Source organism: Cajanus cajan, chromosome 7, assembly GCF_000230855.2.
Source record: "Cajanus cajan strain Asha chromosome 7, NIPB_CcT2T_4, whole genome shotgun sequence".
NCBI lineage: Eukaryota > Viridiplantae > Streptophyta > Magnoliopsida > Fabales > Fabaceae > Cajanus > Cajanus cajan.
In genome coordinates this window covers 54,160,891-54,232,979 of record NC_138523.1, presented here as the reverse complement: position 1 = coordinate 54,232,979, position 72,089 = coordinate 54,160,891, and the positions used below count along the sequence as shown (strand labels likewise).

Sequence of the window (72,089 nt, the reverse complement as noted above, 5' to 3'; positions counted from 1 at the left end):
AAAAAACCGGACCGAACCGGCCGGTTGGACCGGTTGGACCGGGAACCGGTGGTCCAGCCGGTCCGAACCTTAAGTTGGATCGGTTATGCAGTCGACCCGTTTCAAACCGGATTGAACCGGTCAATTTTCCGGTTCAACCGGTGAACCGGTGGGTCAAACCGGTTCAACCACTTTTTTTATTTATTTTTTTTTTATTTTTTTTTAAGGGACCATAAACCACAAAAATAATAATGAAAATTGAATCTTTTAATAGAAGAACAAAGATTCTTATTAAATATAACAATAACTACTTGTTCTAATGTATTTGTTTATATAATATACAACTTAAATAACTTTTATAGTATATTATTAATTTTATATTATATATTTAATAATATAATATATATGTAAATATTACATATATTATTTTGTGATATCAATTGCAAGCATATTATATATGTACATATTATTTATATTTTTAATTTGTATTAATATACAGTTGAATATGTAATTTTTTATATATTTTTTACAAAATAAAAATAAAAATAATTTTAAATTTCATAGAAAAATTGAAATTTAAAATAAGATATAAATTTATTAAAATTTATAAGTATAAAATATATTTAATATGAATATTTTTTTAATAAAAATAAATAAAAACCGAGTCATGCGGTTCAACTAGTGACCCACCGGTTCAACCTTTGACCCACTGACCCAGTACCTTAACCGGTTCGATGACCGGTCCGGTTTTTAAAACTATGGACGAGACCCTTAATTAGGTACGTTAAGACCTTGACTGAGGAGAAGTAGAGGGGGTCAGAAAAAGGACGAATCTTATTTTCCATGAGAGGAGGTCGTAATAATTACATAACAAGAACCTAAATCAGGAACAAAATCCTATCTTTAATGTTCAAAATCTCAACACTAAAACTACCATATAAAATCCCAAGATTCTTGGGACCCACGAGGCCCATGAACAAATAATTATAAAATACTTTAACCCTATGATTGAGAGAAACATATTACACACTTGAATATTTTAACTTTAGTAACTCACCTAGAAAAAAAAACCCTAAACATTTTTCAAGTCGGAATAGAAATCATAGTTGTAATGTGAAATTCTAATATTATCACTAAAACTAATATATTTTCAATTTATAACTTTTATCCTCTTATTACAAATTCTAACTTCTGCCTCTCATAAAGATAGGAATAAGCCAAGCCTTACATTAATTAGGATTATATGATTTAGCCTAGATATATCACAGGTCGAGCCTTATTATTAAAGTCAGCTCAGTCCTTTTATTAATTAAAAAAAATAGTTTGGTCAAAATGTTTTGTTGGCTATTAGAATTTGCTAGGGACAAGGAAATATCTTTTTCATACTTGATAAATTAATTTTTAGAAACTTACAATTAATAATGGTGTTCAGGTGTTTAATTAGAAGCTAGTTTTTCAAATTTGTTTTGTTGAAATGTTGCTTTTGAAGGATGAAACCAATTCAGTTCGATTTGAAACATTTTGGTTTAAATAAGTAATTAACTTAATTAAATAGATTGAGTTTCAATCACTAATGCTAATTAGTTTTGTTTAATTAATTAGTTAGTTTTCAAAATTGAAACACAGTTCAGAAGTTATAATAAATAATATGCAGATCTAGAAACTAGTAAGAGAGAAAGGATACTACACGGAAAGTTCTTATACTACAGTTCTTATCCTCAAATCTTGGGCTACCTCTAATCCCTACAATTATAGGATTTTATCACTTAAATCATACCAAAATTATGTTATGTCTCATCAAAAGTTATTTTTTCTCTGTTTAGAAAATATAGACTCAACAATTTGATGCCAAAACTACTTGTTTTGGTTCCTTGCATCAAATCCATTAGAATAATGGTCTTTATACAGAGGTTCTGTGTTCAAATTAGTCGTTTATGGCCTTTAAAGAATATGTTAAAGCGTTTCAAAAATTAAATGAAATGTCCTTTTCATAACATTTGTCTTTAACTATTTTATTGGTCTCTCGTCTTCTATAGTATCTTTTCTTTGAGAGCTTTCTCTAATTTCAAAATTCACACTTTCAATTTGAACTTGGAATACTTTGTGATGAATTATAAACAACATTTTTAATTTTTTCAGTGGGTAATTACAGTGACGGATCCAGAAATTTTAAGTAGTAGGGTAATATTTAAATACATAAATTTTTAAAATATAAAATAAAATTTTTATAAAGATAAATATATATCATAATTATTCTCTACGAGTTTTCATAATTTGAAAACATTGAATGATTTGCTCATTTTTAATACTATCAAAAACCTCTCTCTCTATGGTTCTCTCATTTTTAAACAAGGATCATCAGGAAGCCTTTCCAAATCACATTCTAAAAATCTTTTTTTTGGTTGGTGGACCCAATTTGACTTCTTTTTCAACATGTGTTTGAGGAGAAGATGGTTGTTCTGAAGATGATTTTCTTTTAAAATACATTTCCATTGCTACAACTAAAAGCAATATAATTTTAATTAATGTAATGTTCATAACATACAATGTTTCTTCTAAACATAAAAATAGAATGAGTAAATAAAAATCAAAATACTGAATTTCTCATTGAAAATAAAAAAATTAATTCAAATAAAGCAATATAAAAATAATAACTTTAAATACACTAACCTCAAAGACTACTTTAAATGTATAGTTTAGCTATTCAAACAAGAAGGAGTATAGATGGAAGAAGAAGTTTATTTTTTTTTTCTTCCAATTTCACTCTTCTACACTTTAAAATATGTTAGAGGTAGAGGAGAACCTCAAAATATAAAAAGAATTAGAAAAAATAAAAATAAAACAAAAAAAAAAATATAATATCTAAAAAGAGGTTAATAACAATTTATGATTTTTTTTAAAACTTAAAACACATACATTATTTAATTTATAATATTTTTTATCTTGATTTACAATTTAAATGCATAACAATTTTTTTAAAACATGTAATTTGTTGTTAATTATTATAACATATTAAAATATTTTTAAAAAAATTTCCTTTCTCACATAAAGATAACTGCAACAAAACTTAAATTTAGTTTTAATTTTATAATTTTTAGTTTTTTATTTTTATTTTTTAGTTTTTAAATTTTAAATGAAGATAATATAATATTATATATATTATTAAAAAAACTGAAAAGTTAATAGGGGCCCACAAGTTAGTGCATCCGTCCCTGCAACAAAACTTAAATTTAGTTTTAATTTTATAATTTTTTAGTTTTTATTTATTTTTTGTTTTTAAACTTTAAATAAAAATAATATAATATTATATATATATTATTAAAAATCAAAACTGAAAAGTTAGTGGGGGCAACTGCCCCCACAAGCTTCAACGTGCGTCTGTCAATGGGTAATTAGTTCTTATTCGTTATAATCATCAAAATAATTATTAATAATTTAATAGATCACACACTAAAACGTTATTTTAAGATTTTGTAAATTTTATGTATGCATTAAATTTTTTTTACTTTAACGGTTGAATAGTTAAAATTTAACATATATCAAATTATAGGATGAAGTAATTATACCAAAAATTATTTTTAGAATCATTTAATCTCTTTTCTCTCTCTCTCTGTCACACACACACACACACACACACACACACACATATATATATATATATATATATATATATATATATATATATATGAGAAGGGATCCGTTTACTCTAATAATAAGTCTACCTAGACTTACTCTCTTCAATAATTCATGTTCTACATTAAATTTCAACGATTCAACCGCTGAATTTAAAGTTTTTAATGCATGATCAAATATTCAAAAAAATTTAAGAATTTGAAAATCATTTGATACTTCATTTCATTAATTCAAATTGATGGATAATTATAAAATCATTTTATACATTGATTTGAATTAATGAAAGGAAGTATCAAATGCTTTTTAAATTTTTAAAAAATTTGCAGATTTAATCTATGTATTAAGAACTTTAAATTCAACGGTTGAATCATTGAAATTTGATGTAAAATATGAGTTATTGTAAAAGGATCCCTCCTTATATATATATATATATAAGGAGGAATGGCTCTTCCCCTTCCTAATCAAAAAAAAAAATAAATAAATAAAAAAAAAATATATATATATATATATATTTTTTTTTTTTTTGACAAATACAGGACTATTGTAAACTCCCTCCATATTTTTAAGAATAGTAAAACTGTAAAAGAGAGAAAGAGAAATAACAGGCCATTTCACTAATACGTAGGATATGGTATTATATATATATATGCTTAATTCACAAGTAGTTTATAAGTAGATGTGTTATATATGTGTATTGGAAAAAACTCAAGTCCTGCATTGACTAGAGATAAGGTAATTAAAGAATATATAAGTGGAGAGCAACCCTCACTTTACAAGTCGATTTTATAGGGTTGAATTAAGCTTAAATCCACTATTTTAAGATGATATCAGAACTATCCTAGATTCTTAAAAATAGGTCACCCACCATTACATGCACCATGGGCATGAGGGGGGTATATTGAGAAAAAAAAAAAAGAAATTCAAGTCCTGTCAGTGGAGAGCAACCCTCACCTTACAAGCCGGTTTTGTACGATTGAGTTAAGCTCAAATCCATTATTTTAAGAATGCGTGTACAATTAATATATATATATTTTTTAATAATTTTCTCCTCTTTACTATAACAAAACAATGGTTATATATACCATATTATTATAAGCAAGAATGCAAAACTGATTCGCAACAAATTCTAACAAGTATATTTTTCATTTTTTATTTTTAATAAATGACTAATGTAATATTTCTTGTAAACTTCCGATAGACATAGAATCCCAACATATTGCCACCGATCCTACATTTCAATAACGTACAAAACACATACAGAAGTAATAAGTTTGTTAGTTAAATTACTGATTTAATTTTAAAATCATTAATTTTAGCTCTCCTTTCGTAATTTATTACTTTCCAATCATTGTATCAGTGAGTCGTTTGTGAATTGAACGACTTCATGGGTTAACGCTGCAACTGCAAGAGAAGAATTATATATTTGGCAAAATAGAGCACGTGACCTCAACTCGGTTGGCACTCTTTATCTTTTATAACATGTGTGTCGTTCATTTCAAAGTTACAACTTTACCTAAGGAGGAGTGAATTGCAGATAAAATATTTTAAGCGGTAATGTTCAATTATTTGGTTATTTTAATCTGAAGAGCCACAACTTTTGACCTGAAGATGTGATCAAAGCGCGCACCGCCAAGTTCTGGAGTCGTAAACACCATTATAGCCACTAGTAATCATTATTCTAATGCCATATCCCATAATTGTGGCCAAAGAAAATATCATATAAAGCATCTAAACTCTTTTTCCAACCATTATTATATATTGCTACTAAATGATGTGGCAGCTTCAAGTGAATCTGATACTTCACAGCGACGTGGAATCAGCTACAACACAAAAATTAACTTAATTAATCATCTATACGTTGAAAGACTTTTGTTTCTGTACCGCTTTTTTCCCATGTTGATCATTTATACGTTTTTATTGAAAATGGAAAAAAGATAAATATGAAATATTATGCATAAAAATACGGTATAAATAAGTTTAAATCTTATAATTTAAAATAGATATTTTAAGTTCTTATACTTATTTTTTAATTATATTTAATTTATATAGTTTAAAATATATTTTTTTAATTTTTATATTTTTATATTTTTTATTTTTTTAAGTTTTTATAATTTAAAATAATTTTTTTAGTAGTTGCAATTTATTTTTTTAGTTTTTATTGTTAATTTTTTTTGTATTATTATCTATTTTACGGTGATGTGGTAGTGATTTTTAATTTTACGAAGATAAAAAAAAATATTTTAATAATACGTATCGCAAGTAAGAGCATAAAAGAGATAAAGTATTAAAAGATTTAATTTAAAATAATTTTTGTAAAAAAAACTGACATAAAATATATAAAGCTGAATTCATACCTTTAAAATTAAAAAATTATAAATTATAAATAAAAAAATTTAAAAAATGTATCTTAAACTATAAAGACTAAATAAGATTGAAAAAATAAATATAAAAATTAAAAATATCTATTTTAAATTATAAAGATTAAAAACAAATTTTAATCTTTAAAAGAATTTAATTTCTATTCTCTTTCTTCTTTAACTTGTAAGAGTTGTCTTAATCGAAAAGAGTTAATAATTAACATTGGTGCTTTTGAAAAGGATTTTAATTGCCTTATAAGTTCCAATTGTCCAGCGACAGCGATGAAGGTTCCTCTCCGACATTAGACTAAGGTGACACAGAAAACGGAATCCTAGCTTGTATCTAAATATGGCCCCTCAAAGATATCAATTCCTAACAAACATATCTACTGTGTCCTCCTTACCAGCCTATATACCATTGACATTCTAAAACAACGAACAAATACATGGATAAAGAATTAATATTGTCTTTACACCAAAGGAGTGAGCTGTCTTTGAATGTTCACCCACCAAACAAACAATATCCCACGGGATTAAATAAAATGACTCAAAAAAGGCCAGTGGTGAAACCAGTAGTCTTATGCTTTTGGTTTTGGATAATGTTTATCATATTATTTTAAGGATGCATTTGAAAATGTTAAATAGTATTAATAACTTGGGAAATCGATGTGTAGATCTTCTTGTGAATGTACAGTATAATAACTTATATTATATTAAGTTTTGTGTGACATTTATCATATGTATAAATATTTTTATGGATATGATATGAAATATGCTCTCAAAAAAGATTTTTTAGTATAAAAACTTGAAAATTTATGGCTTTGGGAATAGTTGGGTTTGGATTCCCAGTTTTGCCTAACTGTATGTGTGAGGTGGAATTTGTGTGACACATCTATTTCAACGAGTTATTAGTGTATCTCTTCTTATTATAGAATGCGATGAGTGTGGTCTGATATGTTTTCCTAGACTACTCTTGTATGCCTTTTAAAACAAGACAACGCGATATGATTTTTACTAGTGCCACATGTATATGCACATTACTGTTCGTGTCCATTACATTATGTTAATGTGTAATCATGTAGTAAATCGTAATTGATCTTGATGTGCTATCTTGATATATATATATATATATATATATATATATATATATATATATATATATATATATATATATATATATATATATATATATATATATATACATAGAGAGGAAGGAGAGTTTCACATATTTTAAGAGTAAGTTTACTTAAACTTACTCTACTCAATAACTCATGTTCTACATTAAATTTCAACAATTCAATCATTGAATTAAAAGTTCTTAATGTATAAATCAAGTCTTCCAATTTTTTTAAAAATTCAAAAACTATTTGATACACTGTTTCACTAATTCAAATTGACAGATAATCATAAAAATATTTTATACGTTGATTTGAATTAATGAAATGAAGTAACAAATAGTTTTAAAAATTTATAGACTTTATATATGCATTAATTTTTTATTTTTTTTTAATTTAACAGTTACATCAGTGAAATTTAATGTAGAACATGAGTCATTGAATGACTAAACTTACTCTTGAAATAAACAGATCTCTCCTTATATATATATATATATATATATATATATATATATATTGTTGTTACACGTGCTATTGTGTATTTCACTATCTGGCTATGTTCTACACTGTGAGTTAGAGTGAAATGTTTTTCACTCTTTTTTTGTGGTGTTTTTATACTTATTGTAGGTGAGGGTCATTATGACATTGATGAGGTCGATGACGAAGCTTAAACCTTATGTTGGATGATGTTATGATAGGATGTGACATCGAAACATAATTAAAATTTGATTTTTCTATTGTTCAATTATTTTTTGAACATGATGTTGGACTTATATATTTTGTGGTCATTTTTCATTATATGTTCTTATTGGAGTAGTGATAAATTAGTTATGTGATATTTTCTTATAGACTTAATGTTATTCAGTTGGTTAGTTATGCATGAACTCAATTTTTTGTTAAATTATTTCTACTATTATGTTATTTGTTATACATGGCATATATAGATGGTATCATATTCAGTGGTATCAATGTCTGATTAAGGTCATTTGGAGAGGGAATACTAATGAGAGTGTCACTTGGGAGCTAGAGAGTCAAATGCGGGAGTCCTATCCTTACTTGTTCACTTCAAGTGATTTTAGGGATGAAATTGCAAAAAGGGAGACGAGTTGTAACATCCCAAGATTCTTGCTACATATAAATGATAATAGTTTTAATAAATAATTGAATTGATTTTTTATTAATGCACTTTATTTATATGAAATACATGATTTTAATTAAATATATGTTTTATTTAAATAATTGAAGGAAGGGAAGTGTGACTTACTGAGGGTTAAGTGTGGGTTAAGGAGTTAAGAGAGGTTACGTCAATTTGTTTTTTTTTTTTTTGTTTCATTTCAAGCTTCTTATTCCTCTTGTTTTACATTTCGTGCTCTAAAAAATTAGGAGAACTAAAGATCATTGGAGCAGTGTTTTAAAACCCGGACCGACCCGGCCGGTCGGACCGGTTGGACCGGGAACCGGTGGTCCAGCCGGTCCGAATCTGAAGTTGGATCGGTTATGCAGTCGACCCGTTTCAAACCGGATTGAACCGGTCAATTTTCCGGTTCAACCGGTGAACCGGTGGGTCAAACCGGTTCAACCACTCTTTTTAAATATTTTTTTTAAAATTTTTTTAAGGGACTATAAATCACAAAAATAATAATGAAAATTGAATCTCTTAATGAAAAAGCAAGGAGTCTTATTAAATATAACAATGACTACTTGTTCTAATATATTTGTTTGCAATATATACAACTTAAATAACTTTTATAGTATATTATTAATTTTAAATTATATATTTAATAATGCAATATCTATGTAAATATTACATATATTATTTTGTGATATTAATTGCAAGCATATTATATATGTACATATTGTTTATATTTTTAATTTGTATTAATATACTGTTTAACATGTAATTTTTTTATGTATTTTTTTACAAAATAAAAATAAAAATAATTTTAAATAATATAGAAAAATTAAAATTTAAAATAAGATATGAATTTATTAAAATTTATAAGTATAAAATATATTTAATATGAATATTTTTTAATAAAAATAAATAAAAATCGAGTCATGCGGTTCAACCAGTGACCCACCGGTTCAACCTTTGACCCACTGACCCAGTACCTTAACCGGTTCGATGACCGGTCCGGTTTTTAAAACTATGCATTGGAGATCACTATGGGGATCTATGCCTTGCAACTAGTGTTTACTAAGGTAAGGAAAAATGAATAGTCTGACTTTAAGTGTGAAATATATGTTAAATAGTAAAATTAACCCTTAATCTCTTCTTTATTGTATAGAAATCACAAATTTTGACTTTAAATTGTATTTCTTTTTATATATATAATACTTCGGTGTTCTAATTGATATTATTAATATGTATGTTCATTTAATTGCATGTAATTAAGTTGACATTAATAGATATGCTTTTTCTTAAATTGATCAGATTTTCAAAAACCGAATTATGTTATGTTTGCGATTGTTTGACAAATAAGAAAAAATAAAATAAAAAGAAAAGGGGTAGTGAATCATTTAACTAGATAAGAGTAGGACGGTATGGCCTCAACACAATTAAAATAACCTACAAGTTTGAGAGTTCGGTAGGTCCATTTAATTTGAATCCAAAATTATAGTAAAGGCCGATACGTTTGTGACATAAGGGATTTAAATCACTTGTATCACAAATTAAGTCTCACTTTTTATTTTTCTAACAAAAACTTGTTACCCTTAATTGATGTGATGAATTTTTATAGGAAGAATAAGAAGTGAGACACAATTTATCATGACAGAGATGATTTGAATTTCCACTAGAAAGGAAAATTGTGCAAAATATAATAACTACACTAATTAGCTTGCTGGATTTCGTCTTCCTGAGTTTTTAATGTTTGGAGATTAATATGAGCCGTTGAACATGCATTTGGAATGTTATTGCAATAGTACAGTACCACAAATCCTGGCATCTTGCCAAGTTGCAACAGAAAGATGTAGTGTACGGAAAATTAAGAAGATGCAAAAAAGTATTTTAATTTGCTTAGAAAAATAGCATTTGTCACCCCCATAAAACGAGTTGTCTGCTGAAGTTAAAGAAATCCATGCATATGACAATAATCCCTGAAGTCCACTTTGATTTCTTCAACAACAAAAAGATCTAAACTGAGAATAGAAAATTCGTCCGGCTAGCAATTGCTTGAAGGGTTAATTTGGGGGAGTTTACAAGTTACGAGTCACTCTCAAACCCTAACAACCATATCCAATATACTTTCCTTTGCTATAGACCAAGAATATTGAAAAGGAAGCAAGAAAGCTCGCTTAATTATCCTCTTTCCTATAAGGGTTATTACATATATAGACACATGTTTTATATATAATTTTTTATTTTATTTTTTATTTATCACGTACATCACTTTTTTTTGCCCCCACATATATATTCTCATTTAGAGGTGATATGTTTTGAGATAAAAGCGCGAGGATTTAAACCTTGCACGATTCTCCACTTTATAAGAGACTGATTCCTTTCACGAAATTTAATTATTGTGCTATCACATTCAGTAACTAATTATTATGTCACTTAGAATTTTGATGAGTATACATTCTAGTAAGCAATAAAATAGATAAAAATTTCAAGTATTGAATGTATATAGACTTATGTTAAGATTAATTAATCTAATTTAATATGCTAATTAAGAAAAATAAAAAGGAAGATTTGTTTTAAAAATACAATAAAGGTAAAGAACTTATTTAGGGATAGAATAATAAGAAAACATATTGAAAAGATAATTGTTTACAATAAAAATGTTAGGGATTTATTTTACTAACCTCCCTCACACATATCTTTTCTAATTATTATTTCATTTCAGCAATTATTTATCAAGTTAATTAATAACTAACTAAATTATTTTAACCCTGAGCGATCGCGAGATTCACTTGAGTGAGCATAAGGTCACTGTAAATAATATTTTATTCTTGCTATGAGCAAAAGATCCCGATACTTCACAACCACTTTTGACTTTGCCTCACTCAAGCGACAAAAATGACTTGTTTAAGCAAGAATTGATAAGCTTAGTTTTCTTGCTTTAGGTCTTTAACCGGCTTATCTTCTTCCTTTTTTTTTTGTCTAAGACAACAACAAAAACATTAAAAAAAACCTAAAACTTAAAGAATAAACAAAATTATTTTTTATATATGTTTTTGATAAAAATAAGACTCTAAAATATAAAATATGTTTGATAATTTCTTAAATTGAGTAAAAAATATTAAAATATTTAACAATTATCAATATTTATACATATTCTTTATTTCTTCTCACCCTTACCTATTTTTTTTTATCTCTTTCTTTCTCTCCGATTCACAATCGAAATGAGGTGTACCTTTAGTAATTTACTTCATATAACTAATCACCCACCTATAAGAAAAAGGACTTTATAGTCATCCATTGTCAATGTAAAAGATTTTATATAATTAGTCAATTAAAAACTTATTTATTTGACTTTTAAAATAATTATTGTAAAAATTAACAATTTATCATTTATGATAAATTGTAATTAAATGATAATATAAAACTATTTTATATTATTGATATATCATCATTAATCGAACTCAAAAAAAAAAAAGGGGTTAAAAATCACATGAATTGAAGTATGATAATGTTGCGTGCAAGTTGTTGCATATACATAGGAAGACAAAGAAGACATGAAAGTTTAGTTTAAGAGTAAATTTACTTAAACTTACTTTACTCAATAACTCATATTTTATATTATATTTTAACGATCTAACCGTTAAATTAAATTTTTTTAATGTATAGATCAAGTTTGTAAATATTTAAGATTATTTGATATTCCATTCTATTGATTCAAATCAACATATAAAATAATTTTTTGCTTATCTAACAATTTGAATTAATAAAATGAAATATTAAATAATTTTCAAATTTTTAAAAAAATTTATAGATTCGATCTATACATTAGTAACTTTTAATTTAACCGTTAGATTGTTAAAATTTGATATAAAACATGAGTTATTAAATAGAATAAGTCTAGACTTACTCTTAAAATAAATAGATTTCTCCTCATATATAAGTATATATATATATATAAGAGGATATATTTCTCCTTGACTGCTTTTGTTCTTCATTTTTAATGAGATTATTTTGTTTTTCAAATAAATTTTTTTATTAAATAATTATAAATTACACAATTGTTCTCTCCTAAAAATTATTTTTTTTATGAAAAATAAGTAAATACACAAAAATATCTCAATCTTACTATAATATATATATATATATATATATATATATATATATATAAAGAATATGCAGTCATATCAATACCATTATACAAAGCAAATAGGTTCTTTATTAACTGATTTTAGTTTTCATTTTTATTAGGACTATTTTATCCATTTAAACTTTAGGATCACAAATGTTTTTGCTTTTTGTTTACTGGGCTTTGTGTCTTTTGCTCATTTTATTTGAAAATACCTTTTTCTTTGACTGCCTCCAAATAACTGTTTTTCACGTTTTATAACGGCTCTTATGTATTATTTTAATTTATTTTATTTTTTATTAAATGCAGAGCGACGAACATTAATTATTAGAAATCTCACAATTCAAGCACTTCGCATTCTAATTAAGAACAAGGCTAGCAAGATCCATGCGCATTTAAAGGAACAAGACACAATCATAATATGGACTGTACTTGACTAAGTTTGATTAATTACTTCTTCCGCTTGATCCATTTTCTTTATCTAATTAACTTGTCATTGTATATTTAAATATTTGAGGGAATTAAGGTTGCAGACGAAAAAATGTAGAGTAACAAATCCAAACCTTGTATTATAATTAATTTCTATTGGATATGCACGTTTCAAAAGCGAAGCAGACATAAGTTTTCTATATGTCTTCACACGAGGAATTTGAAGAATAATACAATTATAAGTCATTATTGTGTAAGTTTTGGTGCATACGATACAGAGTCTTAAATATACTTTTGAAATATTTCCCCGCACACTATATACCTAATCAGAGATGTACCGGTAGTAATGAATAAATAACTTGGCCTGTCAAATCCACTTCACTTGAATCATTTCTACATAGATCCAACCATTAAACTATGTCTTTGGAATATCTCGACAACCATAAAATTAACTTTTCTATATTATATGTATATAATATTTCTCTTTAAGGATGCCGTTCTTGGTTGGTTTACCTTTTCCTCACTTTTAATGTTCGATGATATATATAAACGCAGAGCTCGAACACTGCCTGCCGACAAACATGCTGGTCCATCCAATTTCCACATAACCTCCATTGGTTGGGACAATATCACTATTAGGTCAGTTTTTTATTGGTACAGTATCACTTATGTTTATATTACTTATTCCACCATGATTTTTTTATTAAAAACTTTTCTTATTGGTTATCATAATCCTCCCTTTATTTATTTATTTATTTATTTTATGGATTTGTCCTCACCAAAGTAAGGGATGCGCATTCCAGTGAACCTACGTATCTCTCAAATTAGCTCATAGTTGATTTTAATTTGCGAGATATGAATTGTGAGTGTGTAAGTTCGATCTCCCACAATGCACTTGCCTATTTTCAATTCCTTATACCTCTCCTCCCGCCTGTAATTTGAACCTACCCTTAAATATAAATAAGATGGGATTAAAACAAACATTAATAAATTAGAAAATAAATGGTTAAATTTTTTTTTAAAATTAATTTCAGAATATATTATTTATTGATTTTTCACAATTTTTTTAATTAATAGTTGTAAGTGCATCTTGTTAGATCGAGCGCTTACCATTAGGCCAAAAGCTATAACTGAATAGTCAGGGCGCAGCAGCCCAAGCGCCATGATTCGACAGTGACTTGGCCCACCTAGCCTCCGCCACGGGACAATTGATGCAACCCGCAACAATCTCCCCCTCAGCAATTGCCCCGCTGGTATCAAACTCATGACCTTGGCTCTGATATTTCCAGTGAAGATTAGATCATCCACGTACAAGCTAACTATTAAAATATTACCTCTAATGTGTTTCGTGAACAAGGTATGTTCACTGGAGCAACGTGCAAACCTTTCTTTGGCAAAATATGCTTCAATTCTACTATACCAGGCTCGTGGGGCCTGCTTGAGCCCGTATAGAGCCTTCCTCAGCTTGTATACTTGTCCTTCTTTGCCTTTTTTGATAAAACCAGCAGGTTGGTGAACATAAATTTCTTCTTGAATTTCACCATGCAAGAAAGCACTTTTAACATCAAGCTGAAACACTTCCCATGCATTCTGAGCAGCCACAGCTAACAACACTCTCACTGTATCAAGTCTAGCAACGAGAGCAAAGACTTCTGTGTAGTTGATCCCAAATTTCTGAGCATACCCTTTTGCCACTAATCGGGCTTTATATTTTTCAACTTGTCCTCTTTCATTGAGCTTTGTTTTGAAAACCCATTTCACACCTATGGGTAACACGCCTTCAGGTGGGTCAACTAAATCCCATGTGTTGTTTCTTTCAATTGCTTTCATCTCAGTGTCCATGGCCTCCTTCCATTTCTGACTTGTACTAGCTTCCTCAAAGGTTTGAGGATCCTCAGAATTGGTCGTCAACATAGCTAGCAAGCTCTCCTCTTCTGCAAACAAATTGGTTTCATAATCTGTCATCCACAAGGGTTGTCTCTGAGTCCTTGTTGCCCTCCCTTCAACTGGAGGAACAATAGATTCAGAATTAGAAACTGGTTCAGGCGGTTCTGAATTATTATTGCTACCTCTAGTTGCAACAAGTTGAGGTGTAGAATCAACATCGTCACTCCCTTCTTCGTCTTGGCCCTCCATATCAAGAGCAAGAGGTGTACTCTCAGTTGTACCCTTGTGCCAATTCCAGCCTTTATCTTCTTCAAATACCACATCCCTGCTTACAATTACCTTCTTTGAAATGGGATCAAAGAGTTTGTAAGCTTTCGCTTCATCACTCACGCCCAAGAGAACACATGTGTGACTCTTGTCATCTAATTTGCTTCTTCTTTGATCTGGAATATGAACGTGTGCAACACAACCAAATGTCCGGAAGTAATCAACACGAGGTTTTATCCCACTCCATACCTCTTCTAGAGTTCCATGATCTATTGCAGTAGTAGGACTTCGATTTTGAATATGAACACACCATCTCACTACCTCAGGCCAAAAGGACTTCGAAACTTGCTTTTCATGAAGCACAGCTCGTACTGCATTCATGATGGTGCGATTCTTGCGCTCTGCAACTCCGTTCTGTTGAGGGGTGTAAGCAGCTGTCAGCTGTCTGGAAATACCTTGATGAGTGCAGAAATTTGAAAACTCCTTGGATGTGAATTCCCCTCCTCTGTCAGTTCTCAAACAAACAATATGAGTTCCAACTTCCTTTTCAACACATGCTTTGAAGCTCTTGAATGTATTGAAGGTTTCAGATTTTTCATGCAAAAAATAAACCCACGTTTTACGAGAATAATCATCAACAAAGCTCAGTATGTACCTTTTGCCACTGTTCGAAGCAGGTGATATGGGACCACATACATTAGCATGAACTAACTGTAATTTAGTTGATGCGCGCCAAGAACTTAACTTTGGTATGGTATCACGGTGTTGTTTACCAACAAGACATGTAGTGCATACAACTGTGGAAATTTTCAGTGAGGGTAGCCCGATCACCATTTGCTCCTGTGCGAGTGTATTGAGTCCTCTGAAATTGAGATGGCCAAATCGTCTATGCCACAATTGCATTTCCTTTTCTGAGATATCTTCCACTTGGAAACACCGAGAATGTTGAGGAAACATTGAGGCTGACAAATAGAACATTCGGTCCCCTCGCATAGTAGTGTGAATAATCAATCCTCTATCTGGATGAAATATTTTGCATGCACCATGTTGGATCAGAATGGTAAGCCCTTTCTCTTGAAGTTGTCCCAGACTTAAGAGATTGGTCTTGAGTTCTGGAACGTAATAAACATCTGAAATAACGTGAGCAATATTATTGATCTGAACCCGAATGTTTCCTTTAGCAGCTACCTCTAGTGTAGTATCATTACCAAGCTTGACAGTTTTATGGAGTCCTTCTTCATGTATTTCTGTAAACCAAAGCTTATTTCCTGTCATATGATTACTACAACCAGAATCCAGAAACCAATCCTCCATCTGAACAACATGTGTCACTTCTTCATATGCTACCAACAAAATTTCATCCTCGACTTCGGTTGCCTCTTCAAACGTTGTGTAATGGGCTCGTTTCTCAACTCCAGGGCATTCATATTGAAAATGTCCTAGCTTATGGCATTGAAAACATTCAATGAGTGCCTTGTTGAAAGGCTGTCTTCCACGGCCTCTCCCGCGCCCACGGTTTCCGCGGCCACGACCACGACCTGCTCCTTCTCTATCATCATGCGTAACTTTCAGGACTTGTTCCTCTGGTTGAGAACTTTGCATTCGTTGTTCATGAACGAGCAGGCTGCCATGAAGTTCATCAAGACTCAGAGTGTTCAAGTCATTGGACTCCTCGATAGAACATACTACATAGTTGAATTTTGTGGTTAAAGATCTGAGTATCTTGCTAACCACCGTGCTGGAATCCATTACTTCACCATTAGATTTCATTTTGTTAACAACACTGAGTGTGCGCCCTAGGTAGCTGTCAACCTTCTCTCCATCCTTCATCGCCAGTAATTCAAACTCACGTCGAAGAGCTTGGAGTTGAGCACGTTTGACCCTCATTGATCCTTGATATTTTTGTTGCATGGATCTCCAGATTGCCTGTGACGTGCTTTTGTCTAACATTGTTTCAAGAATTTCTCGATCAATAGCTTGAAACAAGAAATTCTTCACCTTTAGATCCTTTAGTTGTGCCTCAGCTACACTCCTCCTCTGCGCCTCAGTGGGTGTTGCACCAAGCGTTGGTATTCCGTCTTCCACGAGCTGCCATAGTTCTTTGCTGCGTAGGAAATTTTCCATAGTCATGGACCAGAAATCATAGTGTCCATCAAACCTTGGAATGGCTGGTTGAACAAATTTCTCTGAGGTAGTCATGGCTTTACACTCACGGTATCAGCGTTGCACTCTAGATCTAGATGCTCTCCTCACTCACCCTGGATCAGGCCCCTTGCGGAACTTTGATACCAATTGTTGAATCGAGCGCTTACCACTAGGCCAAAAGCTATAACTGATAGTCAGGGCGCAGCAGCCCAAGCGTCATGATTCGACAGTGACTTGGCTCACCTAGCCTCCGTCACGGGACAATTGATGCAACCCGCAACACATCTAAACTGAACAAATTCACTATAAAGGAGTAGTTTTGTTTTTAATCCACATTTCATGATTTAGAAGGCTTAATTATATAGTTTTTCTCAAGTTTTATCAATTCTACTCGTGTACTTTTTTTTTTTTTTTAATAATATGCATCTCACTTTAAAAGATGGTACGTACTACTATATTTTAATTTCGTATCATTAATTATTCTGAATCTTGTAATATAGTTTTAAAATTTATAATTAATAATAAATGAATAAATATAGATAACATATCAAGCACATAGTTTCAGTACAAGAAAATTGATACTTATAAGCAAGGGAAATTAGCAAAGAAAAAATTCTCTCACTATTCCAATCCTAAAAAACGACGAATTCGCGACAAATGAATCCCTCTATAAGTCTAAGCTAATTTGCAATAGATTAGTTAAAGATTTTATCGCTAATTAGTTAATAGGATTTGTTCTAACTTAGATAAGAAATTTTGATTTTAAATCTTTGAGAATGCAGTTGCATTAAAAGTTCAGGAGTAAATTTTTACTGTTTGTATATATTAGTTAGATGTTAAACGTATAGTATCCGAACAGCGTTTGTCTAGATAGACAAAAAAAAAAAAAAAAAAGCACTAGTATTTCTTGAGACAACAAACTATACAAAATCTATATAAGTGATTTTAACTATTATCGTATCATAATTACATCTCAAAATTTTTGTGCGTAATTATTATTATCATCATTGATTTATATTTGTGAGGTAGACTAACTTTTGCCAGTTACAAAAAGAACACAATATATTTTGTCCTATTAATTGTTGATGTAAAAGAACCTTATTTACCCTAAGTCCTGTAAATATGTGCCATTAATGGTGGCAATATATACAAGCATCAACATCCTCCAGCTTAATTATGTATTTTTTTAAAAAACTTTCAATTAAATACGCCTCTCTATAAAACTAAGAAAATACGGTTCCCTCTACTGATTTTCTTTTAATTCAAATTTTAAATTATCATTTTTTATTAAATTTTTAAAATTGAATAAATTAAATTTCTCCTGTTTAAATCACTAACCAAAATATTAAATTTATCTAAGATAAAAATCTCAACATGGCCCCCTCTTTAAATCTTAATCATGTCTCGCATATTAGAAAACCTTTCATATTTAGTTTTCACTGATTTTCTTGCTCTTAAACATTTAACAATATTTCATATCTTAAAGCTAACAGAAATTCATAAATGTTTTGATAGAAAATATAAATTTTAGGGTTTGAGAAGAAAAAAAATATGATAAAAGGTATGAATTTATTTAATTTTTAAAAATAATTTACCCAAAAATATTGAAAGAAAAAAACTTAAATAATCTAGCTTGGGGTACCATAATTACAATTAACTCGTTTTTTTTTTATATACTTACTATTTCAAGTAGCCTTTTTCATATGGTCTCGATCAAAAGGTACCATCCTGATTACGTTCAACACATCAAAAGATGCATAGACCAAAGAGATATATTTAATTTTGTTTACTATATAAAAAGACAAAAGTGATATCAATTATATGCATTAATTTAATCAAAAAAAAATTATATGCATTAATTACCTAAATTCTTTTTTATAGTAATAAGCAAGCACAGATATAAGACACCAAAAAAAAAAACAAAAAATAAGCACAGAAGTCCTATTTAAAAAATAATAATAATAAAGAAAAGGAAAGATGTATATGGAACTTGAAGATGAATGAGTTTCCTAATCGTAGTCATCGTTCAATGTATTTCCTTTCTATATATCCAAGGATTCCCTCTTTCAAATTAATATCTTGTACTCGATCACAAGAGAATATATTATTGAACAAGATCTGGTTTCGTACTTGAGGGGAGTGATCCTGGTCACAAAATGGCCGAAGAGAATCAGCATATAATATTAGCCACTACGAACAATGATGAGAAGAAGATCATTCGCAGGGAAGTTGAAAAACAAAGGAGGACACACATGTCTGTTCTATGTGCATCTCTTCGATCTTCACTCCCTTTAGAACTCATCAAGGTCTTTAATTAACTTCCATATTTTCCTTTTATTACCAACTCATGATATGTATTACAGTTCTCGTAAGTCGTAACAGTTTTTTTAGTTTATGCTCGCTTCTTTGTTAATTGGTGGCTTCTGAGGATTATTTATAGATTTGCATAAGAAAAAGTGGGTTTTGGTTTAGATGTTTTCATCTTCATGTGGGGTTTACAGGGAAAGCGTTCGGCATCAGATCACATAGGCGAAGCTGTAAATTATATTCAAATTTTAAAGCAAAAGATTAATGATCTCCAAGTCAAGAGAGATAGGCTTAAACAGAAGGTTAATTCAAGTTTAGTTGATACTGAAATTGAACCAGATCATTCAGGTGCAGTAGTGAAGTGCGTCAACATCAATCACATTCCAGGGGGCGTGGAAATTTCCATATGTAGTGGATTCGCAGAGAGAAATTCTCCTTTATCAGAGTTAATGGAAATATTGCTTCAAGAAGGATGTGTTGTTGTTAGCTGTGTTTCGACCAATGCTAATGGGAGGATATTTCATACTATTAAGTCTGAGGTACCTACCTAATTAAGCTACTTAATTTTGTTTCTGCTAATACTTTAGGGTATGTCCACTGAAAAAAAAAGGACATTTTCTAAAGGCTTTCATTTGGCATGCTCTCATTGATATAGACTTTGATATAGACTTCTGTCTAATAGAGATTAAACCATTAATATAAACATGATAAGTTTAAGCTAATAATATGATACACAAATAATACATGTCAATTTCATATATTGTCAAAATTATTTGTTAGTATACAATTCATTATATATCAGCTTCCTAAAAAAAATTATCAAATTATGCTTCATTTTTGTGGTGTATGGGTGGAAGTGAGATGGAAAAGAAGTAGAGTATCTTAATAATAACCCTAACTTCTCTTTGTACTACCCATTGATGATTGGTGTACGTATGTCATTATTAGTTTCAAGTTTATTAGATCAAGTTATGTCAATGGAACAAATCTAACACTGGCTAATAGTGTATATTAATTATTTTTGTAATGATTAGAGTTTGGACAGTTACATGTACAACTGCATGCAACGTTCTGAGTATTAGAAATTGTTGAATAGGTGGAGGACTTGACACGCCTTGATCTTGCTAAGCTGCAACACAAACTGGACCATGCAATCTTGTTGTCAAGACAATTATATGCCGGTTGAGATGGCCATGAACAATTTGTGATTATGACTATGATAAGTGTTTTCAACTTTCATTTGTTAATTTAGATGTACTGGCTAATACATAATTAATGTTAAAGTTCTTCCTACTAAAGCATTGTGTGAGCAGGACAACTATGATGAGGTATCAATTTAACTTTGTTAATTAATTCATCAAATGTATCTGCTAGTACTTGATATATGTTTAATTTCTTCCTATTGCTTTACCCTGCCCATGTTTTCAATCTCCCTTATAACTTAGTTAAAGTTGCAGAACTTAAGATTTATTCCTGCTGTTTCCTCGATTTTGATTACTAACTGGTCAACTTGGTTTTTGTTGTTGTTATATCACGCATCATGAAACAAATATTTTAGTTTAACAGTAAATCTCATGTTTATGTACTAATGGTTTTAATCGTTAGAGAAGTAGCATAATAAGAGATGGAGAAAAATATGGATACATGCATTTTTCAAAGTTAGAGCTAGCATAAACAACAGATAATCTTTAATATTATAATTAAGTATAGCTACTTTAGTTCTTGACTTTTGTAAAATGAAATAAAAAGTAATTCATTTTAATCCCGTTTCACTTTATTTTTCATTAGAAAATTCAATAATTAAAATGACCAATGCTTAATTATAATTTCAAGAAAATTGTTAATAATACACTTTGCTACACTTTTATTTAACACATTGTTTTATCAATTAAAAATTATTAAAATTATAAAATTCTGTGCGACTCACTTTTTAAAATGTCACATTCGTGATCAGATAATTTTTAATGAATTTTAACTAATAATACAAATTATTAAAAATAATATGTTAAAGAATATATACTAATACTCTTATGATTTCTAAGACTAATAAAGTGAAAATATATTCCAAGAGAACATGGATAAGGAAACATACAACAAACCTGGTCTTCAGATATTTCCATTATTTGCGTGAGAAGTGGGTGGTACATTTAGTGGACTCTGACGGTTTTCCCTCATGATTTTAGTTAATGGTGGAGAATCTTTTGTAATAGCAGCTGAACATTTAAGGTTGTCATGTGAGTATAATGCGCATTATGTTGTCTAGTTTGGTCAAATCAGGTGATGATAACTAGGTTGCTGCGACGAGGGATGCAATGTGTTCTCGGACTGACCTAGAATCCTAGATACTACAACAACGGGAATCAAGTTTTAATAGACATTGCAACAGAATATGTTCAATTTTGTAATTAATTTCTGGTTAAAAATTGTTACTGTGATTCATCGCTTGATATCAGAGTGAAAATGGAAAAAAAAAAATTATTAGCAAATCGGGAGTGCTCCGTCGGAGAGAATCAAAATCTTTGTAGAGGTATATATATACAAAATCCTCCGATCGATCCTTTTGCAGGATGAGCTTCGAGTTCTTGAATATATTGATTCACTCACTGCTATTCAAAGTCACTGATTTCTGAACTATAATGTCATGATTTTCATGTATTGTCAACTACCAAGTGAAAACACCATTCATATGTCACCGAAAAATATTATAGACTAGTATGCAATTTCGCATCAAGTTGATCAATGTAAAAAGTTATACCGACACTTTCTGATCAACATGTTTCTGCAACAAAATATCCATTGGCCGTTGCACACCAGCGTAAGTGCACCAATTTGAATGGCGGATTGATTACGAAATTTGTAAAGCCATCAAATAAAAAGTGCAAATAAGAAGGAGTTTCTAGCTCTACAAAACATTAGGATATATGTGATATCACACAGCTGGAGGGAAAAGAGGTGCATTTAATGTGCATCTTTATGAAAATTTTAATTCAGATTGTTGAAGCAACGTGGCTATTTTTTATTGATAAGGATATTGGTGTGGTATTCAATTGTTGGACAAACCCTTCTTAAGTAGACGTTATGCCTGGGAGTAGGTTGTTGAGTTTTCTTTAGATCTTTAATCAATGTTGAGTAAGGTATGAAGTTGAGGATTAAACTCTTAATTAATTACAAGAGAGATACATGATATCGCAAAGATATTTAGTAAGTTGAATCTACAAGTAATTTATTAATGCATGTCACTGTCATGGCAAACTTATATCCAGACTATGTTATACTTGATAGTAGTATTAAATTTTCCTAGTTTAAATTCTGACATTCAAGAAATCTTGTTATAGGGATTGGTTAAACCTAGTCTTTTGTTAACAGGATATTTATTGTTGTCACTAGTGCAAATAGAGGCTTTTACGTCACCTAAATGACGTCGGAAAATGGCACCACCGACGTTATAAAAGCGCGGTGACATGCACCGTAATTTTAGTAGATTATTTACGTCGGTCTTAATTGGATCCGACGTAAATTTTAACATCTACGTCGGCTAAGCATTGTGTCCGACGTAAATAAGCTGTTAAATGGTGCCCGCGCTCAACGTAAGTTTCAAAATCCCCATTAGCTAAATTTCAAAATTTCATCCCGCGCCTCCTTCTTCTAGTTTTCCTTTTCCCACGCTTCCTCCTTCTTCTTCTTTTTTTCTTCCTTCTCCCGCGCCTCCTCCTTCTTCTATGAGGTAGCATCTTCAAGTTTGTGTTTTTCTGTTTCTGGGCTTTTCTATGAGGTTCTATGACGTAAATGATGTTTTTTTCATCTGTTTGTTTCGAGTTTTTGAAGCTGGAGAAGGAGAAGGAAGTGACCAAGTCTACCTGACCAAGTCTGCTGCACTTGTTTTCTTTTTTTTTATTTATAAATTTTTTATGACTTTTTACGTCGGACCTTGGCATGTCCGACGTAAATTTACGTCAGTTTTCGCGCTCCGACGTAAATTTACGTCTCCCGCTTCTACGTCGGACATTTTTCTGACGTAAAAACCCCTAAACTAACTGACGTAAAATGTGTATTATGTACTAGTGTGTTTTGCTTGAAATTAATGTTAAATTTTTGTCAATACTCCACTTCTTTCATTAAGTGTGTCACAAATAGGAAAAACTCAAAAAAGAATGAAATCAAGACAATTAAGGAATAAAATGGAACAAATGTTAAAGATATGATGATTGTACTTTTCTAATACATGATCATGCTTCAAGAGAAGCACACCTAAATGCATGACTATGTTATGAAGCATGACTCCATGCTTATTAACATGCACGACTGTGCTTCCTTTAAAGCACCCCAAGATAAGAAAACCATGCCCTTTTCACTTATGAAGCACCCCTGTGCTTACTCATAAGCATACATGCATGTGCTTCTTATCTTAAAGAAACATGTCCAAGTTATTTATTAAGCACAATCGTACTTGTGAGATGTATGGTCGTACTTATGAGTTTGTCCTAAGTTTTTACTATAAATAGAGATATTCAAATTGTAATCATTCATTTTTTTAATCCAATTTTTAGTTTTAGTTTTATATTTTCTCTATTTTTTGGTTCTATTATTGTGATGTAATTGTTTCTCATGAATCTTCAACGATGAATTGAATACATTTCTTCTTAATTATCGTATTATTTTAGTATTTTCAATCCTTATCTTAATTAATTGAAAGTTATATGATTAAACTTTTTTATTAACAAAACCTTAAAATAATTAAATTATTTGAAAATTGCATGATCAAATTTCTTTAATTTCTAATTGAATTAATTTATTAATTCGCTTTTGCGTGTTTATACTTTGTTTTTAAAACAAAACCTCTTATGATTAATTTGAAATTTTATTAAAATAAAGTTTGTTAGTTTTCTGGAACCATAAGGTTGTCAGTAATTTCATAAGTAAGTTGACGACAATGTTATATAATTCATGAAATTCATCTTGGGGGAAGGGGCAATAGTAAGTCACAACCTTGGGGATTTCAATCTTTTGAATCTCAATCCATATATTTTCTATTTTAATTTAATTGTTATCTCAAATCAATTTTTGTCCATTCAAACTACTAAACATCATAACTTGGTTGGTAATTGCTTAAACCTAGTCCTTTGGATTTGATATATGAACTTTGTCCATTATTATTATTGAGGTAAGATACACTTGCCTTTAAGCACTTTTCACACGCAACAGTAGGATCAAGTCACTTATATTGCTCATTATTGTTGTAAGAGATTGCATAAGTGAATGCTTGACAATGTATATAATTATGATGTTATGCAAATGATGGGTTGATTGTGGAGTCGTTCATATGCTATGTTGAATTGTTTGTGAGTTGCATAGTTGTGGTATAAGTTGAAATTGTTGTTATGTGGTTGAGTTGTTTACCTTTTAAAGGTTGTTGCATACCATGTTGAGATGGTGTTGTTGTGTTACGCTTATACTATATTGCAAAGTTGTATTGTTCAAGTTGATTTGTTGATAATAAGTTGTGTTGATTAAGTCTTGTCTATATGCTGATATGATATGATGATCAGTTGTGTAATTTTATTGTAAGTTGAAAGTTGATAAGTTGTGAAATTGTATTGTTGATGATGTATGTTGATTCATGTTGCTATGATGCGTTGTTGTTTAAGTTGTGCTGATATTAAGAAGTTGTGTTGTGAGTGTAGTTTTGGTCACGTGGTGTTGGAAAGTTGCATTATGGATATACTAGGTTGGTATGTTGAGTTGTATATTATGTTGATATGGGACTTGATTAACCTTAAACTGTTGTTGAGTTGTGATGTTGAAGTTGTGTCATAATTAGTGTATTATTTGCTTCTATATTATGTGGCTGTTTTCAATCTCAAGTTTCTTCTTGCATGTTTCCTTATGATTGGATTATGATGATCATTTTTGGTATGAGGAACGTAGGAATAAGCTGGAGACAAAGTTTTGTTTTGAGGTCATGCTAGTTGATGGCAAAATTGATCTTTTGGACTATTTTGATGTAGTTGTTTTAGTAGTATTATTTGACCAATAACCTGCTGTGTTTATATTTTAGTTTTTGGAATTACTTTAGATATATTACAAATATGAAATCAACTGGAATCATAAATATTGTTCAATGGAATTACATTAGATCCTGTACATATATTATGACATGTATTTTTAGGAATTGTTTGCATATTAATCTTATGTAGTTGATTTTTTTTTTCATTACAAGTAACTGAATTGTATAAAGTGTGGTAACCTGACGGATCGTTATAATGCACATACTAAAATATTAATTTATACTTGCATATAAAATTGACTTCATATTTTTGTGTGTTATTTTTGACAATTTTAACCCTTTAAATGAAAAAAAATTACACAAAAATAATTAATAAAAGTCACAATAATATGAAATCGTGTTTTGCACATATTATATCCTACTACTTTGCGTGTTTTCAAAAGAGGTATGAAGTTTTTTTTTCTCTATTAGCTTAGATAAAAATAATACTTAAGGAATTTGTATAAATAAATTGGCAGAAGTTAATTAATTCAAAATATTTTTAAAATAAGTTTGTTGATTAATTTAAAATGGTTAAAATATTTTTTAGGCTCTATAGTTTATTTAATTTACTTTTTAGTCTTTATAATTTAAAATATACATTTTTAGTCATTATACTTATCTTTTTAAATCTTTTTTAGTTTATATAATTTAAGATAAATATTTTTAATTTTTATATTTCCAATTTTTGAATTCTTTTAGCTGTTGTTATTAATTTCTTTGTTAACATTGTCACTTTTGTGTTGAAATTACAAGGGTATTTAACTTTGTTTTTCTTATGTTGAATTTATCTTGTTAGATTTATCCTAAATTAAGTCTCGAGGTTTTATGCTTCTTTTTTATCCTCACATGTGACGCTCATTTATTTTTATCTTTACAAAATTGAAGACATTTATCATGTTAAGACAAGAAAGAAGACGTTACAAAAAAAATTTAATGACAAAAAATATAAAGAGAAATAAAAAATGTAAGTATAGAAATTAAAAAAATATATATTGAATTATAGGGATTAACAATTATTAATAAAGATAAATATAGGGAATCAAAATGATTATTTAACTATTGAACTAAAAAATAAAGTAAGTAAAATTATAAGAATTAAAAAGGTATTTTAACCATTTAAAATTTTAAAAAAATCAAACATAATTTAAATTAGATAATTTAAATATAAGATAAATTTATTTTTAATTTTTCAAATTTAAAATGATCTTTAAAAAATCATGTTTTAATTTTTATACTCAAATTTTGTTAAAAGATCTATCAAATACCGTCGCATAAAAATCTAATTATTATCCTGATAGTTATGTTAAATTTGTCATTATTATATATGTTATTGATGATCTGAGAAATTAAAATATTTTTAAATTTGTGAGATTAAAAATATATTTAAAATTTTAAATTAATAACACAAAAATATAGTTAATTAATTAATAGAATAATATTGGATTTATGTATGCTCATCAATGAAAAATTGACTTGACGTTATTATTCGTTTATCAATATTTGTCGTCATTCTAAATTTCTATGTTCACGTAGGCTTTACTTTACAGCTATGATGGTTGACCACATAAATGGATAATATATCTTTAGGCCGTTAAACCTACAGTGAAAAGCACGTTTTCCATAATATGAAATTTAATTTTATTGTTTAAACCTCTCAATGTCAAGATCAAGCGCAACATTTTGTACAACTATTCTTTTTAACTTGTTATATATATATATATATATATATATATATATATATATATATATATATATATATATATATATATATATATATATATATATATATATATATATATATATATATATATATATATATATATATATATGTGTGTGTGTGTCTTAAAATATGCTTCAAAACGAAAAGAAATAACATTTTGCATGTTGTCCAATTTTTAGAGCTGACAAAGTATTTTCAAACGTAATTTTATGTATCCTCAAGTCAAGAACTCACAACACTTGTAAGTTAAGAAATAAAAGCGAAAAAGGTTTATTTTTCATATAGTAGTGAACTCGTGCTGATGCATTTGAATAAGGGTTAATTTAGTTTTATCTAAGATACATTCAAAAATCAGTTTTTAATTCCTAAATAAAAGTTTGGTCGGTTACGGTTCCTCAACTTTTTTCCATTAAGATTTTTTGTCTCTAAACTAAAGTTTAACTGGTTAAGATCCTTAAATTTTTTAAAAAAAATGATTTTTACTCCTAAACAAAAGTTTGAACCCCATTAATTTATTTATTTAACAGAATTTTAGGGGTTAAAAACTAGATTTTAAAAAAGTTTAAGAACCTTGATCAGTCAAACTTTTGTTTAGACTCTAAAATACTTAATAAGAAAAAAAAAATGAGAGACATCCACCAGTCAAACTTTTGTTAAGGGACTAAATTAAAGTTTTAGAAAGTTTAGGACTAAAATATAATTAATCTTTTAAAATAATCAACAGTATTCATTTTGGTTTAAGTTAGCGCGTAAGATAAAATTTAAACCATTTAGCTTTAATCAGGCTTATTTGATTTTAATTTTATAAGTTTTTCGGTTAATCTGATTAGGTTGGATTAGCCTGAATTATTATACTTTAAAATTCACTTATAACCCATATAGCTTTGTGAAAATATAATTTTAATTTTTTTAAAAATATTACGGATTTAGAGTTCTAATTTTTACTATTAAGTAATTAGTTCACCACTTACATGTTATTTAAAATAAAATAGAAAATGTTGACAAGTATTTATAAGTGATATTATTTGTAATTTTTTTATTAATAGAAATTATAATGAGGATAACAAGATTCAACTTAAGGACATTGTGCATACTACAATTACTACTTTGACCATCCACCATTGGACAATCCTAGTGGTTCATACTACTTAAAACTAGTTAGTTGCATAAGAAAATAGTAGTATTAAAAATAAAAACAAAATCATCTTAATATAAAGATTATAAATTTTAATTAAAATAAAAGAAACATAACATATCTATAGTATAAAAAAAAAAAAAAAAAAAAGTAAACACCTAATCTAATCCCTAAAAAAGAATAGTCATGGTTGATAGATCCCTAAAATATTTTTTGCGACATTTGAATCTTTAAATTTTAATTTCATTATGCAAGTTAGTCTTTCCGTTATACGTAATTACCAATTAACTTTGTTTGTTTCATGATTAATTAACAATTAATTGACATGTACTATCTCTTTTAATTGGCATGTAACAGCTGCAAGTTAATTAAATTTAGACAAGTGGTAAAGTAAGGTTTAATTTTTAATTTAATTTAAAAATAACTGAAGTGATGTTTAAATGACTTATTTCTTTTAACCCACTCTTATTAAAATAATAAAAACATTCATATTTGGATTGATGCATTCTTACTCAAGATATTTCAAAATGATCACTTTGCTAAATCCTAATTTAAGATTTACAATCCTAAACTTATAGTTAGAATAGACGAAGAAACTAAGAATGATTAAGACAAAAAAAAAATCAATTATAGGAACCCCTATGAAATCCAACAACAACTTTCTATTTTAACTAAAACACTCATGGCTATAATATTTAAACATGGTAAAGTGTCTATTATTGATTGAAAAGTATCAAAACCTTGTATTATAGTCTATATTAGATTATTAGGAGAGGGAATAACTAACTGGGAGAGAGAATACGTGTCAACGTGACACTTAACTATTAATTTTTTAAAAAATTAACAAAATTAATAATTGAGTATAATAGAAGGACTAACTTGTATAATAAAAATAAAATATAGAGACCTAATTATGCCACAAAAATCTTTTAGGAACTTATTGACCACCCCTACCATCTTTTAGGATCAAATTAAATGTTTGCACAAAAAACATAATATTATTCCTTACATGAAAGTGAACATGGCTAAGTAACTATTAGGTAATGTTGCTTACAAACATGTCAACATTTTCTATTTAATCTTGAATGACATGTTAATGTTAAATAACATTTGCTTTATTTTGAAAACTAAAGAGACCAAATTTACATTAAAAATTTTGGAAAATCGAAATTGTACAAAGACCAAAAATGAATTTAAGTCTTTAATTAAATTTTTATTCTATGAAATTTTAATTAATATATTTTAAAAGAACTATATTCTTCAATAATTTTATACAATAGTTAAAGTCAATTCCAAACATTAATTTTATGAGTGAGTTTAGGTGTATACTAACTAAAGAATAACCTACTAGGATTGGCTTACTTGTGGGGAGTTTGGGTGTAGTTTACATAAAATCCTAAGTTTTAATCTTCTATTTTCAATATTAAAAAAAAAAAAAAGACACACTGAATTAATGGTGACTGTTCACATGATTATTTAGGCTTACATGAGCAAGAATTTAAATATAATATTCTAGGAAATTAAAGGATTAATATTGTCTCAAGAAGATAAACTAGCCATGAGGATCTTATATATACTTTTATTGTTGCTTTTTGTAAACTAAAATTTTATTTTGATAATTTATACAGACATTTGATGTAAATTTTTGTTAGGCAAATCATTGTGGCAAAATTTTAATTCTAATCAAAGAACACACCAAAAAGTTGTTGTTATATATACGTTTTTTGTCCTTTATTCAGTAAAAGAGGAAATTTAAAAAGCCACCTGATATGGTGGAAAAAAATTCAAGGTTTAGATTCGATTCACAACGTACCAACCGACAAAGTCAAATCAGAATTGTCCAAAACTAAAATTGGGTATGTTAATCAAATGTTTCATAATAAACCCTTTAAAAACTGATCATCCAACAAAACACCATGTCCCACGATAACATTAATTAATAACAAAAGGACAAAAAAGCAAAGAAAATAGAAACAAGAACATTGATATGGCAGGTATGATAAATTCTTATCTTATACGGAGGGGATTTGAGGATCCTAAAATACATCAGTCAAACGGGAAGCGATCTGAAACCCTAATAACCAAACCTTTGAGACCCCAAAGCAGATTACGATGAATCCTTTAGACCCAAGTGATGAGTTGTACTTTCAGATTTCACCTGATGATAATTTTTATTCCCTGCCAATAATCCAAACAGCCCCAGAAAATCAGATCTTGCATGATCCTGTGATAGATGGCAGTGGTCTGACTCAGTGTACAAGTCAAATGGGAATTAAGGACAAGCAGAGAGAAAAATTACCTGCTTGGGGAAGAGAAGATTATAAGATCACCACCACAGATGAAAACAAGAAGTGGATGCACAGAGAGACTGAGAAACAAAGAAGGCAAGAAATGACACGGCTTTGCACCACCTTTAGATCTCTCCTGCCTCTTCAATATATTAAGGTAACACCATAGACACACAACTACTTATAATATGTTTAGATACAAGTTATAAGGTTTTTAGATACAAATTATAAGGTTCTTGAGAACTACTTTACTGAAATAAAGTTTTTTTTAAAAAAAAATCTCAAAAACAATTATAAACTTATATTTATTACCAATTTTATCTGAAGTTTTCCACCTCATTAGTCATATATATTCAAGGGTTTGAATATGTATATATATACTTTTTTCCTTTTCTTGTTTGACTGCTTGAATATGTATATCTTGATGACCATCATCAGGGAAAGCGCTCAATTTCTGATCACATGCATGAGGGTACAAATTACATCAAGTACCTTCAAAATAAGGTGAAACAGTTGCAAGCCAAGAGGGATGAGGTTGTGAAGTTGTCTAAATTGTGTCGTGTTGGTTCTGAGAGTGAAAGCTTAACTAGCCATCTTCCAATATGTGTCGTTGTTCATCCTTGTGCTGAAGGTGTTCAGATTAAGTGTAGTTATAGCTTCAGGAAATATGTGTGTCCTTTGTCAAGAGTGCTAAGCGTAGTTCTTAAAGAAGGGCTTGATGTGGTCAACTGTACTTCCACCAAAACAGATGATGACAGGTTCATACACACTGTCCGGTCAGAGGTACCATATGTCAGATTTATTAATAATCATTTGTCACTAAGCAAGCAGTAATTATGATGTCTTTAGTTCAAATTTTGGTTATTGATATCTATTACTAATCTTCCTTTGAAGGTTCCGCATGGATCTAATTACACTGAACTGCAAAGAAAGCTTATCCAAGCAATATCATCCTCAAGTAACATTATATAACTTTTACAAAGTTTTCATTTTTTTTCTTTGATTTTTGTCCAAAGATTCATATGACAACATTTGTTACAACTGTAGGTTTGGAGAGACTGTCTGGAAAACTGCTGATATCATGAGAAAGGTGTGTTGTGTGGTGAAGTTTCTGATCTCATAGACAATTAACATCAACTCAGTCATTTGTACATTTTAGTGTACCACTACTTGCTATATCTGCCGTGTAGAATCCAGTTGAAACAAAAGTTCGCAATGGTCATGCAGCATTCCATGAGATTAATCTCTTTTTTGTGGAAGTTAGAACCATGAATGTCATGCATAAAATTTTTAGTTGAATGTTTTCCAATCACTTTTGATAAGCAATGTTTTGCATTAATTCTCCCTCGCTTACAATGTTTCGTAATCATTTTTGATAAGCAATGTTTGGTGGAGGAGTGTTATTAATTAATCACTCACTCGCCGGTAATACACTTCTTTTATCGCACCTTTCCACTATTAGTTAAATTTTATTGAAATTACAATCTAAATGAAACTTATTTAATAAGAAGTAAGATGTATAGTTTATTATTATTATTTCGAATAAGAAGAAAGTATGTTTTTAATATTTCTCATTTTAAATGTATATTGTCAATTAATAGTTGGCTATAGTTGATAACATTAAAACTTTTTCTGATATACGCTGCCACTATAATCAATTTGCTTAGTTTGCATAAGTGACTATAATAATTGGAATAATACAGCAGCTCAATGAACTGTAAGAATATATATCCATTTATATGTGCTTTGATTTATGTCTTGGCATATTTCCCTACCGCTTAGTTTTGGTATCAAAGTTAAGTTGGTTTCTACTTTCTTCCCACACAGATAAATTTAGTTGCATTTTGTAACAGTTACAGTTTTTGTAATTACTTCATCTCATCCTATCACCTTTTTCACATTTGATCAGGATACTTTGATCTAACTATGCTCGAGTACATCATTTCATATATATATATATATATATATATATATATATATATATATATATATATATATATATATATATATCGAGTTGATTGATTTATATACATTTCATGAAGAGAGAAATTTAGGCATAGTATCATTATTTTTTTTATGCTATTCTTCCATTAAAATTATAATTTTATCTCTGAAATGTAATGCAGTTAATACACATTACCAAGATAAAATTTTGATTTTAATTAGATAATATCCAGCAAAAGCATTAATTTGTTATACTAAACATAAACAGTTGAGGACTTAGATTGATAGGAAGCAAATCTAAAGGTAATTTTAATTGTAAAATAACATCACCTATAGAAGGAAGATTTATATATGTCACCTTACAAACATATTATGAGTAATTATGTAGGCTACATAAGGATTAAGGACGCTACTTAATATTAAACGTGGTGTTAAGTTTCAGAGGTTATGAACTTTTTATTTTATTTTTTCATGAGAAAAGAAAGCCAACATACTTGTGAAGTTTTCCATTTGAGATTAAGCAACTTAGGCTTAATATTGGATTTTATAGAGATGTTGAAAAACCCTTTGTCTGCCATCTCATATAAATATATATGTGAAAGATAGTGGTGTTTATAATTAATAGGACAGCGATTAATTATTTTTAATTTTAATCTTCGAATATTGTTATCAATTGTTCTCAGAATCTTTTATATATATATATATATATATATATATATTATTTTTAGAATTTGTTTTGGTTCTTTTGGTGAGTATTCATCAATATCTGACAAGTAAAATTTTTAAATCAAAGTAGATATTATTGGATTTCAATTAACTATATATTAAGTGAACGAGAATAATTTCTTTGAGAATTTTTAGTATGTCAGTTACTTCCTATTCAATAATTTTGAAAATGTTATATTCTATCTACCATTTTATATGTAAAAAAAAAATATTAATTAAAAAAAACATCTTAATTGTGACAACTGTGTTAAAATTAAGTAAACCATATATTTGGGCACCATTGATCGTCAAGGTTAATATATCAGTTGCAGAATCTGTTTGGAGATATTCTTTTGGTATCCTACACAATCAGTTAAAAGCTATCTGCGTATCAAGTTATGACAATATGTATATGGGTCCATTTTGCATCAAACAACTTGATTTTGATATATGTGTTAAACTAAACAGTATCCCCAATATTATTCAACTATACTATATTATGCAATGAATTCCAGATCCTAATTAATATGGATTTGTAACCACCGTGTATATACAAAGCAACTTATATTAGGGAAGCAAAGATATGACAACTAAGCTGATCTTGACAGTAATGCTTCTTTAAGGAATTCTCCGAGCATTTGCAATATTTTATGATCAGTAGCTTTTTACTGATATATATTCAATTTTGAAGTATTAACATGTCACGGTTAGCATATTGATTTCTATCATATGATCTTATCCAAATCTCCTTAGCCCTAACAAGTATATATATACAACCTTTAGTTTTGGAATAATTTATGGTTATATGGACTGCTGCATGAGCTTTTGTCATTTTGACCTTTTTATATATCATAAGGGGTTCCTTTTTTCTGTTAATACTTTGGTACGTACAAGTAATGAACTTTATGTATATTTTGTTCACCTCTTGCCGTGATCACAACTTGTGATTCAAGTCAAGCTTCTTGATTTTATTGATAATAATCTTTTACTTTTATTTCGTATATATATATATATATATATATATATATATATATATATATATATATATATATATATATATATATATATATCCGTTTACTTTAGGAGTAAGTCTACTTAAATTTATTTTATTCAATAATTTATGTTCTACATCAAATTTCAACGATCAAACCATTGAAATTAAAGTAATTAAACTTATTCTATTCAATGTATAAAATGGTTTTATGATTATCTGTCAATTTGAATTAAAGAAATGAAATATCAAATGGTTTCAAATTTTTTAAAAATTTGCAAACTTAATTTATACATTAAGAATTTTAAATTCAACGGTTTGATTATTGAAATTTAATGAAGAACATGAGTTATTGAACGGAGTAAACGGATCCCTCCTCATATATATATATATATATATATATATATATATATATATATATATATATATATATATATATGAAGAGGGTTCAAACGACATCGGTGTAACTTTTACTAAGCATTACACCGCTCAACAACTTTATATTAAATGTGAATTTTATAAATTCAACCGTTGAATTATAACTTCATATCACTTTATATGTTTATATCAAATTTTGTTAAAATTGAACAACAACTTAAAAGTAATCAAAGTGTTCATATTTTATATTTTGTAATGTATATATTACGTTAATTTTGTTTTATAAAAATGAAGTATCAAATCATCTTAGATTAATATAAAATTTTGTATATATGATATAAGAATAAGAAAATTCCAATCTAACGGCTGAATTTATAAAATTCACATTTAATATAAAGTTATTGAGCAGTGTAATACTCAGTAAAAGTTACATCTATATCGTTTGAACCCTCATCTCTCTCTCTCTCTCCCTCTCTCTTTCTCTCTCTCTCTCTCTCTCTCTCTCTCTCTCTCTCTCTCTATATATATATATATATATATATATATATATATATATATATATATATATAAATGTCTGTTTAATTTAGGAGTAAATTTACTTCATTTAATAACTCATATTTTACATTAAATTTTAACTATTCAACTATTGAATTTAAAATCCACAATGCATAGATCATGTTTGCAAATTTTTATAAAAATATGAAAATTATTCAATATTTCATTTAATTAATTAAAATTAACATATAAAATATTTTTATAATTATCTATTATTTTGAATTAATGAAACAGTGTTAAATAATTTTCAAATTTTTTAAAAATTTGTAAACTTAATCTTTGTATTAAGAAATTTAAATTCAATTATTGAATGATTAAAATTTAATGTAAAACATGAATTATTAAATGGAATAAGTGTAGGAAAAAAATTAATATCTCAATATCTTGAGATGTCATTAGCTAATTTATTTCAATTTTTTCTCCATCAACGACTCACTTAATTAAATCTTTATCATAGCACAACTTTCTTTTTGTTAGTACGAGTTGCTTAAAGTGTGTGCATTGTGCATTGCATGTGCACCAAATATCTGCGACTGTCCATTCGATCTTACCACTCTTTAGTTTGGACAAATTATTTTCTCAACACTTTCATATTTTCAACCTTAATTATATTCATCATAACTTTCCAACTGTATCTCATGCTGTATGTTCTAAGGATCTCACCAAGTGGGGTACAGGAAAGATACGAAGGCAGAAAAATGTAAGCAAAAACCAAGAACAGATAAAGTTAGTCTCAATTCAATGTGTGTCTGTATCAAATCGAGGATTATGATCACAAATCTTCCACAACCCCCACTAACTAAAGGATCGCTAATTAAAATGCATATATATATCGATACGCTCTATTTGTTTAATTTTTTTATATTATTAGTGATACTCGTCCAATTAATTTTTGAAAAGTTCAATGTATACATTCCAATTTTGGTTGAATAATCAGAAGAAGGAGATAAATTAAAAAAAAAAAAAAAAAAAAAAGGTGATTGAAAAAGAATTATATATGATAAGTCATGATGTGATAAAAAAAATATATGGGATCAAAAAGGAGATGAAAAATAATAGGGATAACTACGTATACCCTCTAATTTATAACAAGATCATGCGCGGAACTAGCTATATCACGTAAAACAGATATAGCTTCTAGTCAAATTAAGTGGAGCTACTGTGAATTCCAGATGTTTGAATCAGCGATTGTAATATATTTTTCTTATCTTGTAAAACTGCTGGCACAATATGAATATATATGTTTGTCATTAAAAAATGAGTTAACATTTGACTTTTTCTATTAAAAAAAAAAGAGCTAATATTTGACTCTTGTCTTTACCAATGAACTATATCCGAATGACGTCACGAAACTGATATTTTATGAGTTTTGCAAGTATTATATATATATGAAGAGGTTTATAACAATATCGGTGTAATTTTTATTAAGTGTTACATCGCTCAATAATTTTATATGTAATTGTTAGATTGAAAATTCATTACGCTTAGATCATATATACAAATTTTTATATTAATCCAAGATAATTTGATACTTCATTCTTATAAAACAAAATTGACGTAATAAATATATTTTAAAATATATTAAAATATGAACATTTTGATTATCCTTCAAGTTTTTGTTCAATTTTAACAAAATTTGATATACACATAAACTAATATGATTCACGCTTAAGCAAGGTCAGGGGTTCGATTCACGCTTAAGCAAGGTCAGGGGTTGATTCACGCTTAAGTAAGGTAGGAGTTGATTCACGCTTAAGCAAGGTCAGGGGTTCGAATCCTGCCTTGTGTATGCAGTCGCGTTAAATCTTGGGGCCAGCTATCCCACCCTTTGAGGTGCCTCCAACGTAGCGAGGAGATTAGTCACTGCTGTCGGCGGTGGATACTCCAGGAACGAACCTAAAAAAAAAACTAATATGAACTTTCAATCTAACGGTTAGATTTACAAAATTCACATTTAATATAAAGTTATTGAGGAGTGTAATACTTAGTAAAAGTTACACCGATATTATTATAACTCTTATATATATATATATGTGTGTGTGTGTGTGTGGAGATAAAAAAGAAATGATAAGTATTGAAGGCACTCATCAAATCTAAGTGCGTTTATCTCATCCAATTAAGATTAATTGAGCTTCATATAAGGGTGTTCATGGATCGGTTTTTTGAAAAATCTAAATCAAATCGAACCATTTTATAAAAGTAGATCAGTTAATTGATACTTTTTTATAAAGTGGATTGGTTTAGTTTTTTTAAAATATGGATCGATTTTTTTGAAATTGGACCAGTTCGATGCGGTGCAGTTATTCATTTTTTACTCATATATGAATCGGTTATTTTAAAAAATCAAACTAAACCAAACCAATCCACTTTGAAAAAATAGATCGAATAACTGAATCGGTTTTATAAAGTGGATCGATTCGAATTTTTTTCAAAATGGATCATATTTTTCAATACGGATCGAATAGATTATGGACCAGTTTGGATCAATTTAAAATTTTTGCACACCTCTAATTTCATAGTGGTTCATACACACCGGTAAGAATAAAAGGAACCAACTTTAACATGGATGAGAGGTAAGTCAAGCTGGTCAGCTCAGACCAAGCTAACTTAAGATTGACTTGGGGCTTTATACTTTATAGCCAGTTAATAAGTTAAAAGTTAAAATATTTTTTTAATTTAATGATAAATATTAAATTAGAAATATTTGGTACAATCAGTTGTTTATTTATCAAATAAATATAAGATGACATAAGTTCGTATACTACTTCAAGTAACATGAATTTAGTAAGATAAGTTTGTTTATGAAACTCTTTATTAGATCCTAGTTTCTTTTGTAAGTAAATGTCATAAAATATTTAAGTGTAGATAGATAAAATGGGACTTGAAACTGAAAGAATACGAGTGCCGATTTGGTGCACTCTACTGTCTCTGCAAGCTTCTTGGTGAAATTGGGCTTAATTAATCTTTGTCAAACAGATCTTCAATGTCGTCCACTAATGGTGATGAATTATGTTGGGCTCATATATACATCTCCTTTTGTTTATAAGTGCACTTTCTTTATTTTATTTTTAAAAAAAAAATCTTAAAATATCTTAAATTTTTTATTTTTACACTTTTAATTTTCAATTTATCACTTTTTTCTTTCTTTTTACACAGCTTTCTCTTTTAATTTTCACATGCATAGCTTGTCTTCTTCTCACTTCTCACCTATTTTAGTATGTAATTTTAATTTTTTCAATTTTCACATTATTCTCGGTTGAGAAAACAATTCAAATTTTTAAATTCAAATCTTTAACATATTATTTAGATTTTAAAAGATATTGATTCTTTTAGAATATTATTTAGAATTGAAATATATTATATTTATTTTAGATTTTTGTTTCCTCTCTTAAGATTAGGATATAAAGTCAATAAATAAAAATTCTTGATATGAGAATAAGCATCCGACCTGTAAAGGAGGTCACTGTCTTAAATAAAAGAAGAAGTCATATTAAAGAGGGTTTCAAAGTTTCCTCAGAAAACTTGTGAAGGAAGGTTTTCAAATTTTTCTATAAAATTTGTAAGGAATGAATTTTCAAGTTTCACCCATAAAACTTGTGAGAGAGCGATTTCCAAGTTTCATTCATAAAACTTGTAAGAAAGGAATTTTCAAGTTTTACACACAAGCATTAAATAAATTTGTGTGATCTTTTTTGTATTATTTTTTTATGATGTTATTTTGATGTGTTTTTCATCATTATTATGCATAAAAAAAAAAGGAGAGTTTTTGTTCCTAACACCCTCTTCCCCTTCACCTCTTTCAATTTTCACACGCACCTACACTATAGAGCTGGTGTGCGATGGTGTTGTAAGCATGCACAACTTTCTTGATAATTTAGAAGGTATCAAGTTAGATGTATATTTTTTCTTTGAACACTTCCTCACCTTTCATACTTCCAGAAATCTTAACTTTATATTTAGTGTTCTAAAAAAATACTTTTGTGAACATTAATTTTAATATTTTGAAAGGTACTTTTTGAAATGCTAAATTAGTGTTTTGGATAGTATTTTTTCTAGAATTGTAATTTTTACATATTTCTGAAAAAGTATTTTCCGGTAAATTTAGTATTTCGAAAAATGTTTTTCAAAAGTATGATAAAAACATAATTTCGAAAAAATACTTCTGAAACACTAATACTATTATGGAATCACTTTTTGAAACACTAAAATTATATTGAGCACTAAGCTTAATGATGTGCTTTTTAGATGTGTAAATGGAAGGAAGTGTTCAAAGAAAAAATACACATTTGACTCAACATTTTTAACACAATCGAAGATGTTACACATGCCTATAACACTGTCAAACACTAATTCTATGTCCCGATGTATATAAAAACTAAAAAGGGGAAAATATGCTAATATTGTAAAAATTGAAAAGGAAAGAGGAAGAAAGTAATCTAAAAACCAAGAGAATTAAAACTACATATTAAAATAGGTGAGGAGTGAGAAAAAGATAAGAGAGTACATATGAAAATTGAAAATAAAAAGAAAACAAGTATGTGAAAAAGAATAAAAAAATGTTAAATTAAACGTTAGAAGTGTAAAATTAAAAAATTAAAAATTAAAAATATTAAAAATATTTTATTTTATTTTTTGAAAAAAGAAAGAAAGTATCTTTATAATAAAAATAAATAAAAAATAAAGTTATATATACCATGAGCCATTATGTTGCATAGCGTGGTATCTGCCTTAACACAAGCCCATATTAAGATATCAGATCCGAATGATCTGTAGTGTAATGGCTTAATGCCAAGCCCATCATCATTTGTTGTCGAAAACATACGTATCTTGATTTGCACCGTTAATTAATCCAAATTTTTGAAAGCAGCTCATGTTAATTTGTTTAAACTTAATGCAGAACAATTTTTTTTTTTGCCCAAAATCATGAAATTAATTATTTTTAACCGATAAATCACTGATTTTCTCTCTAAAGTATTACTCTCTCTTAAGTGATCCCTAAATAATAAAATTATATAAATATTTCGATCCGGAAGATGTCTAGGATTCTTTTCAAGCAAGTCCTCAAAGGCAGAGCATTCAAATACATAGTATGTCTTCTTGAGTTTAGGGTTCGAGATTTTATAGTTACTTATTTATAGATTTTATAGTTACTTATTTATAGATTTTATAGACTCCGAAAACATTGAAATTTTTCAAGGTGGTTTTAATAGTGTAATCTTTGGTCATTAAAGATAAGATTTTGTCCCACATATGTCAATCTATGGCAGACTTATTCCGATCCCTTCCCAGGAGGCCGACCTCCATAAGATGTCAGTTTTATTCTAACCTGTTAGACCCTCTTCAGTTGAGTGTAGGTTAACCAACTCTCTCAAATTAATTTCGAGATAATAACCATCTCGAAATTTAACCAAGACGGTATACTTGTGCTCCAATCCTATAAGGTGTAGGGGCTTTGGTTGTGGTCACATCACTTGACCAGTCGAATCTCTTCGATTGAGGATAAGTCAACATTCTTGATTAGAGATCGTGGGCGAGTCATCCCGAATTACTTCAGGGGAGGTACACTTCCTAAAATCTGTTAAACAACCCTCTTGGATTTGTTGGGAACCAGAGGGAAAAGAAAACTTCAATAAGCGGAAGCACACACACGAGAGAAACAAAAATAGAGAAATAAACTCAGAAATTAACGTGGTTCGGCACTTCTTGCCTACATCCACAAACACACTCAACAAATTAATTTTATTTCTCCACTTGCATTTTTTACAAGGATAAAATTGTAAACCTTCTCACACAATTTTCGCACGGAAAAATTGCAAATCCTCTCTTGACACACAACTACCCAAGTCCACAATACACCCAAGAACTAGAGTTGTTGTGGTTAGTAGACCCAAACTATCACCCCTTATTTATAGTAATAGTCTACCACTTCCCTTCTTCAAAACTACCTGATATGGGACTTTGGAGGATACCCATACACTTTGGGCACAACATATCCTCCCTTCATCCAAAGTCTCACATTAATTCATTATCATTCACAAATTTTCTGGCAAAACTTGGAAACCTCTTCCTCACAAGTTTTATGGGTGAAACTTTGAAACCCCTTCCTCACAAGTTTTTCTGGCGAAACTTGAAAAACCCTTCTCACAAGTTTTTCTGGCGAAACTTGGAAACTCCTTCCTCACAAGTTTTTCTAGAGAAACTTGGAAACCCCTTCTCACAAGTTTTCTGGCGAAACTTGGAAATCCTTTCTCACAAGTTTTCTGGCGAAACTTGGAAATCCTTTCTCACAAGTTTTTCTGGCGAAACTTGGAAACCCTCCTTCCTCACAAGTTTTATGGGTGAAACTTGGAAACTCCTTCCTCACAAGTTTTATGGCGAAACTTGAAAACCATCCTCCATATTACCTTTCTCATGAGGGCGGGACATTTTTTCCTTACTGGTACACTGCTTCTCTTCCTCCCTTGGTCAAAACCTCAATTCTTTTCTGATGTGAAAAATCAGAGAATGCTGCAACCACATAGCATACTAAGAATTAAGAATTCCACAGAGCCCCACCACACCAACCTGGCTCTGATACCACTCATTGGGAACTAGAGAGAAAATAAAACTTCAATAAGCAGAAGCATACAAACGAGAGAAACAAAAATAGAGAAATAAACTCATAAATTTACGTGGTTCGGCACTTCTTGCCTACATCCACAAACACCCTCAACAAATTAATTTTATTTCTCCACTTACAATTTTTACAAGGATAAAATTACAAACCCTATTACACAATTTTTGCACGGAAAAATTACAAATCCTCTCTTGACACACAACTATCCAAGTCCCTAATACACCCAAGAACTAAAGTTGTTGTGGTTAGTAGACTCAAACTATCACCCCTTATTTATAGTAGTCGTCTACCACTTTCCTTTTTCAAAACTACCCGATATGAGACTTTGAAGGAATATTAAGATATTTTGAGGCAGTGTCCATCTCAGAATTTTTTCGGGGTAATACAATAAATAATCTCTGTATTAAATATATTTAATTTTTAAATTATATATTTTAATAGAACTATATTAATAATCTCTCTGACCTGATAAGAGACATTTACATATGATGAATCAGAAAAAACATATGACGTATTAATTTTATATTTTACTGGTCAAAAATTGACATCTTACTTACCTTGATTGGCCAATAATAATTAGGATAACATATGATGTTCGCAACCAATAGGATATAGACATAAGAAAGCAATCAAAAATGAGGAAACGCACATACGCAAGAAGCCTGTACGTAATAAGCATCGAGAACGTCAACAAATTTTAATTAAGCTAAACACGATAGTAAAACTGGATTTAAGAGAATTTTTTAAAATAGAAGGCTGAAAAGTATAGAGTCATCAAATATGTGAGAAATAATTATCATTTTTAAAGTAATGAGTAATCATTCTTTTGTTCGATTACAGATTAGTTTATGAGAAAGAATATATATATATATATATATATATATATATATATATATATATATATATATATATATATTCTTTTTGTTCGAATAGAAATGAATTTAGGGCCAGTTGGATAAAATTCAACCGTGTTCATCGGATCGGATTTTTTTTGTTTCATCTATGGAGTATCATTCATGATCTTATTTAAACGTGGATCAACCCCTACCATTGAATCACATGCTTGGGGTTATTCATCGGATCAGATTAATTAATAATTTGAATTAAATTAATTAAATTGATTTAGATTTTTATTTATTTATAGAATTTGAATCAAATACATTAAATCTGATGTTGATTGATTCAGATACACTTAAAATTCGAATCAACTTGAATCAAACAAATTTATTTATTTGGTTAATAATTAATAATCTTAAATATGTTTTAAACCTTCAAATTTAAGGTAAAAAAAAAATTATTTCTCAAATTTAAAATTGTTATTTTTAATCCTTGTAATTTTCAAAATCTTGTTTTAGTCATTTCAGACACTATTAATATAACTATTAGGGTTAGCCTAGTGGTTTGGTGGGGAGGGGTCGGGGTAGTTAGAAGTATGAGGACCTAGGTTCAATCTTCATTGCGACCATCTTTATAATGTTTTCTTATCTTTACCAAAATAAAAGACACCAATAATATAATTGAAAGTGAAAATTTAAAATAATTATATATCATCAATAGAGTTTAATATGATGTTTTCACTGATAGAGATATCAATAAATAAATTTTATGTGACAATATTTAATAAATTACCTAACAAAACTTGAGTATAAAGACTAAAATAATTTTTTTTGAAATCACATGACAAGGATACTGGGATATGTATGTAATTATTTTTTGTCTCCATTTTTTAGTAGACTATTATACCTCTTAGTCTTAGTTATATAAAAAAAATTATTATGTCCTTTATGAATAATTATCCCTAACTTCTAATATATGTCTATATGTAATTATTAGAGATATAAAGTACCTCGATCTTAAAATTTTTTTATTTATTAATATTTAATTGTGATTTATTTTATAATTTTAAAAATATTTTTTTATACTAAATATATAAAACATTTAAGATAATTTCTAATGTATTAAAATCAAATTTTATTTATTATTATTGATAATATAAAGAGTGAACCCAAAAGTGACGGGCATATTGATGTAATTGGTAATTACTTTATTATTGTAATAATTTTAATATAAAATAAGGTTTTTTCTAAAAAAAATAACAAATAGCTTATTTACAGAGTAGTTTATCTTTTAGTTAGGAAAAATTACTTTTGTTAATAATTTATTATCGATACAAATCAGATTACATGATGTATTTTCTTTGTTAATTTAAATAATTTGTTAAACAAAGATTACATATATATTTTATGTGACACAATGTTTATTATAACAACTAGTGGCATTGAGACACTTTGTGTTCCAATATTTATTAAATCATTTGATGTTTATGTTTATCTTTGAGCTTCAAGATCTTAAATTCTTAAAAATAGTTAATTTTTAATGTTATTTTAATTTTATTATTTAAAAATTTTAAAAAAAAATAATCTAAAAATTATGTTAATCAAAACAAGAAATCACTTTTATATTTTTATATAGATAATGTAAATTAACATAATGAACAAAAAAGAAAAAAACCTAATGAAGACGACAACAACTATATTTTAAAAACTAATAATTCTACATTTTTTTAGTAGTCTTAATTGGGAAAATTGTATTGCTTGCTTACATGAAAACGTCTCACTGGACACCAATTATCATAGAACTTGTCCAAAAGAATAAGTAATTAATTAATTACCCATGACTATTATTTTTTAATTCCATAATAATAATATGAACGACCCACAGCTAACTGTCTTTGATTAAGACATTTTGTCAACTACTTAGTAGCCGAACGTTGTACAGGTTTCATTCATTAGCTTTCTATGTACACCTCCATGGCCAGTTTTAGTTCTATTATTATAAAAAAGAGAAGAATTAGCAATGATTGCTTTACTGTCCTTATATTAAAATTTGAATTTCTTATACAACTTATATAGGAGAAATTTAGGTCCGTTTGATATATATATACACTGTAAGAGTAAGATTTTTTTATATTTTTTAATAATATCAAGTCAGTACTTATTTAATAAAATAAAAATAAAATAAAATAATTTAAAAGATATAATTGATTGTCGGTGATAATATTAAGTCTTGTTATAACGAAAGAGTAATTTTAATGCAAAATAATCTAGTAATTATTCTTTTGAGATTTTAAAACAAAAGTACAAGATAAATTATATTATGTTTATTTACAATCATATAAATTACTTTAACGAAAACTCCTGACTTAGTGACTCTATGATTCTGATTTTAATCATATTTTTTTATTTTGCTATCATTTGGTTATTTTGAAAAGTTTAAATAAATGCGTGATTCGCTTTTAAAATATTCATTTAAATAAAATTGCTTATAATAAAATTATAATACATCAATGGTTATAGTTCAATTGGTTAAACAAAATATGTGAGCATCGTAAATTTTATTTAAATAACCTATAAATTAAAAAAAAATCCTAAATTTTAGTTGAAAAGACAATTGATAATTAAACAAACGAAAAATATGAACATGCATAAATTTATATTAAAAAATATAGAAAGAAGAAGAGAATTAAGAAGAAAAGAAAGAGTCTGAAGTAAGATAGTTGATATAATTAATAGAGAAAGACAAAAATAAAAAAAAATGTTGTAAAAAAACTAGTGTAAGAATAATATATAAGTCTTGAATAAAAGGGTTAGGAATATTTGTGTGACATTTTCAATGGAAAATGGTGCTTGACAAAAGCTTGTAAACACTGGCATATACCCATTTGAGGCATATAATACTCACTTAATTGCCTTGCCTTCAAAGTCCTTGACTTCCAAGGCAGCCCTTTGTCGTGACCACAGAGGTCTCTTAGTTTTTGTTGTTTCTTTGCATTTGCCGATATATCATGGTCTTTTCTTGCAGATTTATTATTTTTTTCCCTTCCCACTTCCCTCAATAATTTCTTAGACGATCATCAAAAAAATAAATAAAATTCTTGGATGTACTTCTTCATCTATTTTCCAGAAGGGAATTCAGATTCAACAAAGAAATGCACTTCAAATGTTTCTGTTGTTTTCTTCCCGAAGAAGAGCAAAGCAAAACACAGTATGCTTTCATCAAATTAATCCATTTTATCTCCACAAATTCGTGATGATATTTGTTACAGAATACAACATATATATGTCCATATTCCAGCTCTGGAGTTTCTTTATTTATGTTTTGTTGTAGGAATGACAACAAGAAGAAGAAAAATAGGGACTATCCATGGGAAATATACACGTTGAAGGAACTGCTTCGCGCAACAAACAATTTTCATCAAGATAACAAGATTGGGGAGGGTGGATTTGGAAGTGTTTATTGCGGTCGAACAAGTAAAGGCGTCGAGGCAATTATATTCATATATAATATTTAATTTGTTTCTGATAAACTTAATTAAAGCTATGAAGCCTTTTTCTTGTACAAAAATTAAAAGCATGCAGGACTAATATGTAGAGAATGAATGAAACTTGCAGATCGCAGTGAAGAGATTGAAGACTATGACTGCAAAGGCAGATATGGAGTTTGCAGTTGAAGTGGAAGTACTAGGAAGGGTGAGGCACAAGAATTTGTTGGGGTTGCGTGGATTCTATGCAGGAGGCGATGAAAGGTTGATTGTGTATGATTACATGCCTAATCACAGTTTGCTCACCCATTTGCATGGTCAACTTGCCACCGATTGTTTGCTAGATTGGCCTAAAAGAATGAGCATAGCTATTGGAGCAGCTGAAGGCTTAGCGTATGTCCTCCTTTCACCTCTCTCATAAATTATAAATCAGAAATCATTTTAAGATATGACTCTATATAAAGTAGCTATTATAAAAGTTTGGCATTTATATGAGGTGTTTGTGTTTGTGTTTGGTTAAGGTATTTGCACCATGAGGCAAACCCTCACATCATTCATAGAGACATAAAGGCAAGCAATGTTCTTTTAGACGCTGAATTTGAAGCCAAGGTTGCTGATTTTGGGTTTGCTAAGTTGTTACCAGAGGGTGTAAGCCATCTGACGACAAGGGTTAAGGGCACCCTTGGATATTTGGCGCCAGAGTACGCCATGTGGGGGAAGGTTTCTGGGAGCTGTGATGTTTACAGTTATGGGATTTTGCTTTTGGAGATTGTGAGTGCCAAGAAACCAATTGAGAAACTTCCTGGCGGAGTCAAAAGGGACATAATTCAGTGGGTCACACCTTATGTCCAAAAGGGTAACTTCAATCATATTGTTGATGCAAGATTGAAGGGGCATTTTGATTTGGAGCAATTGAAATCTGTGATCATGGTGGCTATGAGGTGCATTGATAGTAGCCCAGAGAAGAGGCCTAGCATGTTACAGGTGATTGAGTGGCTTAAAGGTGGCATTGGGAAGCGAAAAAAAGATATTCCTCCAAGTTTGAGTTACAAGACTGACGATGACATATATGAGGGAAACAATGGTGATTTTAGAACAATGAAGTCCAGGTTGAAAATACCTAGTCATCATGATAAACTTAAAATAAGATAAATGCTTACTGTAACTGAAATTTATCAGACTCATGATATGGAGTTACATTCACATACCATACACTTCATCAATGCCAATTTTTTTTTCTCTCTCTTTATTGCATTATATCACTTTTTATACTTGTGCATCTTTCTCTTTTCAGCATCCTTCTTCAACTGTTAACTAGAATTTGGTGTCCACCAATTTTTCCTTTATAAAAATACATCTTATTGTTTGCAAAAATGAGATGGATGTTTAATATATCTGTGAAGTTGTTAGGCATTGTTATCACCTTTATTATATTCAATTTAAAAATGTTATTTTTACTTTATATTCTTAGGATAATTATAATTAAAAAAATCATTCTATTTTTATTACATTAATTTTTTTTATCTTATTTCTTATCTCTCTTTTAGTTTCCTATTTATTTCCTTGATGGTACAAATTATTGTCAAAAGGTAAAATAAAAATAACATTATTTTTCTATTTTGTAAACATATATAACGTTGTGTGACCCATTTCCTAGGAGATTTATATATTTTTCCCAAATTAATATAGTTTTTTTATTATTTTTGGACAATTAATTCAAACTAATTTGAACAAAACAGCTATTTACTCTGAATTAGTTTTGTATGAATTAGGACAACATAAATATTAACCAGTATATATAGCATTAACCAATTTATGTATTTAGAATTATATTTTCAAGCTGTAAAAAAATGGAATTATACATTTGAAGGGAAATTAAAGGAAATAAAAAGGTAAAATTTTTGGATCATGAAAAAAAGGACTTATTCTGAGAGTAGGTGTTGGCATAGATCACATTTAATTGATTGAATTTGAGATATATTTTCATTTAAATCAAATTTTATAGTTTAAATTTGTTTGATATTTTTATTTTTCAGTCATTAAAATTTGAACTGATTTGATTTAATCATATTTAGATTGATTTGGATAGATTTATTATTAAAATAATAAAAAATGAAAGAAAGAAATAATTAAAATAAACAACTTGTAAAATTCATTACTATGTCATTAAGAGTCTCCTTAATAAGTGAGAAGTGTAGAGAAAGAGAAGAAAAGGAAATGAAAGTGTGTGAAAGCAAATAAATTGATATTATTTAATTAGTAGAGGATCAAACATGAGAAATTAATAATGAGACTCGAACAAAAACTTCTTCCTCTCAAATGAAGGAAAGTGTGCGGAAATATGAGGAAGAAAAAAAGTATGATTTATTTGTTTATTTATATAATTTGTGGGGAGGGGGGGAGATGATTGATTTATCGATATTCTGGTTGATTAGGTCTGATTTTCATAACACAGATAATAAAATTGAGATAGTGTTAGGCGTACTCGAAAATCATGTGACTCGAAAAGATTGATAGCGCTGCCCGAGAAGTAAAATCAACACATGCTGAGTACTTGTGACTAATCTTACGTGGGACGTGGGAGTACTCGGACTCGAAAAAGCAAGTGTTGCTCGAAGAATAGTTGAAAAGTTGAGACTCTCTCAGAACATGGTGGGAAGAACGGTTAAAGGAAGTTATAATTCAAGACCATGTAGCAAATATAGTGGATAGCGGTTATGAGTTAGAGGCGTACATGCACAGAATTAACCGCTCTTGATTGCTCTATAAATACAACGATTACGGACCTTTACAGAGGTCGAAAATCTAATTCCCACAATACCTCACATGCACTCCGCAGCCTGTGTATAAGACATACTGTGCGTACGAGACAGCTTTGGGTACGATTTCTCGACCACTTTTCTTTTGCTTTTTAGGAGTAGAATTAGCATAGTTCTCTTAGTTATTTCTTTTAATCACGTAGTTATATTATTTTGATATTGTAACTCTGGAACATTATGCAAGTTGAACCATGATTTGTATTGCAAGTATCATAATTATTCATTTTGTTCATCTTTACATTTATATGTCTGGAAATTATTGCTTGTTAATTATTGAAGAATCTTTAGAAACAAGTAATCACTAAATCTTCCTACTACTCCTCTTCTCGTTTTACAAGACTAAAACTCAGAAACATCACATATCTAAATTGAAACGTTTTTCGTGCTAGTCTAAATAAAAAGAGCCCATAAAACTTGATTCGACTGTAAACAGATAGTATATACATAATTTTAGGCTTATTATTGTGATTGTAATTTGTATGTATAAAAATAAACACCATGTTGCTATGACTAATTAAGTCTCTGGACAGTTGTGCTGCTCAACTTTCTCTTTGCCCATTCCTTGCTCTTGGGCTTTTATGTTTGGGCTTCTTCAGTCCTCAGTTTTATGGATAAAAATCGCAAATTATGGGCTAATTGCATTGATGCGACAAATAACGAGCCGTGTCCATCTTTATTTTTTTAAGTGTCCGAAAAAGGAAAAGTGATTTGCCATTAGTCATTCTCACACTAATATTATGTTTATTGTTGTCGAGAATCTTACTTTTCAATCGAAAATAGGCATGTATACATAGTTTTTTTTTTTTCATAAAAGAAAAGTCACAAGCGACTAAGGGAATTTTGTATATATTCTCACAATTTTAGTTTAATTTTACATTTCACAATAATATTCTGTTTATTGTTTCCAATATTATATAATTAATTTTGTTTTTTGGAAAGAAAATCAGAATCAACTAAGAAAGAAACGCCACGTCAAATTATGGCTAAATTCGAACGAATTAATCATCAAGCACTTGCTAAAAAAATCTTTAAAATACATCATGAGTCCCAGCGGTAGCATAACTTTAGCCGTCCCATTGATTCCTATTTCATACAATCACTAAAGAATGGAACAAAAATAGCCAGTTTACCATAGACATAGTTTTACAGCAAGCATTTATTTAGAAATTATCACTTGAATCACACTTCACTAAGATTTTTTCTTGTCCCTTATCTACGAGCTAGTTCCTCTAAATTGCATTGAGGCCGAATACAGAAACATGCAATTTTAGACACCAACACCATCCCATATTTTCTCTGGAGAGGAGTTTGAGGTTTCTAAGCCATAAAAAATATTTAAAAAAAAATCCTGGTTAGCCATGTCACGCTATGCTTTCCCACGTTCCGAACATTTTGGTGTAACAATAATTGCATTTTCCTTTTACCTTTTTCTCTCTGTTGTAAACTCATCGGTGGTGGACACTTACAAGCAAATCCACGTCACCCTTGCTCGCCAAGAAAAAACCTCACAAAGCCCTACTATCTTTAAAGACATCACCATCAACCAATCAAAATCCACATCGGCCCGGGTCTACGTGTCCCGCGAAGCACTGGATAATCCCCGGCTGAAGCTTCCCGTCGTATTTTTTTACCACGGTGGTGGATTCGTTGCCTTCAGCCCCTCCTCACCTGACGACCACAAGTTCTGCCTCCAAATGGCGAGCGACACGCAATCCGTCGTCGTTTCAATAGACTACCGCCTCGCCCCGGTGCACCGGCTACCGGCGGCGTACGAGGATGCCATGGAAGCATTGCACTGGATCACAACCACCAGCGAGGCCTTCGTGACGTCGCACGTTGACTATTCCCGATGTTTCCTCATGGGATGGAGCGCTGGGGGAAATATTGCCTACAACGCGGGTCTACGTGCGGCTGCGGAGGTGGATCAAATAAAACCGGTGGTGATCCAAGGGCTAATATTGATTCACCCGTTTTTTGGTGGAGTGAAGAGGACCCCTTCGGAGTTGAGGCTGGCCCACAATTTGGAATTGCCTCTGTTCGCCACTGATCTTGCGTGGAAGCTGTCACTGCCCATTGGCGCTAACCGTGATCACGAGTTTTCCAATCCAACGGTTCACGGTGGATCACCGGCTTTGGAGCAGATTAGAGGGCTTGGATGGAGGGTTGTGGTGTTCGGGTGCGATGGGGACCTTCTGGTGGACCGTCAAGTGGGGTTCACCAAATTGGTGGAGGAGAAAGGTGTGCATGTGGTGGGCCAGTTCTTCCGTGGAGGCTATCATGGGATTTTTATCCAAGATCCTTCCATGGCCAAAAAGGTCTACCACCAACTACAGATCTCAATGACCGCTTCTTAAACACAATAAATCTTCTAGCTAATTAATCACGTTTGATGACAAGTTACATGCTTAATGTAGAATAGATCAACACTCTTTCAACTTTCAACTATTATTCTCTCAAACTTTAATTTCTTTAAACATCCTCATCAACAAATATATTTGTACATCCTAAATGTTATTAGACACTAATTAATGATAAAGTGTATAAAAAAAACTCTTATGATAAAAATAAATAAATAAATAAAAATATAGATATAATAAGTTATATGACGCGAGAAAAAATAAAAAAAATACAAATATAATAAGTTATATATGAGGAAAAAAACAAATAAAAAATGGGAAGTGCAGATGGAATGTTATAAAAATTAAGATTTCCAAAAATCATTGCTTCTTTTCATATCATTCCTAAATAGTTAAAATATATAAATAAATTCTCAAGTATTTTTTTAATAGAAAAAAACATCAATTACTAAATATTCATTAATTTACTTCTTAAGTTGATATACTTTATTAATATTGAATAATTAATTTAAGATTTAGAAACTTATTTATTATGATTTCTAATATATTAAAGATTATTCATATATTTTTTATTTGAAACATTATTAAATAAAAAGTAATACTTTAAAGAGAAAACTGAGAGTTTGTTCAATAAATAAATACTATACGTGGTTGAAGTTATATTAATTAAATTAGATTTAATTATTATTTTGTTTCATATAATTTCATAAATTTTACTTTTTAAGTCATTATATATAGTTCAAAATATTTTTCTTAACTTTTATACACATATTTTTTTTCTTTTAATTTATGACATATATTATTATAAGGACTAAAAATAAAATTTACGAAATTATAAAGATTAAAAATAAAATTTGTCACCTAGGTTGTCCTATTAGATATATAATAGTTCTCCTTTAGTGAGTTCATTGTTATCAGCAAGGTTACTACATCTAAGATATTGTCTATTTTTAGTACTTTTTAAACATATTAAAATGATTTAATGTTGAAATCTTAAAATCAACGTGGTTGGTGATGATGAACAATCATGTTAAAATTATAAACATAATAAAAGAATAGGATATCATTATAATAACTGTTCTTACCGGAAATCTGCTATAAAGCTGATCCGCCATCGGTGAGCCTCCTTCACTAGTACGCTTGATGCTCCAATATGGAGGTGATACCTGCAAAAGAGACTCCGATGCTAAAGTTAGGGTTTGTATGAGTATGAATCTCGTATATGTAATGCACGTACCTTGGTGTGATTTAGGGTTGCTTTGGGTCTTGGGCCTGAGATAAGATATGATAAGATTAGATAGTGGATCTCGTCTGAACGAGATCCCTCGAGATCAGTTATGATCTGCTTAAATGCCGAGCTGACGTCGCGTAGCGCGTGCCCGACCTCATCTTGTACTGTGATGCCGAGCTCGGAGCTCGGCTTCGCAGAACGGATAGTACAATAACTAATCATTTTTATTAACATGTAATTTTAATTTTAAATTTTAATAATCAAATAAAATGTTTCATCATTTGCAAATTTAATTAACATTAACTAATCATAAACAATTTTAATTTTATACTTTTAATTATAGAGCTAATTATCAAAAAATTATCCATTTAATCACCAATTACTTAATCATCAACACAATATTTATTAAATTAGTGAAAAATACATCACCAATTACTTAGTCATTAGCACTATATTTATTAAATTAATTAAAAAAAGTATTTTTAACTTGGTAAATCATAATATATTTTTTTTTAAAATGTAATTCTCAATAATTTTACAAAATAAAAATTTAATTATAAAATAATAATTTTATTTACTAATTATTTAATCACATTTCACGATTTAAATCAATGAAATTACTTTACGTATAGAAATCAAATTTGAGAGGGAGGAAAGGTTTCTAGAATAGTAAAATGTGTTATTTTAGTAAATATATCGTAACATGTAGCACGTGTTATTATTAAACATATTTATTTTTTTAATAAAAAATAAGAAAGTCTCTTTTTGAATCACGCTCTACTTTACCGTCCCATAGCTTGCTAGCTGTTCTCAATTGTCTTTTTTTTTTTTTTTTTTTGAGAAATGTTCTCAATCGTCTTAGTCAGGAAAGTATTCTTTGCTCCCACCGAGGGCATCGGCACAGTTTCCTTCGATTATTTTAACTCGTCATGTTCTGAAAGTTGTGAAGTCTGGCACTGATCTTAAAAATAAATAATTAAAAATTGATTATTCTTCATTGGAGGCATGTGAAATGGGATAGAGTGGAGAAACAAAAATAATGTCATGGGGACATGATAGAAAAAGTGATTAAAGAATAATTAAGAGGAAAATAACATTGATAAATGTTATTATCGTAAGTTCGTAATCATGGTTAAAGTCACCGTTATCGCATCTGAAGTATTATCTGCTTTAGACACTCATTGAGTCATTACAATTTTGTCTTTTAAAAGATAACTCGATGCGTTAAAAAGAGAAGGTATTTATAAACTATTTTTAACCTCGATTTTTAAGTAATGTAAGATTTTTAGACATACCGAAAAAGTCTCATAATCGATATTAAGGAATAAGAGTGATCTAGGTCCTTATTCTAGCACCAAATATCCTTAGCAGGATCAAGTCGGCATTAAGTCAACTTTTTTCTATAAGGTTAATTCCTATATATCTTCTTACCTAAGTCGAGATCAGTTGAATTAACATTGTAACTGCTAGGTCAGCGGTTTCATCGGATAATTTCCTAGATACATGGGCATTGCTTTGCCAATCTATAACTTGTTATCCATAACTCTTTGGCCACATCAGCATAGCCTGATTGATCTCCCTTTATATTTGCCTTTATCACTAAATAATAAATAGTGTATAGTAAATCGGCAATGTTTATGACTAAGCTCAGTTAAAGTTGTTATTATTGATAAGATCGATATTCAAAACATGGTACAATAAATAATTAATAAATTAAGTTGATCGTTGATAAAGGGTCCGGAAGTATGTGCATTTCTGTCATTACTTGATTCGCCATGTCGTCGCTACACATAGTGGTTAGTGTATTCTCCTTATATCTCATCTATGTTGCTAACTCAACTATGGATCCCTACAAAGCTCTGAACATCATCCTGAACCCAGATGGCACCCTGACACGCTTAAGCATTCCTCCGCAAAGCCCTCCCTCACCGGATCCCACCCTCCCGACACCCGCTCTCTCCAAAGACCTCAGCGTCAACCAATCCAAGCACACATGGGCTCGGATCTACCTACCCCACAACACCAAATCCAAACTACCGCTCATTGTGTTCTACCACGGTGGGGGCTTTATCCTCTACAACGCCAACTCCACTTACTTCCATGATTTCTGCGCCAACATGGCCAACCAAACCCAATCCATCGTCGTTTCGCTCGAATACCGCCTTGCCCCGGAGCACCGTCTCCCCGCGGCCTACCAAGACTCCCTCGAAGTGCTGCACTGGATCAAAACCTCCGACGACCCGTGGTTGCGCCACGCGGATTACTCGCGATGTTATCTCATGGGGGAGAGCGCCGGGGGTAATATCGCCTACAACGCGGCTCTACGTGCAGCTGCCGAAGTTGATCACATCAAGCCGATCCAGATAAAAGGGGTGGTGTTAATTCAACCCTTTTTTGGTGGGACCCAGAGGACCCCATCGGAGGTGAGGCTTGCTGAGGATAAGACTATACCTTTGCCTATTACTGATCTCATGTGGAATCTTTCGTTGCCCGTTGGCGCTGACCGTGATCACGAGTATTCCAATCCAATGCTCCAGGGTGGTGGTCATGCTAGGATTTTGGATGAGATTAGGGCACTTGGCTGGAGGGTTGCGGTGTTTGGGTGCCAAGGGGACCCACTGGTGGACCGTGATAGCGACCTGGTCAAACTGCTCCATGCCAAGGGTATTCACGTGGTTGGCAAATTTTATCAAGGGGGTCGACATGGCATTTTCATCGGTGATCCTTCCATGTCTCAACAAGTCTTTCATTTACTTCAAACTCTTTATGGATAGCTTACTCATCTTTTCTCTCGCTTCGCTTTACTTAGATCATGTTCTCATCATTTCATGATCCATGCATCTAATAATGCTGCCCCAAGGCTAAAACTAATAAATCAAATCATTTATTATGTCAAACATTTCCCCTCAATTTCTTTTTTATTTTAACGACAAAGACAACCGCATCCCAAGTTTTTTATTATGTCGCAAGGTTCTGCGGATATATACGTTATTACTCATTTTCTTCCTGTTATACGATCCAAGACTGAAACTATTCTAGTAGTATGTATAATTGTTAAAGATTATATCATTGTGTCTTTGTATTATTTAATAATTGTTGTCTCATTCGCTAAAAATATAATTTTTGTTTTAAAGTAATGCAGAAAATTATTACTTAATTATCCTAAGTTATAAAAAAGCCAATAATAAGATTAAGTAAAATAGTCGTATGTATTTGTAGAGTACTAGAGTTAATTATTGGTGGTATTTGAAGAGATTCGAAAGTAGTCCCTTTTTATTTTGATGAGTGGCGGGCGTAACGATGGAATAGGGATTAGTTGAAAGTTGAAAGTTGAAAGTTGAAAGCAGCAAAGGGAAGGAAGCAGTATGTCGAAAGGCGTTGACCCGTTGGAGCATCTAAAAATCGAGCTGAATCCGGACGGCACGATCACTCGGGTGCGTGGAGACAAACGCACCCCAGCCAGAGGCGATCCCAGCCTTCCCATCCCGGTCCTCACAGAAGACGCCACCATCAACGAATCGAACAAGACCTTCGCCCGCATATTCCTCCCACGCAAAGCACTCCACAACTCCACCAAAGTCCCTCTCATCGTTTACTTCCACGGAGGCGGCTTCGTCCTCTTCAGCGCCGCCTCCGATTTCTTCCAAGACGCCTGCGCCAACCTGGCAAACGACGTGAACTCCATCGTGGTTTCCGTGGAGTACCGGCTGGCCCCCGAGCACAGGCTCCCCGCGGCATACGAGGACGCCGTGGAGGCTCTGCACTGGCTCAAACTCAATTCCCACTCACACCACTGGTTGAAAAACCACGCCGACTTCTCCAACTGCTACCTCATGGGAAGCAGCGCCGGAGCCAACATCGCCTACCACGCGGCTCTACGTGTTCATCACCTGGACCCACTTAAGATCCGAGGGCTCATACTGAGTCAGCCGTTTTTCGGAGGAACCAAGAGGCTGCCCTCCGAGGTGAGGCTTGCGGACGACCCGGTTTTGCCGCCGCACGTGTGTGATTTGCTGTGGGAATTGTCGCTGCCCGTGGGGGCTGACCGTGATCACGAGTACTGCAATCCCAGGGCCAGGGCTGTCATTTTGGACAGGGTGAGAGAGCTTACGTGGCGGGTTCTGGTTAGTGGCTGCCACGGGGACCCACTTGTGGATCATCAGATTGCCTTCGCCAGACTGATGGAGGAGAAGGGTGTGCAAGTTCTCACCTGTTTTACCGATGGGGGCTGTCATGGGGCTGAGGTTCGCTATCCTATCCACCAGAACCATTTGCATAAACTCGTCAAACATTTTATTCGATAATTTATGTCTATCTTCCAAACATTATCAATTCTCCTAATTACACCTCCTTTTAACTTTCCAAACTCCCAAGTTCGGATGTAATGCCTTCTAATTCCATTCCTTTTCCTTTTCCTCTTTTTTCTTTCCTCCCACTACCCATCTTGCATCATATATCTTTAATTCTTATGTTTAATTTCACACTAATATACTATATCTTAATTATTTAGAAAGGAGAGGAAAAAAAAAGTTTTTCTTGCTAATTCTATGCTGGAGTACACATATTTTGTTATTTCACGGGAGTCGATGGTGAGATATAATTAAAATACATGTACTTAATCTTATAATTTATTGTGCCAGAGACCATGGAAACTTGAGCGCAGGCCCAGCTTGCTTGGATTGTTTATTTTCAGAAGCTAAGAGTTTGGGCTTTAAATTCATGTATAGGTCCAACATTAAAGTTAAAGCACACTCATGAACAAGAAACCATGAAAATACGGGAAGTCATGTTTTCCACTTTTTAAAGATATTCGTACATGGATACATTATACATTTTGTTTTCTTCAATGTTGCGTGCCTAACTGCAAGTCCATATATTATCCGTTGATATATGTTCAAATTAATTAACAAACTTTCATCAATACCAGCAAACTCTGAATGAAATGACATTAGTTTAATTAGAAATTACAAGTATAAACATGATCAAAATACGTACAAAATATGAATCAAGAAATGACTGAAGTTCCTGAATCCTCTCTGAACAAATAACTTAACAAAAAGTTGAGTTAATTATCCATTAGTTTCCGAGTTTCTATCTCTTCTTGGCATCCAGCCCTATCGCATGGCTTCTATCACTGCTGCTTGGACGAGATGCAGATCATGGACCAACAGTTTCTCTAGTAAAAAAGACCACGATTATTGTTTCCAAAATCTAAAAATGTATCATATGTAGTTGTCTGTGATGAAATTTATTTATAGATTTTTTTTATTCAAACTAGCACAACTTTCAATTTAGGGATGCATATCAAGTATAATTTCTTACGTATCTTACTTATGTATGTTACTAACGTGCAACAAGTTTTTTGGAATGAAGCTCATATGCACCAAATATAAAGGATTAACAAATTAAACTAGTCACGGTTCAATTTTAACATTTTTTTTTAGCATGTAAAGATTTTTAGATGTTCTTTAACAACTATCATGAAACGGAACCATGCATATATAAATATTTAAATGAATCGAATGAACAACGTATATATCAAGCACAATAACCATATCTTTTACTTTAAATAATTTGTGAATTACAACACATAAGGATTCAGAGATGATGCATAAATGATAAACTAAACTGAAACAAACTATCCTAACTGAATTAGGAAGAAAAGAAAACTAAAGTTAAAAAGAAAAAGAAAAGTGGCCTAGAAACCATACTTGGATGTCTTGTGCACAAAAGTCATGATGTGACAATGAGTGCCAGTAAGCACAAAAGTATTAGGTTTCTAATCCCTTAGTCGTGCTTGATTCATTATATTTATAGAGAAATCGGGAGAGTCAGTTAAATTCAACATGCTGCATGTAACCGCTACACCACTTGAGACGTGGGTAACCTCCTCTAATTGCTTTTAACTTCTTGTAATCTCCATTCGACTTATCAAAAAAACTTCTTTTTGAGGCCTTCAAATATAATTTCGAGAGGTAGTTATTATGTAGGTTTTACGTAGAAAAATAGTCCCCTTAAATTCAGAACTTTATAAATATGTTCCTAGCGGGGCCTTATAACTTATAATTGTGGTACTTGAAAGTGCAACTCTAATTAATACTTTTACACCTCTTTTTCTTTTTCACTTTCATTATTTTTTCAGATTTTTCTTTTTCTTTTTCATCGTATCATCATATCACTACTCTTATTTCTGTCTCTCCTCTTATTTAATGGAATATATACATCTGAAATGGATGTTAAAAAATCCTTTTTCAAGATACTCCCTTTTGGGTAGCCTCTTCTGGCAATCCTCTCCTTTAGCATTGGTCGGGCCCTTACACCCATCTTGAAGCATTGTGATTAGGTTGGTGATAAACACACCTCCACTCTCATATAAACACACCCCCTTTTTAAAAAATATATATATAAAATGTCTAAATTACCCTTTAAAAAAAATGAAATTCTTAAATTTACACCTCCCTTTTCCCACCCTCCTTCCCCGCACCCCACACTCCACACCCATCTTCTTCCCAAAGCCTATTTCCGCTCAATGTTATTAAGCAATATACTTTTACAGTCATTCTGAATAGAAAAAAAGGACTGACCCAACCATAACCAGCATAAGAAAGACTCTTTTAAGTCATTAGCATTTCGAAATGTACTTTTACAGTCATTAGCATTACGGAAAGTACTTTCCGGAATAGTAAAATTATTGTTCATATAATTCCGGAAAGAACTTTCCGTAATAGTAACTTTAATATTATGGAAAGTACTTTCCGGAATTATGTAACAAAACATTTCCGGAAAATACTTTCCGGAATAAGAATTTAATATTATGGAAAGTATTTTCCGGAACATTTTTATATAATTCTGGAAAGAACTTTCCGTAACAGTAAGAAGAAGAAGAAGAGGAGTGTCAGAAAGAGAAAGAAAAGGGGTGCGCAATGTCAGCAGGTGGTCTTGTAAGAGAAAGACTCTTACTTGTTCTATGGAAAGAAAGATTAGTACAAAAATAACTTTTAAAATCGGGGTTTTAAAATCAGTCATAAGGTAGCCATTTTAAAAGTGACGCGGTGGCTTGTACTGCAACAGAACAGCCCCAGAACGGGCCGTACTGCTTGCAAAACGGCCCGCACTGTAAACAGAACGGGCCGCATTGCAAGCAGAACGGGCCGTTCTGCTTGCGGGGAAGGGGGGTGTGAGGTGAGGGGAAGGGGGTCCGGGGAAGGGGGTGCGAGGAAGGGGGTGTAAATTTAGGAATTTTATTTTTTTTTAAGGATAATTTAGACATTTTATATGTATTTTTTTTAAAAAAAGGGTGTGTTTATAGGAGAGTGGAGGTGTGTTTATCATGAGCCTTGTGATTATATTTATTTTGTTCACAGCCCATTCCTTCAAGTGTGATTATCAAACCCTAAAATATGTTAGACGGAAAATAAATTTAGTTAATATAAAAAGTCTATATTTAATATTATATTATATAATTACGTGTACAGCCATTGCATAGTGTAACAACTCTTGAAGTAAGGAAAGGTAGAAGTAGGTTAAAAAATAAAAGAAATGAGAGTGAAAATGACTAGTATATTGAGTCATGAAGCATGCTTTCTTATAATTTCTATCGTTTGGTCTCCGATGCCATAAAGTTGGACCAAATTCCATCTTTCTCAATTATGGATGCAAACAATAAATGGGCTTCTCAAGAAGTAATAAAAAGGCCAGTACTTGATAGTAGATCCATAGCTTCTGATAAGTACGATTTTTCAATGAAACAAGGAAGAGGGGGGACGGGGGCCAAAGCCCCTACTTGCCCTCTCTTGGATCTATCATTGATAATACATAATACTATATAATAAATTAAATTAAATTATATATTTACAACGCATTTAGTTATAATATATGTTATACATATAATATAATTTAATATATTATATAGTATTATAATAAATATATGTATATATATGTATGTGTGTTTATATTAATTTTGGCATAAAAATTTAAATAACTTTTTCAATAAAATATTAAAATGAAATAATTATTATTCAAATATTTTATAAATAAAATATATTTTTAAAACCCTATATATTTATAATTCTAAGAAAAGTAAATACATTTATAAATTTTTTATAATTTAGTTATAATATATATATATATATTCATAATTTAATTAAAATTAAAAATTAGATTAAAGTTACTTTTTAGAAAAAGAATTTATGTGATTTTTTTAACAAAACAGTAATTATTTGAAAATAATTTATATTTTATTTTATTTTATTATTTAATTTATTATTATTAGGTGTGCACAATACACTAAACAATGATATAATTAACTTATTATGCTTTTATTGTATTGTATGTCTATCATGCTCTTGTATCTTATCATATTTTAACTATCAAATGAATCATGATCAAGTCAATTAAACGCAATCTCTCTATATTTATATATACTTTTACTTGTCTTTAGTTATCGGACATTGACTTTATAGTACAGCATCACTCTCAAGTCCATTTTTTTTTCCTCATTATACTTGGGCGTGTATTTCTTGACTTTCAAAGACCCAACTTTATATTTGGGAAATGATATATACTTGTATAATGAGTTGTATGACAAATTTTCCAACGAAGAATGAGATAGAAATTTGAAATATAATAAACGATATGAGGGGGGAAAAATAAACATAAGTAGTAAAAATGATGCTATGAAAAATTATTGCATGAATTATTGTACTATATAATCAAATTTTAAATTTTTACCAGACATGATTATGCGTCTTTTATATGCTCTAAATACCTTTCATATTAAACTTTCCACACAGGTTCAATACAGAATGAGTATGGAGTAGGCTACATTTATAATTTTATATCAAACATATAAGGTGTGTATCCAAAAGTTTGGAACCAATTGAACTTAATGCACTTTACTATATGCTTATGTGTCTAATGATGTATTAAGAATCCAAAGGATACATTGGTTGTAAGTCGACTTTGATAGTTACAATTGATGTGGTGTGGTTAGCATGTCTTGGTGGATAATGGGTGCTTCATGCTTTTTGTTATGTGCAGAAGGTGTATTAGTGGTTTTGATCATATATAAGAGGGAGTTGGACACAAATTTACGTAAGTGAAAATTAGAATTGTTGTTTGCTACATGATATTTTTACAACTTAATTAACAATGCATTACATGGGTGTCGGTTAGGATCGAGTGCGTCACTGCAAACTACACAAACAATGTGTTGATTGTGGAATGATTAATATTGTGTACGTTGCCACAACAATCTTTTTCTTATTAACAAGGTGAGATAATAATCTTTTTTCTCAATATAGTTGGAGGACGTTTATGGCTCGCGTCTGTGCATGTGGAGTTGCTGGTATAATATTGTGATATAAAAGTGATGACCATGTGCACTTTATTTTTGTTTGTATTCTAAATTATAGGAGAACTACTTTGGGACTTCGTATTGTTTATGGGAAGGATATTACTAATTATCAGTTTTGATTGTTATGTTATGGGAGATAGCTTTGGGTGATCTACATTCTTTTGTAGGATCCTCCTTTTTATCGTGACACATAGATTTTTAATAATAATTTATTTTGCGTGTAAATAAAACCATCTTAATGATATCAACCCAAATTTAACCGCGTGATGTCTAATCACATCTTCAAGTAGATACAAGAACATCGAACATAAATATTGAACTAATAATAAAAAATTTTAATATCTTCAAACAAACTAAAAAATTGTAGTTATTTCCAATCTGATCGACTGTGTAATTCACACCAAGAAAACACGAGAGGGCCGGGACCTCTACTTTTAAATACTAAATAAATGCACGTTGCATAGATAACCAATGTTACGTTCCGCGTTAAACATGCTTTTGATATATATATGCTTTCAGCATTTTCGAATTAACAGTAAATTTCCATTAATTTGTCTAATCAAACCAGAACAACACACGAAACAAAAAACAAAATTCCGCAAGCTCACCCAAATAATGTATATATCTTTGGAGACATATTTTTATAATGCTCATTGTCTTGATCAGTTACGTGGAGTACTCTAAATTAATTAATCTTAACTCATGTTTTAATGGAAGTCCAATCAAACAACAGAGCAAGAGCTCTTTTTCTCTTAAGAAGAAGTCTAGAAAAGTCCATCAGGCCATGAATCATGCTCTCATGCAGATGGAAATTAATATATATTGAAGCTTTGTCGTTTCTGTCTATACCAACACTTCACTATCTGCCCCCACATAATAATTTTAAAAAATGACAAAGCCATGGAAGAATTTAGATTTCGTGCGTTTAATTAAACCGTTATATGTGTGTTGGACATCCTGGCACGTAATTATATATGGAATGAAATTTGAAGTAAAAGAGAATAAATTTAGATTTAAACAAATATATTTTAGTGAGGAAAAGAACACGAGGTATCACCTTCACCAACTCGATCTGACCATGCATTTTTGTCGCTGTGGCCCCCTGATAGTTCTGAAAAGGCCAACTTAATCAGTCATAGCAAGAGTTAGCTAAACTTGTAAGTATTCAATAGTTTTTAAACTACGATTATATTTTCTTTTTCAGAAATAATAAAAATGTGTGCTTATTTCAGTTTTTCAAATTAAGAAATAATTATCTTTTAATCAATCAGGAGAGGGATGTAGGGGCTCACTCCATTGATATACTCACTTGTGTATTTTACTGGCTGTCAATGAAAAATTATTGGTCTTTTTTTGTCCATAGTAGCAATGAAATATATCAGATAAGACAAAAACATGCATATATTTTGATTAACAGCTGCAGCTACAACCGTGCAGTATATCTTTTGAATTATAGCTAGCATACTGACTTGATTAAGATAACTTTTTTAGATTCGATAAGATTGAGATTATTATTATTATTATCATCATTGTGTAATAACTAATTAATAAGAAACTGGTAAAATATTTTAATAGCATCTTTTGTTTTATTTGGAATTTCAAAATATGGTTATTGCAGAATCTAGATCCACTTATCTATTTTTATATTATAAAATTTCAAGAAATTTAAAGAAAAATAAAATTTTATTCTATAACTTATAATAATGTAAACATATTTTTGTAATTATTATTGAATTATTAAATATGTAACTAAATATTTTAGATATTTAGAGAAATAAATATATTTTTTTAGTCTTTAATCTTTCTTAAACTTAATTATTAGACAATAAAATATTATAGATTTTTTTATAAACAAAATTAAGGATCATTTACCTTACTATCATAATAGTTTTTTTTATTAGTTTGTTATTAAAATCAATAAAATATATAAATTATGACTCTTAATAACTTATTATTATACTATAACAACTTCTTAAAATCAAATAATTAATTAGATTAATAAGATAATTAAGAAATATAATTTGATACTTTGTCCTAATTGATTATACACATAATAATGATTTATACAAGATAAAACTTATTATATTCAAGTATAATCAATTATAATATTATGTCTATTTTTTTTATGTGATTTAAGTAATAAAATATATAATTTTAAATAATTAAAGATGTTATGCCTAATCAATAATTAATTAAAACTATATGCATCACTTGACATGTTTTTCATAAGTTTTCAAAAATAAAAAACTACTATATTTTTTTTAACTTTATATTTCTTACAATCATCGAGATTTGAGACACATCATTTGATAATAAATATGCGTTCATTCAAGTTGTAAATTATGTTGTATTAATTACTAGTAACATAAAATAATTAACAATTTAATTTAACATGAATAAATTGCTACTAACAATAGTAATTAACTATGCAATTAAGATTATTGCAAAATTTGTCCTACATCTTTAATTCTCTCTTAATTGAATATCATATCCAATAAATTAGTAAAAGTCAATTAGGAAAAAAATGATAAAATATACTGGTTAAAAACGATTATTGCAAGTTCTACCTATTAAATGTTTTCCTATTAATGGTTAATATTAATCATTATTAATGCTTTGCAATTGCAGAATATAATATTATCGATATAAAATAAGAGAATTTGATTATTTACTAAAATTTTCAAAACCATTTCAGTCATGTTGTGATATTACAATCAAAAATCATATTATACTCAACAATTACATCAATAGTAATTAACAACTAACAAAGATTCAATAGAAAGAAACATATTATATTCATTAGTTTAAACTGAAATTAATAGTTAAACAAAAACAAGTTGAATAACAAAACTACAAAGTAGACTCTAATACCAAATGTAAAAATAAAAAAAAAATCTTAGTCTATAACTTATAATATCAAAAACATATCTCTTATAGTCATTGTTATCATGCAAATTACTAAATATGTAATTAAGTATTTTAGATATTTAGAGAAATGGAAGAAACTCTTATAGTCTTTATCCTTCCTTAAGTCCATTAGACAATGAAACACCACAAACTTTTTTATGGATAAAACTAGGGGCCATTTGCCTTATTATCATAATAATCCTCTATTAGAGCACCTCTAGCGGAGGGTGCTTGTGCTGTGCCTTAAAAATAAGCAACGGAGCTTATTAAAAATTCTCATTGGAGTGATCTCATGTGGCATTTGAGTTGCTTAAAAATTTGTCAATGTTGCTTGTACAAGGCACGTTGCTTAGCATTGAGGAGAGAACTCTGATTGGCTAAAATGCATCTACCTGGAAAATGGTTCAGATTTAAGAAAATAAAAAAAAATTGAAAAGAACGTAGCTCATCTTCGTCTCCTCCGACACCCTCTGCGCATGACCAGAACGGCAGCCGGCGACCACCGCGTGACCAGAACGGCAGCCAGAACCACCGCAACCACCGCGCCAGAACCCCTCCGCGTGCGACCTAGAACCCCTCCGCGTGCGACCCAGAACCCCTCCGCTTGCCCCTCCGCGCGCGACCTCCTTCCCCCGTGCGCGCAGCTCCCACCAGACCCCCTCCCCCTGCGCGCGGCTGCCGACCGGAACCCCTTCCCCCGCGTGCGTGGCTCAGTAAATAGAGAGAAAGGGAGAGCGTTCCTTTGAGAATTTGAGAGAAAGAGAGACCGAGGAGAAAAAAATGAGACGTGTGAGAGAAAGAGCCGTTGCAATTTTTGATTATTGTAATTTATTATTATAATTTTTATTATTATAATTTTATTATTGTAATTTTTAATATTATTTTATTATTGTAATTTTTTAATTGTAATTTTTATTATTGTAATTTTTGATATTTTTTTTATTATTGTAATTTTTTAATTATGTAATTTGTTTTGTTAATTATTTATATTTATATATTATTTATAATAATTAATTTTATAAAAATATCATAAAATGTAGTGTGAGGTGTCAAAAAGTGTAGTATGAGTTGTAAAAAAGTAGGGTGCTTATCAGCAATTCTCATTGGAACAAAAATTGTAAATATATAATATGAGTTGCTTATGAGTGATATGGCACAGTGAGACCCATTTAAAGTGATTGAGAGTTGCTTATAAGCAACTCCTATTGTAGATGCTCTTAGTTCCTTCATTAAGAACCGATCAAACATAAAAATTATGACTCTTACTAGTTAATTATTATTCTGTAACAATTTCTTATAATTAAGTAATTAATTAAATTGTAATTAATTAAATTAATAAGATAATTAAATCAAACATAAATTATATGAAACATATAATATTTTTGTCAACCAAAATTTCTCACTTATGCATTTTTAATATTTCCTCTCTCTTATTTAAATATAAATTTCACACACTATCTTTATATTTAGTCAAATGGTTTTTCTATTCACTATTTCAAATTACTTTCTTTTACATATATCTGTATACATGATATTGTTTAATTATTTTTTTAATAAAAATAAACAACTAATTAAAAATTATCTTCTATTGAACACATACGGACCCATAAATATTAATTAAAAATGATATTGTATCGAACACAAATTGACCCATAAATATTACTAATACATTTTAATTAAAATGGAGTGAATTGAGATGAAAATATGATAAAGATAAAATAAATAAAAAAGAGGCAATTACAGAAATCGATATACGCGATGGATGATGAAATAAAAAATAAAAAATTGAAACACAAAGAAAATAAAATAGAAGTTAAAGGAAAGAGAAAATGAATAAATGATATTTTCTTCTTCATATTTTAAGATATTCCGACAGTTAATACATGTGTACTTTTCCCAGTTTTGAACAAATTCATAAAATGTCAAAGGAGAAGCATGTCGAAGCGGAGTATGAATTGAAATTTGAAACTGGCTAATATACAAAAAAAAAAAAAAAAAAATGGTTATTATTTTTTCTCCTTTTAAGAACCAAATAAAAATAATAATTATCCTTTTCTACGACAAGCAACATGCTTTGCTTATCTATAGTGGTTTCTCCTTTGTTTGGATCGATGATAAAGATTGAAAAAGGAGAGAAATGAAATGGGATGATAATTAAGAATGTCACTCATAGCGGTTGAACCGGAAAATAAAAAGGTTTCCACGATACATTGGTTTAGAAAATAGTAATAAAAAGTGTTTATGGAAAATTACATAAAAATGTATAAATTAAAATGGTAAATAAAAAATGCATTATGATATTTTTAACAAAATTTATATTAAATTTTTTAATCAATACCTTAAAGATATACTAAAAAAGATGCTAGAAAATGATCTTGGAGATGGAAAAAAACAAGTACAAAAGATGCTAAAAAACAAAAAATAGTACAGTTGTGTCCGTAAAAGAAATACTAAGAAATGTCGTTTTACGAGCGTAGGGTAGTTGTGTTGCACCCAAAAATGTTTGGTCATTGTTTTTCTTCTTATTTTTTAATTTAATAATTTTTACAATGATAAGCAATACCTTAGTTAATAGTGTATTAGGTAGATAAATAGGGATGACAGAAGAAGCAACAAATGGTTTCCACATGATGCGGTCATTTCGGGAAGAATTCGAATGGGGACTGCCATTGTCCTTACTAGTGGTGCCTTATGTGCCCTTCCTGCAACAAAAAACCACTCATGTTTGAGAACAGAAAAACATGACACTGTTGGATCAAATAATTAAAAATAAAGGCATATGACTTTTTTAATTCAACATATACATGATTTTAAATCGGTTAAAATCTTTATTTAGTCTCTTATAATATTTTTTTGTTTTAATTTAGTCTCATTTTAATTTTTGGTCTCAATTTAATTCCCAATAATTTAAATTATTACAATTTGGAACTTCTGTCCAAATGATTTAAATGGAGTTAATTGTTGGCCACATGGATGTCAGGTGGATGCCACGTAGATTCATAGGTGGACGTCAAATTTCATGAATACACCTGAAACCATAATGACCCGTTCTGAAACTAGAACGGCCCGTTCTGCTTGCACATGTTATGTATTAATTTTGCAACTGGAACGGACCATTCCAAATGAAAATTTAACACATTATGAGTGCATTAGAACGGGCCTTTCTGGTGTTAGAACAAGCCGTTCTGGATTGAAAATGGCCCGTTCCAGAATGCCAACTTCATGCATGCGCTGACCAAAATGCCGCAAAGTGATTCAAAAATTGAAAATAAAAACTCATAACATATCATAAATTCAAATACAGAAACATGGTTCAGAAACTGAAAATAAAAATTCAGAACAAACATATACTAAAAAAGTTCAAAGAAATTACTAAGAAAGGAAATCATCTAGATAACGCTGAAGGGAAACTCTAAACCAAAAAAATTCAAGTTGTACATCCTCAAGAACAGGTTGTTATTGTTGGGGTACATCGTCAATGACTTCAAGGAGAAACATCGTTTCGTTTCATCCTTGACTGTATAGTGTCAATTTGGTAGTAAGTGGTTCACTCCAGTTTGACTAACAATGAAATAAAACTTGCTACCATTGTCCTTAGTGATACACTGCATCGTCCTTAATAATACACTGTATAGCCTAAATGTTTAGCAATTGAAGTTATCAATCTCCATTGTCAATATTACCAAATCTAGTATTTGAAATATTTTGTACCTTGGGTCTTTTTCCTTGCACGATTTACAACCGTGAACTATAGTCATCGACCATTCTGGAACCAGAACGGCTCGTTCTGAAACTAGAACGGCTTGTTCTGGTTACACTATTGGTGTGTAAATTTTGCATCTAGAACGGCTCGTTCCAGATTCAAAATTTACACACCAAGAGTGCAACCAGAACGGGTCGTTCTGGTTTCAGAACGGACCGTTCTGGTTCTAGGTGTATTTAACAAATTTGGCATTCATCTACGTGACATCCACGTGGCTAATAATTAACTCCATTTAAATCATTTGGACGGAAGTACCAAATTGTAATAATTTAAATTATTAAGGACCAAATTGAAACAAAAAATTAAAGTGAGACTAAATTAAAAAAAATATTATAAGAGATTAAATAAGGGTTTTAACCTTTTAGATTATACATTTTCAAGCTTATTAAACTTGATTCAACTGAAATCATCTTATTTAATCAGGTTAAATTAGTTGAAAACGTTGAGAAATTTAATCCAATTAATATTGGGTCTAAGTTGAATTATTTGGTTTGTAGCCCCAACACCCACGATTAAGTTTGCTCACGTAATGCAGAAGTGGTAACAGAAGTATGATGTGGCTTACATAATGTTTGTTTCTAGGGAAAGTTGTGGAAACCAAAAGAAAAGATAAAGCAGAAACGAAACAGCGATTTGACTGAGTAATGGAGTGGAACTCATCTGTATCACCTTTTTTTTTTATATTATATTTGGTAACCACAGAAAAAGGCCTGAAGTGATTACTAATTTCTCTGAGAAATTATTGTGAGCTCAGAGATGGATTTTTTTCTTTTCTTAATATATATATATTTTTTTACTTAAGATTACTAATGAAACTCTGAATAATTTGGTTAAAAGATATAAATAGTTATTATTTATGTCAACTAATTAATTATCTATCACATTTTTGTCTATTTGATTTTTTTTTCTTAAAAAGGAAAATGCTTAAAATATCATGAGAAGAATGTTGAAGCATCTAAGGGACGACTTTAATGAGAATGGCCTTGCATTGCATGATCTAAATTACTTCGGCCTCCAATTTTTTACTGATATGATGATTCCACACTATCAATGAATGAATGTAATCTATGTATGCACTTTACGAGGAAAGTAAGATAGGAAATAAGTAGAGGTAAACAATAAATATGATAACTAATATAACAATTTTTTTAAAAAAATATAGAAAGTCTAACACAAGTACACAACTAATAGATAATTAAAATTTTTAAGTATGTTATAATACTCGACTGTAGATTAGAACATATTTTAGTATAAACAAAATTAATAATATTTAAAAAGCATAAAAAAGATTGTTAGACACTTAGACGGTTATAAAATTTGAAGTGGAAAAATATATTAAGATTAAACTAGTATTTTAGTTTTGGTAATAATGTATATGATAAATGATTATTTTTATTATTTTTAATTTTTAATTTATCATTGTACAACGATGGAATACAATTTTATTTTTTATAACAAAAATTTATTATAAATAACAATTTTATAATATATAAATTATATTTTAATTAAATTTTATGATAAAAAACATTTTGATTATATAAATTGTATTTCAATTAATTTTTTATAAACAATTTATTTTATAATAAAATATTATTTTTAATTCTTATAATATTTTAAAACTAAAATTTAATTTAAAAATAACAATAATATTTTGAAAGAGACAAGAAGTTAAGAAAAATAATTAAAAATACTCTCGTAGAATAATTATCTTTGAAAACTTTCTCATTCAACACATTTATTATAATTTTATAGAGATAGAACTTTGATATTTTTCAAATGAATAATAAATAGTTAAAAATAAATTTGTATCCTAATTTAAAATATTTATTATAAATTTGAAAGATCATTTATAAGTTAATTTTTTTATTATTACAATTTTTAATTCTAATATATTTTATAATAAATATATTAAAATTTTATTACATATATGTTTACGATAGTTAAAAACATATTTTTTATTTATCTTAAAAAAATTGTTTTAGCTGTCATTTTCCAGCAAGAGTTTTTTTTTTAACAATAATATTATTAGGAATTTGTTCATTTCTCATTTCTTTTGATATATAACTTTCATCTTTATTTCTAAAGTGTATTTCAATATTCTTTTAAAAATATCAATATTTAAAATAATTTTATATGACAATATAAATTATTTATCATAAATCTAAAATATGATTTAAATATTTTAAAAAAATTTACAAATTTTAATTATAAGATAGTTTGTATATTTAAAATTATTTATTTTATTTCAATTTTAATTATATAAAATAAATAATTATTCTGTGTAAATATACTAATTTAATTCGTTTGTCTCTTTAACTTTATTGGATTCGGTGGTTCTAAACCTGGCTTTGGAGGCGTAGAGTTTAGTGTTAGTGAAGGGTTACGAAGAAATATTTAACTTTACCAATATTTTTTATATAGCAGTTGATATATAGTCGATAGAATAGTTCAATATATTTAGCAGAAGTCATTGGCTGAGGGTTCACATTCTTGTTGTCACCCATCTTGGGAGAAAATAATGAGACTAAGTTCGCTGCATATGAAGTAGGATGATTATAATTTGTGATTAAAAAAATTAAGCTGATCATTAGACTAAATCAAATCGTATTTAACAGCTAGCATTTTTAATTAGAATCTAATTAAAATGAATTAATAGTGTAATAAGATTTATATTATTATTTAATCAAATGTTATTATATATGGTAAGTTTGTATTTTTAGTCTCATATATTGTATATGATAAGTTTGTGTATCATTATCTTAAAAATTTTCTGAAAGAAGACATCTAATTGATCCATTTTTTTTATTTTTTATTTTACATTAAGAGTGACAACTGACAACTAAACTCTATTAACTAATGTAATCATATTTATATTTAATGGATGGATGAGATTGATATATATTTATAACTAGTTAGTATTTTGCTCTTTTCTTTTGTAATGTATAGTATAAAATTTTATTTTATATACTAAAATTTATAATGAATATATAAATTATATTATATTATTTTTTAATAAATAAATATATTTATCATATAAATATTTTAAATTTATTATAAATAATTTTTATTATAATACATAGTTAATTTTAACTATTAATAATTTATGTATAAAAAATAAAAGTTGATATTCAATATAAAAATAAAAATAAAATAATTTATTTACAGCGACAAGTTTTTTTTCTTTTCTAAAACACGCTTGTTTGAAAAAAAAAAACTTATAACTACTTTGGTTGAAAAATCGTTACCAAAAATACCCTCGTTTAAGATAGTTATTTTATTTTAATTTATAAATTAGTATTTTAATATGTATAATCTGTGTGATAAATATTTGTTTTTTATAATTCAAATTATAATAAATAAATATTTTAATATATAAAATATATTTTAAAATTATAATAAATATTTTATATTGTGATATAAAAATATTTTCAATCACCGATAATTTCTTAAAAAGTCAATTTAAAAATAAAGATGAAAAATGAAAAACTGAAATATTTTTTTTACATCAACTAAAAGACTTGAAAGATAAAGAAATTTAGAATCTTTTTAAAAAATAGTCGCATCGAAGAAAACTTCAAACATTATTTTTT

At 29.5% G+C, this 72,089-nt stretch overlaps 6 protein-coding genes across 7 annotated transcripts; all 6 read left to right on the top strand.

Annotated features, from left to right (window-relative positions):
* Positions 1-19,070: 19,070 nt before the first annotated feature.
* On the top strand, positions 19,071-20,768 carry LOC109790384 (transcription factor bHLH118). Of its 2 annotated transcripts, none has more exons than XM_020349530.3 (3): positions 19,071-19,367; positions 19,563-19,907; positions 20,465-20,768. In XM_020349530.3, exons 1-3 carry the CDS (start codon positions 19,218-19,220, stop codon positions 20,552-20,554), a joined length of 585 nt encoding a protein of 194 aa, XP_020205119.2. In that variant the 5' UTR covers positions 19,071-19,217; the 3' UTR covers positions 20,555-20,768. The 2 variants fall into 2 exon arrangements, with proteins under 2 accessions (XP_020205119.2, XP_082916233.1); XM_083060107.1 differs by lacking the exon at positions 19,071-19,367 and adding an exon at positions 19,394-19,429.
* A 9,376-nt stretch (positions 20,769-30,144) lies between these two features.
* On the top strand, positions 30,145-32,004 carry LOC109790385 (transcription factor bHLH36). Its single transcript, XM_020349531.3, has 4 exons — positions 30,145-30,714; positions 30,996-31,340; positions 31,452-31,515; positions 31,605-32,004. Exons 1-4 carry the CDS (start codon positions 30,382-30,384, stop codon positions 31,640-31,642), a joined length of 780 nt encoding a protein of 259 aa, XP_020205120.1. The 5' UTR covers positions 30,145-30,381; the 3' UTR covers positions 31,643-32,004.
* A 13,327-nt stretch (positions 32,005-45,331) lies between these two features.
* Positions 45,332-47,308, top strand: LOC109790386 (PTI1-like tyrosine-protein kinase At3g15890). Its single transcript, XM_029269659.2, has 5 exons — positions 45,332-45,548; positions 45,710-45,790; positions 45,914-46,070; positions 46,198-46,460; positions 46,589-47,308. The coding sequence occupies exons 2-5, from the start codon at positions 45,735-45,737 to the stop codon at positions 47,217-47,219; spliced, it is 1,107 nt and encodes a 368-aa protein (XP_029125492.1). The 5' UTR covers positions 45,332-45,548; positions 45,710-45,734; the 3' UTR covers positions 47,220-47,308.
* Positions 47,309-50,127: 2,819 nt separating this feature from the next.
* On the top strand, positions 50,128-53,250 carry LOC109790387 (carboxylesterase 1). Its single transcript, XM_020349533.3, has one exon. It carries the CDS (start codon positions 50,245-50,247, stop codon positions 51,238-51,240), a length of 996 nt encoding a protein of 331 aa, XP_020205122.1. The 5' UTR covers positions 50,128-50,244; the 3' UTR covers positions 51,241-53,250.
* Positions 53,251-54,179: 929 nt separating this feature from the next.
* On the top strand, positions 54,180-55,371 carry LOC109790392 (carboxylesterase 1). Its single transcript, XM_020349537.3, has one exon. The coding sequence runs from the start codon at positions 54,250-54,252 to the stop codon at positions 55,246-55,248; it is 999 nt and encodes a 332-aa protein (XP_020205126.1). The 5' UTR covers positions 54,180-54,249; the 3' UTR covers positions 55,249-55,371.
* Positions 55,372-55,527: 156 nt separating this feature from the next.
* Positions 55,528-56,889, top strand: LOC109790393 (carboxylesterase 1). The gene has a single exon (XM_020349538.3). It carries the CDS (start codon positions 55,840-55,842, stop codon positions 56,776-56,778), a length of 939 nt encoding a protein of 312 aa, XP_020205127.1. The 5' UTR covers positions 55,528-55,839; the 3' UTR covers positions 56,779-56,889.
* Positions 56,890-72,089: the final 15,200 nt, after the last annotated feature.

What these genes read in the sequence shown, in the direction of transcription:
- LOC109790384 (XM_020349530.3), top strand. Translation starts at nt 19,218, where the DNA reads ATGGCCGAAGAGAATCAGCATATAATATTAGCCACTACGAACAATGAT. An exon ending in TCCCTTTAGAACTCATCAAG is followed by an intron (nt 19,368 to 19,562) that starts GTCTTTAATTAA and finishes TGGGGTTTACAG; the next exon opens with GGAAAGCGTTCGGCATCAGA. An exon ending in TTCATACTATTAAGTCTGAG is followed by an intron (nt 19,908 to 20,464) that starts GTACCTACCTAA and finishes ATTGTTGAATAG; the next exon opens with GTGGAGGACTTGACACGCCT.
- LOC109790385 (XM_020349531.3), top strand. Translation starts at nt 30,382, where the DNA reads ATGAATCCTTTAGACCCAAGTGATGAGTTGTACTTTCAGATTTCACCT. An exon ending in TGCCTCTTCAATATATTAAG is followed by an intron (nt 30,715 to 30,995) that starts GTAACACCATAG and finishes GACCATCATCAG; the next exon opens with GGAAAGCGCTCAATTTCTGA. An exon ending in TACACACTGTCCGGTCAGAG is followed by an intron (nt 31,341 to 31,451) that starts GTACCATATGTC and finishes CTTCCTTTGAAG; the next exon opens with GTTCCGCATGGATCTAATTA.
- LOC109790386 (XM_029269659.2), top strand. Translation starts at nt 45,735, where the DNA reads ATGCACTTCAAATGTTTCTGTTGTTTTCTTCCCGAAGAAGAGCAAAGC. An exon ending in GAAGAGCAAAGCAAAACACA is followed by an intron (nt 45,791 to 45,913) that starts GTATGCTTTCAT and finishes GTTTTGTTGTAG; the next exon opens with GAATGACAACAAGAAGAAGA. An exon ending in GGAGCAGCTGAAGGCTTAGC is followed by an intron (nt 46,461 to 46,588) that starts GTATGTCCTCCT and finishes TGTTTGGTTAAG; the next exon opens with GTATTTGCACCATGAGGCAA.
- LOC109790387 (XM_020349533.3), top strand. Translation starts at nt 50,245, where the DNA reads ATGTCACGCTATGCTTTCCCACGTTCCGAACATTTTGGTGTAACAATA.
- LOC109790392 (XM_020349537.3), top strand. Translation starts at nt 54,250, where the DNA reads ATGTCGTCGCTACACATAGTGGTTAGTGTATTCTCCTTATATCTCATC.
- LOC109790393 (XM_020349538.3), top strand. Translation starts at nt 55,840, where the DNA reads ATGTCGAAAGGCGTTGACCCGTTGGAGCATCTAAAAATCGAGCTGAAT.